The sequence below is a fragment of the Cydia pomonella genome, chromosome 19 (assembly GCF_033807575.1).
Source record: "Cydia pomonella isolate Wapato2018A chromosome 19, ilCydPomo1, whole genome shotgun sequence".
Lineage (NCBI taxonomy): Eukaryota > Metazoa > Arthropoda > Insecta > Lepidoptera > Tortricidae > Cydia > Cydia pomonella.
The window spans coordinates 17,618,402-17,690,490 of NC_084721.1; the positions used below are offsets into that span (position 1 = coordinate 17,618,402).

Consider the following 72,089-nt stretch of genomic DNA (forward strand, 5'->3'; position numbering starts at 1 on the left):
CATTATAACTTATGCCGCCATATTGGTTAAGAAACGGTCGCAAAACTGTAGTTTTCATATTTTTATACTCGTCTTACGGTTCGATTTGAACTTTAAGATACGTCAAACATTTGCTAAAGACACGATATGGATTAGATTTCTTCTTCTTTACTTTACTTATTTAATTTATTTTTTTCTTTATTTTTTTTTCTTTATTTTAGCTCAACGAGGGGGAGGGGGGTTTAGGGTCGGCAACGCGCATGTAACTCTTCTGGAGTTGCAGGCGTACATAGGCTACGGAAACTGCTTACCATCAGGCGGGCCGTATGCTTGTTTGCCACCGACGTAGTATAAAAAAATATATTTAAGGGCAGGGCTCTTGTCGGTGCAGCTTGATGAAGTTGTCTCCACCTTGGTCGATCCGAAGCCAGCCCTTTACCCCCTTATTCATAAACGTGTACTAAAGTTACGATACCGCTAATCATCGTTTGTCCCTTTCCATCATACCAATACGGCGGAAAGGGACAAACGATGATTATTAGCGGCATCATAACTTTATATCTTCTTTTTTAATTAAAGAGCAGGGCTCTTGTCGGTGCAGCTTGATGAAGTTGTCTCCACCTTGGTCGATCCGAAGCCAGCCCTTTACCCCCTTATTCATAAACGTGTACTAAAGTTACGATACCGCTAATCATCGTTTGTCCCTTTCCATTACACCAATACGTCGGAAAGGGACAAACGATGATTAGCGGCATCATAACTTTATATCTTCTTCTTTAATTTAAGAGCAGGGCTCTTGTCGGTGCAGCTTAAGGTTGCCTAAGGTTGTCTGGAAGAGATCGCTTACAGCGATAAGACCACCTGTTGCTACCTTTCTTTACATTGTAAATCTGTTTTTTAAATTTGTCTTCTTTGTGGTGCAATAAAGAATATTTACTTACTTACTTACTTGATGAAGTTGTCTCCACCTTGGTCGATCCAAAGCCAGCCATTTACCCCCTTATTCATAAACGTGTACTAAAGTTACTATGCCGCTAATTATCGTTTGTCCCTTTCCATCATACCAATACGTCGGAAAGGGACAAACGATGATTAGCGGCATCGTAACTTTAGTGGCGAAAGCGACTGCCATCTGACCTTCCAACCCACAGGGTAAACTAGGCCTTATTGGGATTAGTCCGGTTTCCTCACGATGTTATCCTTCACCTAATAGCGACTGGTAAAATATCAAATGATATTTCGTTAAGTTCCGAAAAACTCATTGGTACGAGCCGGGGTTTGAACCCGCGACCTCCGGTTTGAAAGTCGCACGCTCTTACCGCTAGACCACCAGCGTTTAGTCTAAAGGCAATCATGTAAGTGCCAAAAATAGGAAATTCAAAACGAGTGGCGATAAATTAAAACACGACCAAAAGGAGTGTTTTAAATCGACACGGGTTGCGAATTACCTATTCGCACATGTATCGTGCGACGTGTTAAAGTACATACCCTTTAAATTTAAATTTTCGACATAGTTACGTATATGCTAATTATTGCACTAGTGCGGTAAAGCAGCGCAATATGTACTGTAAAGAAGGTTAAAGACTCGATAGAAAAAATACACTAAAACATGTAATAAAAAAAACCGGACAAGTGCGAGTCGGACTCGCCCACCGAGGGTTCCGTACTTTTTAGTATTTGTTGTTATAGCGGCAACAGAAATACATCATCTGTGAAAATTTCAACTGTCTAGCTATCACGGTTCATGACGGACAGCGGAGTCTTAGTAATAGGACCCTATTACTAAGACTCCGCTGTTTTACCCTTTGGGTACGGAACCCTAAAAATCTATCTATTCAAAATTTCAAAGGAATCAAATAACGTTTAGGGGGGCACAAAATAAAAATATAGAGTGTGATGAGCACGGATATTTATTGTTTCTGAGTCATGGGTGTTTTCTATGTGTTTAAGTATTTATAAATATTTATATATTATATATATCGTTGTCTAAGTACCCACAACACAAGCCTTATTGAGCTTACCGTGGGACTTAGTCAATTTGTGTAATAAATGTCCTATAATATATATATATATATATGACGTTGGAATATATTTTGTTATAATTATTCCATGGTAGATACGAACATGTATAATAGCTACTTATATTAAAATTAAAAACTAATCTAAATCAAAACATATGTAAATAAGGCCCCCGCGGCATTGTGCCAAAGATGCTGGCAGCATTCCCTCGCTGAATGGCAATACTTATGCGCTGCGAGAGAAAGCTGCCAGCTCTCTGGTCACCGGTAGAATCGATGAGCTTTTTATTACTTCCTAGAATAGTACCTTGGCGCTTGGACCCCATGGCCCTAGTGTGTCGACTCCAAATGCCACAAAGTGGAATTAGGGGGCCGAGACCTCGATAATTTATATATATATACAGTGTGTCCCTAGCCATTGGACAAAGCTGAAATGCATATATGCATTAAGGTATTTAGAACCAGTGTACAAAGTATCATAACAGCCGTTGTAGCGGTTTCGAAGAAATTAACAAATTACCATTTTTTACTTTGGAGCAGTCTGTATGTGTTAGTAGCTCCTAAGGTAATATCCTCAAAGAATAGTATGGAACCTTCTTCTACCTTTTTGATTATCTTTTTTATTGATGACACAAATAAGCTTCTAACTTTTGAAAAATATCATCATTATCAAATATTTCGAACAAATTGTCAAAAACACTGCCAAATATTAACACAGTCTGTTTCTTTTTGTTGTCGATTATTGCAAATAACTTTTGTTCGCAAAATTTATTTTTTTATCTTTTTTCTGATTACAAAAATATTAATAGTACGGTCGCCAAATCTCAAAAGCCCTCTAGAAACACGATTTAATTGACTCTGCTCGGCCTTACCCACAACCGGTATCAATGTGTTCGGACAGTTCTCCTGATCACCGTACATGCGGTAGTAAAGCGGAAAAATGGTGGGAGGGGATAGTAATGACGTCACAAAGATGGCGTCCGGACCTATTCTTTTTGGCGGTGTATCTCGAAAACCACTTAACCGATTGTATTCATCGAGGTGTCAACTAATAGCTTATATTATGGAGATTATTTCCTTTTTACAAACATTTACGTGAAACCTATAGGAAAATAATAATCACAAAAAACATTTTTTTTTATACATTTGGTTGGTAGGTTTGTCTTATGTTTTAAAGCAGTAAAATCTTTCAAGTCGAAACACAGTATAAATATACATTTTGTTGTCTAATCTAAAAGTATGATGTTCATTGTTTAAGACTGATTAGTGATTACTGAATTAAATAACATGCTATTTGTTATTTTTGTTTTATTTTTTAAATCAGGTATTAATTTATTCACTATGTATCACTATACAGGCAAAATGTGTATCATAGTTGGTCTGTAAGTACTTACTACTTGTGTCGAATATAGGTATAAGATGAAATTTTAACCACCAGCCATACTCTGTGCAGTGACTTTACAGGTCATACTGAACTGAACAACTTTTATTATGGGACTAATGCCGAATCACGCAAGAAAATTTGGATCTGGAATGACACCCACTGGCTGTGCCCTACCACACAAAGCGAGATGACATTCACAATGCCCATACCTCTCTTTTGGACGTAGTTTAAGGACGTACCCGGGTCCATGACGCATGCTCGCCACACCGCTGCTTAAAATAAGCTGACGCACCGTAAATTGAACTGCGTAAAAATCGCAAAAAATATTACACGGAGATCTTATGGCAGACACCGTACCGGTGACGTAAAAGACGCAACTGTTTTGCGAACAAAAAAGATTCTCGTGAAGCACGTCACTGCGATTCCGTACCGTCACCGTTTTTTAAACAGCGGTGTGGGGAGCATGCGTCAAAAACGGTACGCATACGACGCGTCACTGCGATTCCGTATCGTGTCCGTTTTTTAAGCTGCTGTCTGGTCGCACCTTGTATTGTATTGTATTCGGGCGATTTTTCCGCAACTCGACGACTTGCGCCTATTTTGCGTGATATGTTGGGGGTGGGCTAGTCCTGCCAGCCCAGCTCCTCGAGGAATCCTATCAAACCTTTGATGTTGAGTAGGACCTCGGGGAGGTCTCTCGGAGATCCGAGATGTTTAGCCCTGTATGGAGTCACTCCGCTGCATTCCAGCACCACGTGAGAGGCTGTTTCTTCTGTCTCCATGCAACCTCGGCACAGGGGACTGTCTGTGACACCTGTTGTGAAAAGATGTTTGTTAAATAGTCCATGACCTGTTATGACACTGGTTACCATACTCAGTCGGACCTTCCCTAGTTGCAGGAGCGCCCTTGTGAGTTTTCCGTTGATGCCAGGCATGGCTTCTTTTGCCTGTCTGCATCCAGTCTGGTTCAGCCAGTGTTCTGTGTGTAGTTTCCCTGTACGTGCCAGCAGCATTGAGCGTACCGAAGAATCGGTTCCGGACCAATCGCCCCCGCATTCGATCCTTGCCTGGCAAGCTCGTCCGCAGCATCGTTACCTCGGGATCCACTGTGTCCCTTGATCCATTGTAGGGTGATCTTGTTATTATGACATACCTCCATTAGTCGTTCGTGGCATTCGTGTATAAGTTTGGATGTAACTATATGGCTATTTAGAGCCATTAAGAATGCTCTACTGTCGGAGAGTATGCGGATGGAGGATCCTACTACCTTCCTTGCAGTGATGGCAGCCGCCGCGTTTATGATGCCCATGCACTCAGCTTGGATGACCGAGTTATGGGCTCCTAGCGGAGTGGTGATCGACATGTTCAGGTCTTCTGAGAAGGTTCCAGAGCCCGATCCGCTGTCTGTTTTGGACCCATCAGTGAAGATTCTCAGCTCCCGGGGATTGAGTCCTTCATGATTGTCGTCCTCATATAACTGTATTTTGTACCTTTTATCGAAGATAGCTTGTTTGTGAATCCGGTCCGTGCCTGACCTAAGCACTGGAAATTCGTCATACACCTTTTCCAGGCATTTTGTGTGAAGAGCTCACTGTGATGTTAGACCATATCTTGAGGGTTCGCAACCTTACCACTGAGAGACTGGCCTCTTGCTGTATGTGTAGGTGCAGCGGTGGAAGGTTTAGCATGACCTCCATGGCTGCAGTCGGGGTAGACCTCGTGCAGCCAGTGGTGGCCGCGCATGCGAGCCTTTGAAGTCTTTGTAGTTTGTCTCGTACGTTGCCTAGGTTTGTTCTTGGCCACCAAACCAGAGCACCGTAACAGAGTAAGGGGCGGATTATCGTCTTATAGAGCCAGAGGGTAATTTTCGGGCTGAGTCCCCACCTCTTACCAATCATCCTTCTGCACTCTGCACTGCCAGAAGACAACTCCCGCCTTGTCTATCCGTTTGTTGATGTGGTTGTTCCAATTGAGTTTATTGTCGAGAGTTAGTCCTAAGTACTTAACTTCATCGGACAGCTGTAGCTCAGTTTGGAAAAGTGTTGGTCTGGTAAAGTTGGTCGCACCTTTATATGGGACAGTCAAAATTTTTTTCGCGATTTCGGAATTGGTCCCATAGTAAAAGTTGTTAAGTATGACCTATAAAGTCGCTGCGCAGAGTATGACTGGTGGTTAAAAGTTCACCCTGTATAAAATTTTTAAGTAAAAAGAAATATGTACCTACCTATGATTAAGATGAAAAAAGAGACTAAACGTCGAAGTAAGGTAACATTATTGTGTCTGGTTTTTATAATTTTAATTATAATTTCAGTAATTAAAACCGATACTCTATAAATTCCATTCAATACGTATCGTAACAGTCACCACAGTTTCGACCGGTAAAAGCCAGTTATCGTTACCCATGCGCAAATAAATGAGTGTAGCTTCATTGTTTATTACTCGATCTGTATGTTTTAAGGCTCATTATATTCCTTGATAATGAATCAATATGTTTTATATTAAACAAAATTTGCGAAATGCTAATATTTACGGAGATTTTTACAAAATAAAAAATAAAAATTTTATAAAAAAACTGTTTTTTGTGATTATTTTTTTTCCTATAGGTTTCACGTAAAGGTTTGTAGAAAAGGAAATAATCTCCATAATATAAGCTATTATTTGACACCTCGATGATTAAAATCGGTTAAGTGGTTTTCGAGATACACCGCCAAAAAGAATAGGTCCGGCCGCCATCTTTGTGACGTCATTACTATCCCCTCCACCATTTTTCCGCTTTACTACCGCATGTACGGTGATCAGGAGAACTGTCCGAACACATTGATACCGGTTGTGGGTAAGGCCGAGCTGAGTCAATTAAATCTGGCCTCTGAGCGTCTTGGCGACCGTACTATAACGTCAGAGCATTCCTGAGAAGTAACCCTACGTGGGATTTCAGGGTTTGTCCAATGGCTAAGGTCACCTTGTATATATCAAGCTAAATAAATTATTCTCAGACCTTTAAAGTTACAAATCATCATATTTTTTACAATATGAAATGTAACGTGAGGTTTAAAGCAATAAAGATTTATTCATTTATTATTATTCTTTTATATCTTCGTTATTTCTCGCTTAATTTTTATTCATCGTCATTTAAACCGAATCCCAGATGCATCTTCTATACAAAAGCATTAGAAAATGTATAAGTTTCAGATTCGTATCTTTATGTTAGTATCTTATCCACAAAAGGCCGTAAGTAACTGTGGTGATTGAATGTGTGTATGACTTTTTGACTTAACGTAGATAGATATAGCTTCTGGAATGCGGTTCTCATCGCTTTCTTAGGGCAGGCGAGTATTGGCCTCGGTCAAATGAGTACGAAAAACAAATACATTTTTTATTATTTAATAAATTAGTTTTACAAAATGATCTAAGAGGATGGAGCCGCCCAGTGAGAGTGAGTGAGTGAGTGAGTGAGTGAGTGAGTGAGTGAGTGAGTGAGTGAGTGAGTGACTGAGTGACTGAGTGGGTGAGTGTGAACACGTCCATGCTCCACATATGGGTCACTAAGAAAAAAACAAGCACGCGGATGAGAACAATGACTTTTTGTATGCTGTTGTCTAACTAGCTAAAAATATTATGATATAAGAATTATGTCTATATTATTATGCAGTATGGAGTTATACTAATCTAAATGCGTACCTGGGCGTTTGTTTGTGACCCATATGTGGGGCACGGACGTGTGGAGATAGTTTAGCGTGACCCATATGTGGGGCACGGACGTGTGAAGATAGTTTAGCGTGACCTATATATGGGGCACTGGACAGTGAATGTGTTAATTTAACATACTACAACACTAAACAATAAACTATGTAAATAAAGTCTGACGACCGGTCTGGCCTAGTGGGTAGTGACCCTGCCTATGAAGCCGATGGTCCCGGGTTCAAATCCTGGTAAGGGCATTTATTCGTGTGATGAGCATGGATATTTGTTCCTGAGTCATGGATGTTTTCTATGTATTTAAGTATTTATAAATATGTATATAATATATATATCGTTGTCTAAGTACCCGCAACACAAGCCTTATTGAGCTTACCGTGGGACTTAGTCAATTTGTGTAATAATGTCCTATAATATTTATTTATTTATTTAAAGTAGGTACACATGTAGAGTTGACAAATAAATACAAGTAGGGTCGCTAAAGACAAAACAGTCGCTTTATGACATGCCAATTTCATACGCCAACACATTCACTCGCCCTTAAGTTGTGAATGTGTGTGTGTGTACATGTCGTGCGTCAACATGAGAAAATCGGTCCCTGGAACAGTTACTTCAAGTCTCTCCAGGGGGGAGAAACTGCAGCATTCGGGCATACTGGGCTCCGTTCAGCTCAGGATTGCTCCGAGTAATTATTAGGGTTGGCACAACTTGACGTCCCTTTGCGTGTACAACCACAGATAAGATAATGACTTGAATTTTGACAACTCGAAATATTAGCCGATATGTATAGTGCCATACATTAGAAAGGGACATTATGATTCGTCCCTGAATCGCTGTCAAACTTGGGTTTTGTAGGAAGTTTTTTCTGTACGATAGTCATCATTTCGATACGCTGTAGTCAACTATAAATATTTTTTACCGATTGGTAACTAAATAGTCGCGCGTTTATGTCTTTTGTACTTCATTTTAGTCTACTGTGATACTTACCAATATCTGTTAATTATTTAGGTTTTGTAGTAAAAAAAATATTGTATACAATTGTGACATAATCAAGCTTTTCAATCTCGTACCTTATTTAGGCAACTCAGCAAGCTTCGTTGCCTACATAAAGTACTCGACTGAAAAGCTCTCTATTATATCACAATTGTATAATAGTTATTTACGATACAATTGCGAAAAATAGGAAATTCGTAACGACACGACACGAGTTGCGAATTACCTATTCGCACGTGTATCGTACAAAGTTTTTCAGTACATATGGCTCTTTAAAGTTTCGACATAGTTAAATAATGTGCTAATTTACGCACTAGTGCGGAAAAGTACTATTGAAAAATACTATTTTTGCTATCAAGCCAAAATTGTTTAATCAGGTTTGGATTCAATGAAGTTACTGGAGAAAAGCCAAAGTTCATATTCGCTAAATATGAAATTGTACTTTTTTGTTCTAAATTGCAATTTCATATTTATTGCGCTAGTCGCTCTTCAAACTTATAAAATTTTATCAAAAACTGACAAAGAAATACCCACTAAAAACATTACTATTCTAAAAAAAATCTCGAAATAAACACTCTTTGGGCGAATAGAACATCTCTGCCGGATTTGAACCCCACCGCCGATCACGTAGTATATTGGCTGAATGCGATCTCACCTCGGCTCGAATGAATGGCCATTTTTGAGCTTTATACGTAGAATGTATGAAATATTGTTCGCTAACGCCGGTAATCGAGCGCTCGGCAAATAGAATCCCCTTTACAGAAACATAAATATTATTCTTTCATTCGACTGCGGAGTAGTGAACGCAAATATTCATTGATTGTGTAAAGATAAAGATAGTTTATTATTCAAGTAGGCATAACAATGCGCTTGCTGCTTGCTACCTCTGACCCAAGAAAATTTAAATCCCCCCTCAATAGGGTTGTTTCCATCTACAAATCTTAGGGCAGAATATTGTATCCCAATAAATTCTTTTGGATTATAAGAACATGTTAAACTACTTTTAGGGGACCTGTAATGACCATATTTTTGTAAATATTGAATTTAAAATATCTTTTGGCACACGTCACGTGACCAAACTCGAAACGTTATTGAAGATTCTGATGACGTCACAACTCTCGGATTGATACTGTTGACAGTTAGGCGATAAACAACAAATGACAAATATCAGTTGACAGTTCGTATCTTCTACGTGTGTATGTAGTTATGTAAACTGTGACGTCACACAATTTTCAAAGAGCGTTTTGGGCGCGAAAGCATCTGTCAAAATATATTTTGTTAATTTAACATATTTAAAGCCGTTTTTAGTATAAAAGTTGAATTTTAGGGCAACTTTTAGTTGATATAGAACGTAATAAAAGCGTTTCAAAAAATTGGAAACAACCCTATTGGAGGAGGATATCCCAATATGGGACCGACAAGAAACTCGGCGCGACACATCTTTTCAAAACAACATCTTATAATTAACATGCTTTAAATAACAAAAAATACAATTTAAATTACTATAGTATTCGTAAAAAGTACAGTTTAATAAAAAAGTGCTTCTAATTTGATCACCGATTTTGCCTACCTATTTTCTAACAACCACTAATCATGAGGAGAAAGCGTAATATTGCTATCAATTTTCTTTAGGCGTCGTTTATTGTCTTCCAGATCGACTCTAGGGAGTTGATTTTTTTTTATAATATAGTTAAAGTAAGTACTTATAATTTGATGGTTAATAAGTATACAACGTGTTATAAAACAGTCATTTTATTGAACAAGTACCTACCTACACTAATTGTACACGAAAATTTAAATTACTAAATCAATAGGACCTTTAGTAGATTTGAAGTACATTTTATAGGGACATAAGAATCCATTTTCAAATCGTCTTTTCCTTAAGGGCCTGTTTCACAAAGTCTGAGTAAAGTGTCGGGTAGCTAATTAACAAATAAATTGAGTGTCAGAAAAAAATTGGAACTTTATCTACCAGTTAAGCTTATTTAAAGATTGTGAAACGCCAACGATGACTTTATTCGTCAGATAAGTGGCAAGTAGCTTATTCAGGACTTTATTTGGACAATGTGAAACAGGCCCTAAGAAGGGAAGGTATCTTTGCGATCTTAACGAAATAACGATACTTTTTCTATGAAATTCTATTACGGGTGAAAACGGTTTCCACTAACTTATCTTGACACATCACTTTGATTTTGATGTCGATCGCTTCGGCATAATATATACTAACAAGGACAGGTACCCAACTGTCCGGTTCCGATTTGATTTATATTTATATATGTTATAGAGTAGTCTAAAATAACGGACACGTATTTTTTTTAGCTGCCCAAACTCAACCTATTGGGAGAAATTGTCCTCCAAAGTACTAAAAAATTACTAAATGGAAAACTTTAGTTTAAGCAAATATAACAAAACACGTGTACATTATTTTTTCCTGCTCTCAAACATATACTCAAACAAGCCATTAACTAGCAAGTTGCTTGAGCATCACTTTCTATATCAGTTAGAAGATTTAACTTTTTAGTACTTTGGAGGACAATTTCTCCCAATAGGTTGAGTTTGGGCAGCTAAAAAAAAATACATGTCCGTTATTTTAGACTACTCTATAACATATATGAATATAAATCAAATCGAAACCGGACAGTTGGGTACCTTTCCTTGTAAGTTTAAAGGTTTCGCTTAAAAAAATGTATTACAAATTTTGAAAAAAAGGCAAACCTATAAACCTAGTTTTTCATTGTGTCAATAACATACGAGTACTAAAAAATCATCGAGAATGGAAAATATAGAAGTGGAAACACATTTTCTCTTTTTGTATGGACGTGGTATTCTTCGTTTCTAAATGAACATATATATTTTTCTTCCGTACAACGTTATGTTAAGTGTAAAGCAATTATTAATATCTAAACGTAATTTAAACGATTATCTTCAACAACAAAGAAAACACATTTATCTATAAACCAAGCCAACCATTGGGATCCATTTCAACTCCTAAATGTTTTCATTCACAATTCGATCTAACAATTTAATTAAATTCGGAACTAACTGAAACTTGCTCACTATCATTAAAAGGTCGTAAGTGACGTGTTTTGCTTTGAACGTATGCCATTTCGGATAAATAGGCCTGTAGTCATTAATTATCCTTCATACCGCCTTCTTGACCGTAACTTTGTTTAAGGAAATTACGCTGGGGTAACCACTGTGTTTATAGTAAGTGTGTAAGAGGTAGGAATAGGTTTGAGATCCTAACGAAATAACGGTAATTTTTCTATGATATTCCATTTCGGGAGAAAATGGTTTCCACTAACGAAATTTTAACAAATCAGTTTGATTTTGATGTCGATCGCTTCAGCATGATTTATTCTAAGTTCATAGGTTTCGCTTTTTGAAAGATTTTTTTTTTTTTACAAATTTAAAAAAAAAAGGAAAACTTATAAACCTAGAATAAATCATGCTGAAGCGATCGACATGAAATCAAAATTACTCCTTTATGTTTATTTGTAACATAATTAAACGTACTTACTAACGTGACGTCACAACTATCACAAACTTTAATGACTATGTATGAAATACATTGCCGTTTGATTTTTTCCTATGAATTGCCCTTCGTTAGTTAAGGCCAAATTAACATTTACTTATTAAATCGCTTCATGACACTGAAACCTACACCTCGATCCAATTTGCAGCTGTATAGTTTGTTTTGTAAGGCATTATCCTAAGTCAGATTAACCATGATTTAATTTTAACTCAACAGTTTCGTCGTTCGCTTCTATCACTCAATCTCTGCTACTATTTCGTTATGAACTGCGCTACTTGATCAATGTTGAACTTAGATAGTTCAACATCCATCACACTCATCAAGTTTTTAATGTCAGTTGCATTATTCTAGCTAACTTACATTGGACCGCTCCCTTAGCACATCATCCGTCAGGAGAGAAATCTCTCTACTATTCTCTCTTAAAATACTTTCATATTCATGAACTGAACACAACGGAGTATCTATTTCTTCAGTTTCACCTAATTTAGAAAAATCTACGTTATATACATTCTTTTCATAATTGAAATCAATCATTGGCACAAATCTATGTCCCCACAAAATCTCATTTGAAGTATAACTTGATTTAGCTTGTACTGGTTGGCCAGTTGATTCAATTATACCTTCGAACACTACTAAAACTTCTAAACCACCACTCAGTAAGTCTGGCGCAGAAATATTATAAAAAGGACTAGTTTTATCTATTACATGAACAACAGACACAGGCCATAGGAAGAACGTAGATTCGCATCCATCTAGTTCCACGTTTAGAGAAATTTGTTCAAATTCATCTAAAATGTCGTCACGATCCATTCTTATTATATACATTAAAGCTTTTATATTAAGTATTCTAGACTTCCTCATATCACCAACTCTGAAAACTACACACATTTTACCATCCTTAGAATAAATGACAGCATTCTTGCTGAATAGAATTGTCTGTGTTCTGTTTTTAGGTCTAGTTAGTTTAGCAAACAATATTCCAATCATAAATGCTTGGAAAATAGTGCTAACGATACATTGCATGCACATAGTGAATATGGCATCAGGGCATTCCAAAGTTATCTTTCTATGTCCATACGCAACTGTTGTGTGAACTTCAATGCTGAAGAGGAATGCTGACGTGAAATTGTATATCTCTCTGATGCAGGGAGTCCACTCGGTCCCGTTTACAATTTCATTGTTATTAAAATCGCCATGCCCCATAGCAATGAGCCAGTACAAGCATCCAAAGAACAACCAGATGCTGATGAAAGCCATGACGAAATTTAACAGAGTCCATCGCCATCTTGCTTTGACCATAGTGACGAACCAGGTGGTGAAGAATCGAAGCTTTTTGGAGTTGAACTTTTCGATGTTAAATTCACCATTTTTGAAGACGGCGCGTTTATAGTAGTGCTTGTATTTGTAGGGTTTGTGATGATTTGACCCTGAAAATAAAAATATTCATGATAAGAGAAGAAGTAAGTCTATTTAAAGATAAAGACAGTTTATATTTCAAGTAGGCATATTAATATTACAATGCGCTTATGAACGTCAAATAAAGAGTATATTGAGATAACTTTTGCTTAGAAACACAATAAACATATTAACCATACAAAAGAATTCTCTTCAATTCAATGTAAAGCAACAGACAAGTAACTATCGACGCTTATTGACAGTTGCTATGAAAAGCTCGTATCTCGTAATGTCATGTCACGTCACGTAATGTTTGCATAACATTGCTGCTCGGTAAATTTTCAAAAATTAATTACGTAGTAATAGTTAAAAGTAAATTAAAAATCTGCATAATTAATGATTACGCGGGTAAATTCTACGACTGGTTTGATTTATTGCCCGTGTTGGATTTACACACTGTGTACAAGCTTAATGATCTAAAGGGGGCAATGAGGGAAAAAAAATAAAAACTATACACACCTGAAAACACAATATTTTCCATCGTATATACGATATATTATGACTACAACATCCTTTCCTCAGAGTCAACCCTGTACTGACAACTCTTAAGTAGTTTTGTCTAAATTTACATTAATTGATAAGATATGATCATTGCACAGTTTCCTATGTGCGCCCTAGAGACGTCACTTTTACTATTCATAGTAAAATACATAGTAAAACAAAGCAAATGATTAAAGTAAACAAATACGAATAGCGTCGACTCCTATCTTCGACTTCACCTACATAAATTTAAATAATACCTACAACCAAGGCCAAAAGTATGGAAACAACGTTGTTTTCTTTAATATCCCATGTTTCTATCTTTGTTGTATATTTGTAACTTACATTAGGCAGCCCCAAAAGATAAAAATACACGCTAAATATCAAAACATATTAAAATATTGTCAAAAAGATAAAAAAAAAAAATAGGAAAAATAAGTTTTAGACAAAAATTTCATTTTTGGTACAAGCTTTTAAAGCTGACTGTACTTTTCCTTCCACAGGCAACTAATACTCATCGAGGCACTTCTAAAAACCCCAAACACAATTACATTGCGTTGTTTCATCACTGAGTTCCTATGGTCACCTCCTGTCTCCATCATCCGATCAGCTCGATGGTGCCATAATATTGCATCACCTGACTTACATATGTATGCAAATTTTCATCTTCATCGGAAACTGGGAAGTGGGTCAAATTTAACTTGCTAGATTGTTGTTATATAATCATTATTATTAAGTAAAATTACATAATATGGCAATTTATATCACTTAATATCATGCTTTGTTTTTGTTAATAAATGTACTTTACATTGAATTTAGATCTAAGATAAGTACCTCACCAAATATTGTACGCCTTTGTAAGGCAGGATATGGAGAACATGACTCATTTACCTAAGACCTTTGTAGAACCCATAACCATACAATAAAATATTTTTGATTTTGATTTTGATTTTGATTGATTACGGACAGTCAACGGGACAGATTAAACTAAATAAAAGCTTGTAAAAGTAGGGGCGAAGACCGCCAGGCTAAAGTGGAACTAGGCGGGTCACGTCAGCATGCATTCGGATAGGTGGGCTAGTATAGCCACCAAGTGGATGCCGCAAGTTAAGTGCGGATGTGGCCCAGACGGAGATCGCGGGATGACTTAGACACCTCTGACCAGTAACTGACCAGAAATTAGCACAACAACTGGAGCTGTGGAGATCACGGGGAGAGGCCTTCGCCCAGCAGTGGGACACTATAACGGGCTAACTAAAAAAAAGGAAAAAGTAACTTAATTCTTTCTTTTTTAATTCTGCACTTTAAATTGGCTCACAAAATGTTGAACTGGCAAGTACCATAGCAATAATTTGAGTAATTTACTTTTAAAATGTTCTATTATTATTTTAATCTTCGAGTAACACCGGGAAGGCAATCGACATTCGCACTATTTCCCCTCTGCCGAAGTACATGCCCAATCTGGGAATACCGGTGCATCTTGTGACTTCTCCGTACATAAAAGAAAGAGACCGAGGTGCGCAAGATTTGTCGTTGACGTGTGTCGTTTTCCATATATTTGTGTCGTCATTACAGATTGAATTTTGTATGTAGTGAGTGAGAAGTGCGTGCACGTTTCCCCCGCCAAAAATGGCAGAAACATTTATAGATAGATACGGTAAGATATCAGTTGGGCTCCTCTCTTCCGATCTTACTCGAAAATTGAAACATAAGCTTGGTTTCATACGTTTGGGTGTGTACATTTTGTTGTTTCAAACCAGATTACGGAAGGCTAATTCAAGCGTTCATTTTGATATCTAAATTATTTATTTTGCTAAATTCGCTCGTACTTATCTATTATAAATGCAAATGACATCATTTTGATGTCGAATTATAAGTTTATTAGCTGGATACTTTATCGAATTTGATAAAAGCCCGTAGCAGCTGTTTGCCCGAACTGTAAGTTGATTACCCAAGTTCCGACTTTAGCCCATTTCCGTAACGCGTTAACTCAAATACGTTGTGCGGAAGTTTTCGCTAATCCGAAGTGAGATAGTGGGGAAAATGAAGTACACCGACTCAGTATTCCAATGGTACGTAATTTGTAGTTTAGTTTTAACACTTTAAGTTTTGTACTTTTAAACCTGTGAAAAATTAAGCCCCAATTAGACGGATTATGAACTTGCCTGCAATATTCGATATATTGCTAACCACCACGAGTACAATGAATTCAGTCAGTCGACTAATTACCGCAATGTAACTAAAACCACATGCAAGCTCTTGAACCGTCTAAATGTAGGTTAAAATCAATTGCCTAATAAAAACATTTTTATAACATATGACGCAACGGAATCCTAAAATGTTTTAGACTAAAGTTTGGAAGGTTACTGTATCGAATTTGATCTAAGCCCGTAGTAGCAGCTTTATCCGAGCTGTAAGTTGATTACCTAAGTTCCGACGTTAGCTCAATCCGGTAACGCGTTAACTCAAACACGTTGCGCCGAAGTTTTTGACTAATCTGAGGTGGGATAATGGGAGAGTTGTTCTGTGTTCTAATCTATGGCCGCGTAAGAATACTACGTAGATAAGAATGGATTTGTTTTAATTTGTGTTAAAAAAAATTACAACTTATTTAAATGTTACGAATTTTAATAAAATGTATCTAATAAAAAAAATTTAACATAAGTAGAAAAGTTTTACTGTATCAAATTTGCTGAAAGCCTGTAGCAGCTGTTTATCCGAACAGTAAGTTGATTACCCAAGTTCCGACGTTAGCTCATTCCGGTAACGCGTTAACTCAAATACGTTGTGCGGAAGTTATGGCTCATCTGAAGTGGAATAGTGGGCAAACGGTTGATGCCATTATATACGAGCCAAACACGAGTATTGACATTACTTTAAAGAAATTACATTACTAGTCATAGTTTAGTGATCGGAATTAAAAAATCACGGCAAGTTAATGAAGATAGTTTAAATACCTTCCTGTAGTATTGGAATAATTACAAAGTTATGACACTGTATTGATTTGCACTATTGATGATGATGATGATGCTTTCCTGACCGATTTCGGCCACAGCGACTGTGGGCTCTGGAGTAGGCAATTTTTAGTTCGCATTATTAGTCCAGAGATCGGCGGGGGTGAGCTGTTTTTACGTCATTAATGTCATGTAGATGTTAATATGGATATGGAGTATCCATATATAAATATTAAAAAAAAGTCTAGACTGAAATGATTAAACTAAAATTAAAATTCATTACAAAACGAGTGCTAAGCTTTTTTATTTATTGTACATTTAATTTTCTGTGCTATTTTAATAAATAACTATAAGTTTGTCTATATTTTCAATCTTTAATTTGTTTCGCCTTGAGCTTTATTTGTATAAAGAAAAAGATTCTTCTACGTCCACTGATGTGAGTGGAATGAAATGAATATACAATAATAATTATATTATCTAAGGAAGCTTACTTTAATACTAGATGAAACTTTTTTCTTACTTAAGCAGAAAGCTGTCTATAGTAGATTAATCACATTCCGTAAGTTTTGATTGCGACGTGATGTAGGCAAATAAATTAATTAGTTTATAATTATTAATTACACATGGGGCAATTACCATTAAATGACAATTAAATGACAAGGTATGTCCATGTTAGGCAAAAACTGAAAACAACTCATCTCCGCCGATCTCTGGTTATTACACATTTGCACTATTGACAGTGTATTTGTCACAAACATTTGTTCCTGATTTGTGGATGTTTTTACAATATAAATACTTATAAGCATACATATATGTACATACGTATTTATATTGTAAATCTATATTATACCGGATGTTTCCTGTAACACGAGCAAATAATTAAACCATATAAAAAGATATAACTTTTAATTAACAACTTTTATAAATTATGAAATCTTGAGATTTTATCTTTTTCATACAAATGAAATATTATTTTCAATGTACGCTGACATCAGTGTGTTTGACGTTGCTTGTCACGCTTTAAACGTAACAAAATTCGCAATACATTGCGTCTTAGAATTAACTTCAATGTGTAATAAAAATTAAAACACAAGTTAATTTTAAAAGTTGCTGAACAAATGTTGGTGAGTTTGAGTTGACTTGTAAAAGAGCCCTTGAGGCCTACTTGCAGAATAAATTTTTGAATTTTGAATTTGAATTTTGAGGAGGACAGCCTACAGTTTAATTTATTACTCCTGTTACAGGAAACATCCGGTATGTATCGTCGTCTAGTAAGCAAAACTCAAGCTATACTGAGCTAAGAGTGGTAATCGATTTTGTAGTATTTTTGGGTAGTAGTATTTTTGGAGTCTTTGTAGTTTCTCATAGCTTTAGAGGTTAGTTCTAGAATAGTTACATCTGTTTTACTTTTCATTTTGCTTTCTTGTCTCTTAATGCTTGTAGCTTTTTTTTGTTTTGTTTTGGCTAGGGTTAAGAATTTTAACATATATACAAAATGTAAGCGCGTAGTAAGCAAGTTGTGTTTGTCTATAATTGGGTGAATACTCCGGTATGATTTTTGTGGTTATTATTTAAGTCCAATTGTATTTGTATTACACCTGTTGGCAAACGTTAATAAATAAATAAATCGGTGTGCAATTGTCGTATTTTTTTTATTGAAAATAAAAATATAATTTCGACTATATCAATTCGAGAACCGGTCTAGCCTAGTGGGTAAACACCCTGCCTATCCCGATGGTCCCGGGTACAAATCCTGGTCATTTATTTGTGTGATAAGCACGGATATTTATTATTATTATTATTATATAATTATAGGCGAGCAGCTATTTAGCAGATGAGCCTATGTCATACAGTGTCCTGTATTATACAGTTCAAAGTTTGTAAAGTCGTATCACATCACTAAGTAACATCAGTCTAACTTATTGTTTAAAAGCCACTTGTCCAATCTGTTTTTAAAAACATTGACCGAGGGAGCAGTTACAACACTATCCGGTCAACGGTTTCAAGCCGCCACGACACGGTTGGACAAAGAATGATATGCAGCTTTAGTAGTAGTGGGAGTGCGAACTATTCATAGTTCTCCTGTTGATTATATCGTGAATGTCGGGGAGGTTGTAACAGTGGGTAACAATCTTAAAACACTCGATAAGGTCTCCTCTCGCTCTCCTGGCTTTGAGTGTGGGCAGCTTCAGTACCTTTAGCCTTTCTTCATAAGGTAGGCGTTTGAGCTTAAATGGAATCTTGGTGGCTCTTCGCTGCGCACTCTCTAAAAGGTCAATGTCTTTGACAAAATAGGGATTTGTTCCTTAGCCGTGGGTGTTTTCTATGTATTTAATTATTTATAAATTATATATATCATTGTCTACGTACAAGACAAGCCTTATTGAGCTTACTGTGGGACTTAGTCAATTTGTGTAATAATGTCCTATAATATTTATTTAATTCCCGCTCTGCCTTACGCAAGTCAAGTCCTAGAGCAGAAATGTTAGCGTACCTAACTAGTACTAAATATAGACTCAGGCTTCAGACAAGGCTTTCTCTGCTACTAGCCTTGCTGGTATTGATTCTTTCCACATAGCTAGTAGCCCTAATTTTGAATTATTATTCAATTTAACTTAATCCCGTACAATAAGCTTCAAAATTACCTAAACGTTTCGAATACCGCAAACCCATCCGAGTTGTCCCCGCGGTCTCGGAAAAAGACTGGCTAAAGTTGACATCAAAAGCTTTTCTTAGGGATGGCCAGGGGGCGCAACAAGCCCTCAAGAAATTGTCATGTACTTGGAAATTTCGACCCATGTCACTGTGACCGAGTGACCGAGGGGTTCAGGCATCTGCCGCGTAAACAGAGGGCGCTGGTTAAATTCCAGCCTTGGACACTGGATGCCTCGGTAATTTTTTCCGTATTAGTACATTACTATAGAGGCCGGGAAACGTAGGGTTGCAGGGCAAGTAGATATATACGACTGAGCGTAGCGAAGCTACTCGGCTCGCCACTGTATCAGCGGTGTACAAACTTGCTCGCGTAAGTCCGCGCGCCAGCGCGATACGTCACCGCCGTTGCTTAGCAACGAATATGCACAACAAATCACCGTACCAAGCTAACTGAAGCTAGTTGATGGTTGGATGCCAAGACGTTGTGTCACAATTTGACGTTAAAAAACAAAAGAAGGTTGCTTTACAGTCCTAGGTGTGTAAGGCAGTATGAAATTTCATTACATATCATCTTCACTTATCGCACCTGATATGTAGTATTTCCGGACCTAATTTGACGTAAGTCGTCATCATTTCACAGCAAGTTTGAGAAAATGATATTTATTTATTTTGGTTTATATATCTACCGTGTAATGTTAAATTTTGTCTAAAATAATGTGTAAAAAGAACCTTAACGAGAGAAATAACTGTTACGTAGTAGATTATAATGAGAGCATGAAATAATGGATTTATTTTTACTTACGATTTCGGTAATGGTAGATGCCTGGTTTCACCAATGGCTCAACTTCAGTTTCCCCAGATAATTCTTGATTATTTAGCATCATTGCGCTGTAAACATATTACATAGATATTTATTTAGTAGGTTGTCTGGTAGAGATCGCTCTTTAGCGATAAGACCGCCGTTGTCTCCTCTGTACTATGTATCTCTTTCTGTAAATGTTATTTTGAGGTTATAGAGTAAAGAGGCTTTGTATTGTATTGTACTTATTTTTTGTATTGTATAGTGTTAAACCCGTTCTAACTACAATAGAGTAGACCGCGGCGAATCGGATCACAGGGCGAAACAGATCATCATGAAAAATAGGATATTTGAAATATTGAAATATCTCTCCTCTTACTATAAATGCCAGTCACAAGAAATATTTTAAGTATCGACAGATATATCGACCGGTCTGGCCTAATAGTGTGTAGTGACCCTGCCCATGAAGCCGATGGTCCTGGGTTCGAATCCCGGTATGGGCATTTATTTGTGTGTTGAACACAGATATTAATTTGTTCCTGAGTCATGGATGTTTTCTATGTATTTAAGTATTTGTATATTATATATATCATTGTCTGAGTACCCACAACACAAGCTTTCTTGGCTTACCGTGGGACTTATGTCAATTTGTGTAAGAATGTCCCTATAATTATATGTAGTCTGATCCAATTCACCCTGTTATCCGATTCGCCTTGGTCTACCCTAAGTAAATATGAGTCGTAAATACTTAGGTACGTTAGTTAGTTAGTGCTTCTGGGCATTTTCCGCAAATCGACAACCATTGTGCCTATTTTGCGTGAAACGAGGTAGCGCTACTCTAATACTTAGGTACGTACTAATAAATATAAAAAGTGAATGGTTAAGGTGACAGACGGACGACTGCAGCATAGTGTTTTGTTATATTGTTATACTTTTGTATGTCGTAGTTTATCACAGAACAAATGCAATGATAAATGATAAATGATATAGTAACAGCAGTAATTAACGTAGCAACAGTATCTAACGCTATGACATTGTTTTTGTTTCTTATGTTTATTTTATTTTATTATTGCTTTTCTATAAATTCTGGCTTGACGATCCTATTCAGGTGAAAATGTCCATTTAATAATTGTTGCTACCTGGATTATGATGTTATTTTTAGTCATTATTATTATTCATTTTTGACGATCACGATATAGATTCATATAAATTGACATGACATGACATGTAATTTGTAAAAACAACGCAACAATTATATTGCAAGTTTGAGAAAAATAAATTGAACACTCTTAAAGTTATGATAAGACAATTAAAACTAAACCTAACTAAAAAATCCCTAAAAACTACCTTCTAGGCCTAGGCCCCTCGGCAAGGTGCCCATCACGCAGGCAGCGTTCCCGCGCTGTATTGCGATAGCAATCCTCTGCGCGAGATTCCCCTGTTGCCTCCCTCAACCGCTTCCCAAGCTCCTTAAGGAGCCCACGCGCTCCCCTACCCCACGGCCCGAGTGTCTCGACGCCAAATGCTACGAACTCGTAGTTGGCGCCGAGACAGCTGTATTTGTAGGCCTTAAACCGCTCTCGGGCGTCCGCCGCTGCCCCGGCATTTCTGCTGGTCGCTTGAATGTAGGATGCTTCCAACGTATCGGCGCAGGTAGCATCCCACACCAGCGCGCGGCCCATTCTCCAGGGGATCAACGACATCCCGTCCGGGCGCTTGCCATCGTCCCGCACGATCTGGGGCTCCAGAGCTGCGGGGACGTTGGCACTGACGAGAGCCCTTCTAAGGATGTCGTTGATGGAGGCGTGGCGAGACATTATTTATAATGTAATTGTATGTTGTGTAAGAAATGAATCTGAATCTGAATCTATGCTGCATTCGGCATGTTACATTCTTATTGCGACTGCAGCATTTTTTTTGTATCCATCGAAAAACGGGCGATGACTGTTTTTAGAGTAAACGCAAACACCCTGCATAGTGCCCTTACTAAGATTTAAATCCCAGGTGGATAATATGTCATTTTTTTTACAACTTTGGGAACAAATCAATTTTTTTCATAACATCACACACACTTTCGCACATCACTATACATAATTATAAATGAATATAGATATCACTACACTTAAGGGGGTCCCTAACGCCAATGAACTTTGATTTAAATCCCTTAGTTTTCTAATGTTTTTTGTAGCTTATCATATTAACAGCAACGGCTGTAAGCAATATAGTATACCGTATTTACTTCAATGTTCACTGTCTTCGAGATATTTGGCATCAAAGTTGAACAATTTTAGGCCAAAAAACCGGTTTACTGGATATAACTTTTGTGTTAATTAGTTTAAAATTAAAATCTCTGACCAGTTTTTAGAGACTTTAATGACGAACCCAAATGTGTAGATTTCGTACATGTGAAATCCTTCACACCAATCTAGTAACAAAAAAGTGTTTTTTGGACAATGTTTAAAAAATATAGAAAAATAAAAGTGTTCATTTATTTCAAAATCCGGCAGACCAGATTGAAGAACCGATAGCTGTTTGTCTTATAGTTCTATCCATAGTGCAAATGTAGGAAATGTAGGAGGATGAAAACCGCGGGGAGCCCCTTAATAAAAAGAGTCCCACTCCGCGTCTGTCTGTATGTATTTTAATGCGGTTTTCACCTTTCAATAGCGTGATACTTTAGGTGTGTAATTTGTTAAGGTTTGGTGTAATCCGTGCAAAGCATGGGCGGGTCACTAGCCAATTATAAACTAAAACAGATATCATATTATACTGAAGAAATACAGACTAACGGCCCGATTCGAACTAAGATACGTCAAAAATTTCCTAAAGATACGAAACGGATTAGATTGTCAGTATCAAAAGTGGCATTTATTCAAACAAAAATGTCACGTCAAAAGTGACGGTTTGTTTGAAGAAACGTCACTTTAGACACTGATATATCTATCCATATCGTATCTTTAGCTTTGAAAAGCAAAGCAAAAGTTTGAATCAGTCCCTAAGCCCTCCAATTGCGCAGGCCGGATACGAACCGGCATCGGTGTCTTCAGAGGGCCTACCGCGAAAACCAAAATTCGCAAATTATGGGAATCTCTCTCTCTTACTCCAATGAAGGCGTAATTAGAACGACAGAGAAAAATGTTCGCAATTTACGAACTTCGATTTTCGCGGTTATAGTCCAGAACCCCTAGTGTAAATTTATTCGATAGCGTGAATTGACGTATGGGATTTAGAAACAGCGCGCCAAGCGGGACGTTTTGGAAACCCAAAATCCCATACAAAATGAGACTTAAAGCAAACGCGTACGACACGTTTCGCTATCGAATGAATTTATACTAGGGGTACTGCTATCGCGGGAATTAGGAACCCGTCTTCAGCTATAAACTATAAGTCATTTATTTTTTTGTACCTATATGACATCAAATTTTAACCACTTTTTAAATATAAAAAAAAATACCTGCGAACCATATCCATTGTCATTGGACCGCCGAATAATTAATTTTCTCAAACGTAAAGGTAATCACGCAATAAAACAGAGAAACCGTAATCATTTGAATCATGTTTAACATGAAAGTGAGTGAGATACTAGTCTCTACTTATGTAGTTTAGGAGGTAGTATTTATAGATAGTGCGCAGATAAGATAGGAGTACAGGCAGAAAGAAAACGGTTAACGTGAAATAAGTTTAGACTGTGACATTCCATGTTTTGTCTTAGAGATAAGGGAAATTTAAACTTACATTGTGATATCAAAGTGATATCGAAATGATCAATTAAGTAAATATTATATGTCATTATTACACAAATTGACTAAGCCCCACAGAGAGCTAAAGAAGGCTTGTGTTTTGGATAATCCGACAACGATAGTATTGAATATGTAAAAACTTAAATACATAGAAAACACCCAACGCAGGAAGAAATATCCGTGCTGATCACACAAATAAATGTCCTTACCGAGATTTGAACTCAGAATCATCTGTTTCATAGGCTTTGATGTTACTTGCCCGTGCGTCTCGATTGCGCCAATTAATGTAAGTTATTTTGATGATTGATTTCATTTTGATGTGATTTCCAAAAATAAACTAATGCTGAAGCTTGAATTACTCTCAATATATGTAACTAACTGCGTAAAGCCGACGAGCGAATGTGGCGAGCATCCCGCTGGCGGACGGCAAACGCCAGAACCGGGGGCCTAGCCAAGAACACAACTCCCTTCCTGACCTTATTGTTCTCGAATTCTATAATGTTAACTTCGAAAACGAAACTTATTTTTATTATTATATTCATAGCCTGGAAAAAAATAGTTCAGTAAAATGAATTTGAAAACAATTAGTCAAAACTAGTTTTCACTAAGGCGTTTAGAAAAACTGTTTTTAAATATGGAAAACGCGATTTCATTGACACGGGTATTATTATGCGTTATAATTAAGATTTATATTCATACTTACTCCGTTGGCTCAGCGACCCAAAATAAGACTTGGCCTCCAACTCCGACACAAGACAGCGCCACTTTTCTCGGTCCTGTACGCCAATTTTTGACACAAAGTTCGCGCAGATCCGCCTCCACCATGTCGCTCCAGCGATACCTGGCGCATCCGATAGGACGTCTTCCAGGCGACCCAGGTACGCTCTTTTCACGTTCCGATCTTCATCCATTTTCTCAAGATGGCCCAACCAACCATTTATATTCCTGATTGTACATAATTAAATATTTAACAGTAGCTGCTACAATAATAGCATCATGTAAATGAAATGCAAACAACTCATAAAAAACGTTTTTAAATTAGTATAATCAGAAAGTATTTTTAAGCCTTTAATTTGCCATACTTGTTATTAGATATTTTTGAAATACCTACTAAGAAGGTATGTGCTGGTAAAAAAAAAAGGTAAAGTCCTCGCCGGCTGCATAAAACTCATTTGATAAAAAAATAGAAAATACCTTAGCCTTATTGAGCTTACTGTGGGACTTAGTCAATATGTGTAATAAAGTCCTATAATATTTATTATTTATTATTATACCTACTCTGTGGGGGTAGTTGCATTTTAGTAACTTCAAATGCTAGTACCACCTATAGTTTTCCCACTAAACAACTTAGTTTATTTACACATAATGCAGCATACAGTTCTCTAATGGAATTCAGCTCAATAATCTAATCAGATATGTCATATGACTACCATCGAACAAAAGAGAGAAGAAATATGTTTTTCGTTGGACTTGATCTAACTTTTAATGTGTATTTGTAATACCATAACTTATGGTCAAGATAGGTTAAAAATACCAAATTAAAAGTATATTACTATAAATATAAACGGGTTTACTGTGTAGGTGTTAAAAATTGTCGAGTTTTTATACTTTGGTTATTATACTGATTCTCTTCTTCCTCGCGTTGTCCCGGCATTTTGCCACGGCTCACGGGACCCTGGGGTCCGCTTGATAACTAATCCCAAGATTTGGCGTAGGCACTAATTTTTACGAAAGCGACTGCCATCTGCCCTTCCAACCCAGAGGGTAAACTAGGCCTTGTTGGGATTAGTCCGGTTTCCTCACGATGTTTTCCTTCACCGAAAAGCTATGAAGCGAGGTTATTATTATTGACGACCGGTTTGGCCTAGTGGGTAGTGACCCTGCCTACGAAGCTGATGGTCCCGGGTTCAAATCCTGGTAAGGGCATTTATTCGTGTGATGAGCATGGATATTTGTTCCTGAGTCATGGGTGTTTTCTATGTATTTAAGTATTTATAAATATTTATATATTATATATATCGTTGTCTAAGTACCCTCAATACAAGCCTTATTGAGCTTACTGTGGGACTTAGTCAATTTGTGTAATAATGTCCTATAATATTTATTTATATATAATATTTATTATACTGATTATTTAATAAAAATAGCTAGTCGTTTAAATCGTACTATAGCATACTGGCAAAGGTACGATTTAAACGACCAAGTATTTTTCAGTCGTGTAAGTATGATTCCGGATCCCCGTAATAAATATTTGTTATTCAAACCTAAAATAAGCAATAAACTTGCAAAATGTTTCATAGATACAATTTTATCATGGGTGGTACGATTTAACCAACTGGTCGGGTAAATCGTACCGATGCGCGATGGCAGTGTTTCCGAAGAAATGCATTTTGACTTTGTTAATTTAATCTCAGAATGCTCATCTTCATAATGAATGTAGCCAAGTAACTGAACTTTTATATTCACAGTAAACATATTTGTAACTACCTCCAAAAACAAAATATCCAAGTTTATGTAAAAACTGGTACGATATATCCGACTCTCCCCTACATTATTGGTCCTTCGAGCCGGATTTGAACCAGCAAGCAATGGATGAAATGAGTTTTTTAAATATATATTCGCATAATACAAACTTTATAAAACCCAAGAACCTAAAGCAAAACTCTATTAATGCAATAGTAGCAATTAAGCTCGAACGCTATCTCAATAGAATTAAACTCTTAACCCTAAAAGATAAGCTAAGAATGATTAGCATAAGAATTTAATCAGGAACCATAATGGCCACTCTATATTTCAAGCACTACTTTTGTGGCGAAGAATTTCATATCCGGGATAACTGAGCTTTAGTACTTTAGACGAAGATTAATCATTTTAAAACAGATACGAAAAGCGGTATGAATTTTCAAAAAAATTTCTGTAATCGTACCCCTTTTTTGCCAAAAATTCAATTGGCTACTTGACTGTTTTTTTGTAAATAATGTCAAACGATCTTGATTTTTTTGAGGATCAAATGTCTATATAGGACTCATGGCATTTAAGCAACACAAAGGTCAGAAATGAGAGTTAAAGTCTGACGCTCGCACTCGACGATTGAAACGCCTCTAACAAAATGATAAGGTGATGTGACGTCACATCATATAAGTCTGTCCTAAATGTATGGAAGATCAAGGAAATTGCCATTTTGACCCTGAAATATTGCGTTTATGTGTATAATTGTCATACAATTTATTTTTCAATAAAATGTAAGTAATCGAATGGTACCATTTTCTTTTCTATTTGTGAAAGACAAAAATAATTTTTTTTTGAGACTTCGGAGCCTTGTATTTTTTTATAATCTCAATATAAAAAAAATTATTCCACTTTTTTATAATGGATGGCTCATTTTCTATCCATTTAACTAAATTTTGTTATAATATTCAATATGTGTCAAGTACCCAATTAGCAATCTAAGGATTTTGTCTAGTGACTTCGTCGATTCTAATCCAGATTTTTTCTTTTGCTTGATAGAAAAAAAAAACGAAATCTAAAATTTTTTAACAATTCATGTACAAACGGCCCGATTCGTAGAATGAGGAAGGCACGTTTAAATAAATAAATATTATAGGACATTATTACACAAATTAACTAAGTCCCACAGTAAGCTCAATAAGGCTTGTGTTGTAGGTACTTAGACAAAGATATATATAGGTAATATATAAATATTTAGAAATACTTAAATATATAGAAAACCATCCATCCTAGACTGCATCGGCACTTTCCATCAGGTGAGATTGTGGTCAAATGCTTACCTTTTCGTAATAATAAAAAAACACCCATGACTCAGCAACAAATATCCATGCTCACCACACGAATAAATGCCCTTACCAGGATTTAAACCTGGGACGATCGGCTTCATAGGCAGGGTCACTACCCACTAGGCCAGACTGGTCGTCAAAATAATAATAACGTTTTAGATCTTGGAAAGATGTTTAAAAAATCGATTACTATACGACATGTCAAAATTGACGTTTAAAAATATCGATCCCAATAAGATCTATCTACGATATTTCTAACGTCAAAGTGACATAAGTTACCCGAATCGAACTGCTTCTGTCAATTATACGACATATAAACGATATCTAAATGAGAACTTATCTAAACCCGAACTTATCGTTATCGTATCTCATTTTTCGATTCGAGCCGAAAGGCTAAAAATATGAAAATTGCTTCTAATAATGCCCAATTTTATTTTAAGTCATCGGTTACTTTTTACAGGATTTTATTTAACTTTGTTTATTTTAACTCATCGGTTACTTTTTACAGGATATTATTTAACTTGGCCTGTAGGTACCTATGTATGTTTTTTTTTTTTGTTGGTTACTGTGGGATAGAAGAAGAATTGTAGGGTAGTGTATATCTTGGAAGCTAAATTTGAACCACATGTAAATTGGGTGACAATACAATATTATGGTACTATCGAGCTGATCTGATGTTGAAGACAGGAGGTGGCCTTAGGAACTGTGTGATGAACTAACGCAACCTAATTGTGTTTGGGGTTCTTAGAATTGTCTCGATGAGTATTAGTTGCCTTTGGTAAGAAAAGTACAGTCAGCGTTTTATCGCTGCTTATACTAACACCAGCTTAGGGTCAAGGCGGAAACAGTGGCTTGGCTTGAACAGTGGCTCAGTCGCCCAAATATCGCATGTGTTGAAATTAAGTCGAGTGAACCACTATACCCAGCTTTTTTCACCGAGCCACTGTTCCTTGACCCTATACCAATTTTTTTCATCTAAAATCCTATGTGTTAAAACTTACAACTAATTAAAATTCAAAAACATGATATCCGCGGTCCCGAGCACGCACATCTATCTCGCTCGCACTTACAGTCAGTAAGAGTGAGAGAAGAACACGTCGAGGACTTAAAAGAAGTTAAATCCATAAAATTGACACAATTCCTCGACTGTCAGTACATTAACGAGTCTTGTTTTGCCTACACTAACAATCTGTACCCCTAGTGTAAATAAATTCGATTTCGAAACGTGACGTACGCGTTTGCGTTTAGTCTCATTTTGTATGTGATTTAGAAAGAGCGCGCCAAGCGGGACGTTTTGGAAACTCAAAATCCTATACAAAATGAGACTTAACGCAAACGCGTTCGTCACGTTATGATGTCGATTGAATTTACACTAGGGGTACAGATCACTGCGCTTAACAATACAACAAACAAATACGAATTCGTAGTACGAAACATGATATGTACACAATATATACCTTTCTCGGAACAAATCCACATCGATTTCGTATCGTAATTCATTACAGCGTTTACTTACGAACACTTGAGGCGGGGTGGTGAAGTGTAGTAAGTCAGAAAATTCAATATTTAGATATTTATACGAATAAAGAAAATAGAAATGTTTTATTTGGTGTGAAAACTAAACAAAACATAAACACGTTTATTTATTTTTTATAATGCTACGTCGGTGGCAAACAAGCGTACGGCCCGCCTGATGGTAAGCAGTCTCCGTAGCCTATGTATGCCTGCAACTCCAGAGGAGTTCCATGCGCGTTGCCGACCCTACACCCCCCCCCCCCCCCCCCCGCCGCGCCTTACGTATTATAAGATACAATAAATATTACGCACCAAAATGTTGGTGGATATAATATACTTATTCGGATTGAATTTATAATATGATTCAGACACAATTCCGATTACTAAGTGGAAAACATGACAACTGTTTGCATTAGGTTATTACGAACGCATATGCCAAGTGGTGTCCCTTTGTAGCCACTATAGCAACGCCAATATTTCTTTTAGAGTTACTCCTTTGTATTTCTAAGTTAAAAAGTTCCAGTAGCATACTGTTAAAGAGGTTGAGAAATTTCAAAATGCATCTACATTTTAACGATAAAAACTGGATATAGAAGTAGTCCTACTATGACAGATTATTTTTCATCGCGGAGGCAGATTTGAATAACTTATCAGAAATGATAACACTATCACATGTAACTCCTCTGGAGTTGCAGGTGTACATAGGCTACGGAGACTGATTATCATCAGCCAGGCCGTATGCTTGTTTGCCACCGACGTAGTAATAAATAAAAAAAAAAGATATATTTTGTCTTGATGGAAAATATTGTTTGCCATAAAAGTAGAAACAGGGAATTGGTGTGGAATATCGATTTCACTTCACCGACGCAGACATTCTTCCACAAGGACGGTTTTTTATCGTTCTATTAGGTACGTGTAGATCCGAAAATACAAATTCAGATAGGTTTCAATATTTTCAATAACATCGGAAAAATTGAGACGTTTCTAAAAATGTACATAGAATAGGTACGATTGTCGCTTCTAAACATGCCGTACACATATTTGACATTAGAAAGAAATTATAAATGGATGGATTCCAAATTTATGCTTACCATGAAATTAAAGTTAATTTTGTAGCAATTATAAATATAATATAATTACTAAAATTAAATAATAATAATAAAATTGCTGAGAATACTTGTCCACCACTCCGTGTTATTTTTCTCAGGTTAGCTATTCAGCAGGAATATATTCAGCTACGAGTAATAATGTAATTATGGTAAAATGTGCCTACTTTGCTCCTATCTGGGTAATTGTGCTTCAACAGTTTATATCCGGCAGTTTATATTATTTGCAGACCGGTTTGGCCTAGTGGGTAGTGACCCTGCCTACGAAGCTGATGGTCCCGAGTTCAAATCCTGGTAAGGGCATTTATTCGTGTGATGAGCATGGATATTAAATTTGTTCCTCAGTCATGGGTGTTTTCTATGTATTTAAGTATTTTTAAATATTTATTTATTATATACATCGTTGTCTAAGTACACTCAACACAAGCCTTATTGAGCTTACTGTGGGACTTAGTCAATTTGTGTAATAAAGTCTTATAATATTTATTTATTTATAATTTATTTATATCTACGAAAATAATATTACAACCTCTTTCAAGTGCTACAACATGGTATTAGTGACGACCTACTTTAAATCGACATATATATCAACAAATCTACTACAATATAATAATGATAAAATTTAATTTCGAATTTTGGAGCAAATTTGGAGCAAAGTAGACATTTTATGGTAATAGTTTTTTCAATACTTTGTCCAACAATCCGTGTTATTTTTTGTCAGGCCAGCTATTCAGTTACAAAAAAAAACGCACTACTTAAATTCCTAAAATGTTGTCTTACGTCACTCTGCCGATGTCGAAGCTGACAGATGACACGCCATCCCTCCATCGGTGGTTGTTTGTCGTTCTATTAGCTCCGAAAACATCTTCAGTTCGAGTAGTTCGAGTAACTGGGGATAAATGATTACCAGGTTTCTTGTGTGTTAATATATTAACGTGGTTTTGTTTTGCCTACGGAGATAATACCAATGACATACACGTTATATAGATGTGCCATACGCGTGCGCCCGAGAACATAAGCAATGCGACAAAATTAAAAACACGTTTTAACATTCCTGGCAACATACCAAAAACAACCCTCGTAATTTGGTCGGGTGTCCGGTTCATTGTTATAACCTACCATAGCTTAAAAATTGTTATTTATAAAAGTATATAATAAAAAAACATAAAAGTCTCTGAACAAATGTTGATCAGTTTGATGAGTACAGCCTGCAGTTTAATTTATTGCTCCTGTTACAGGAAACACCCGGTATACCAAGGAGTAACGTAAGTAAATATACTTTTTTAAACAAATTTAAAGACAGACAGATACATGAGTGATCCTATAAGGGCTCCGTTTTGCCTTATTAGATAGGGACCGTGCGCGTTGGAGGATCTGCCATCTTGTGGCCTGAATCGGAACAATAAACATGTACATTCACACGTCACGTGTTTTCTTGTGCATAGTAAGTTCTGCCATCTTGTGGGCTACATCGGAACAGTAAACATCACATTTACGCCTCGCGCCAAAAATCTGACGGCTCCTGTGCTGCCTCCTACAGTTCATGCACGCTCCCTATACCCTAAAAAAGAAAAATATATAATAACATTCTTGTTGACTGATCAATTCACCGATGGCATGCATGGATGTGCATGTAGGAATGCCAAAGCTAATAGCTCTGCTGAGTGCTGACTGGAAGTTTTGTTTACATTTCTTTAAAGAAGTACATCGTACACGACTTAATAGTAATAAAATCTTCCAAACGCGTTCATTTGAATAAATTATTCAAGGGTGGTTCACGGTAGATTCGCTTTAATTGTTCTTTTTAAGGCCCCCAGGGTGTGTATTTTATAAACACGATTACACCCTTAACGTGTTCTGAGCAACACCATTACCCGACTTTATAAGGGTAGAAAAATTAATAGACCATGGGCTCATTTTCTTATATCATGTATTGACTTGACTGTGATTTTGAGATTCTTATTATAAGTGTAAAAAGGTTTCGACTATGATTTTAAAATTATTCTTATATGTAAACATCACAATAGTTAATGTCCTGTATGTGGCCTTATACTGATAATAACTTGTAGTATGCACCTGGCTTTATACTTTTTGGTGGTTGTGTTTATGGTCATTTCAGTTTATATAGAGAACTGTCAGATTTTGGCAGACTGGATATCACAAGTAATTAGCCACAGATTCACAGATGACTTAAAAATACTTAATAAAATATTTATATAAAATATTTGTATATAAGTAGTTAATAATTATTATCAACTATTTACCATCATCCTAGTTGTACGAATAGCATTAGTTAATGTAATGTACTGGTACTAATTAATTTAACCGTAAGATTACTGCATGTTCACTGGTAGAAGACACTTATATAAGATGTGGTTACCTATAATTAGATAAGCATCAGTCCTGATTGTCATATAGATTTAAGAGCATGTAAGATGTATTATCTGTTGGTTATCCTAAATAAATAAAATAAAAATTTTGGCGGAATGCCGTCGACCGATGTTATGTACGATATTCGATTTGATCTTAATTAGTTAATACGGTGTATCGATGTAATAAAAGAAATGTTAAATAGATGCAACGGTTTGTGTGCTAAACCCTTGGACCCGGGTACGTCCTGGACCCGGGTACGTCCTTTTGGACCCGGGTACGTCCTTAAACTACGTCCAAAAGAGAGGTATGGGCATTGTGAATGTCATCTCGCTTTGTGTTGTAGGGCACAGCCAGTGGATGTCATTCCAGATCTAGAGCAGAGCCCAACTGGGGAAGTACCGCCACCTTACAGAAAACAACAGCCAAATAACACTAGACCGTACTCGTAGTGTTGTGTTCCTGCCGGTGAGTAAGGTTGCCAGCTCAACGAGGAGGGGTCGGGTTTAGGGTCGGCAACGCGCATGTAACTCCTCTGGAGTTGCAAGCGTATATAGGCTACGGAGACTGCTTACCATCAGGCGTATTATAAAAAATAAAAAAATAAACCCCATTTACTGAGCATTAAATCAATGGATGATAACATATAAGTACGTCAAAAGATTTAATTTTGACTAATTTCGTATCTTGTCATGGTGGCAAGACAGTTCGTGTTGTTTGTCACTGTGATAAGGTACGAATAGGGTCACAAATTAAATCTTTTGACTGTACCTATAAAAACGTTTATATCGAGGTATTTGACGACCGGTTTGCTGATGGTCCCGGGTTCAAATCCTGGTAAGGGCATGTATTCGTGTGATGAGCATGGATATTTGTTCCTGAGTCATGGGTGTTTTCTATTTATTTAAGTATTTATAAATATTTATATATTATATATATCGTTGTCTAAGTACCCTCAACACAAGCCTTATTGAGCTTACTGTGGGACTTTGTCAATTTGTGTAATAATGTCCTATTATATATAAAAAAATGACCTTTTATTTTTAGAGTTATCGACCTAGAGCAAGGCTCGAAAACCGGTTAAATTTCCAAACATCATTTCATCATTTTCATGTAAAACACTGATTTAAACTTTCGCGATTTTCACACATTCTTAACTAGGGAGGAGGAGGGTTTGGGGATCTCATCTACATGGAATCCAATCATAAGTATATGTAAGCGAGAACGAATATCGACAGTCGAAAAATCGAATATCGTTAGTGTTGTGTCGACAGACTAACATCCCTAGTGCGCAGAATGTTCATTCACCCTAACCGTTTTTCGCCATTTGGCTACGGAACCCTAATTAAGTATGCACCATACTTTACTTCGTTGAAACATTATCATAACGAACTCACAATGATCTTAAGTGCCATAGATCCTACCGGCGCTTAACTCCTACAATATGCGCCATTTTGAACTTTGCCAAACACGAAACAACAGAAAATTCTGCCTAACTACCGAATCATCTCAAAAAATTTCACGAAAATCAGTTGAGAAATGGGACCTATAGAGAACATCCGGAGTTCTGGACATAGGTACGAAAGCATTTGTTAAGGCATACCTAAACCGCATAGAAACTGGCGGCGGCCTGTGACCTTCAGCCTGGCCGCGCCTAGCGACCCGTGCGCTCATCCCCGGCTGCGATGCACCTACGTCACATACATGTTATCGCGTCATGTCACCAGCAGCCAATGAGAGGCATCCATCGCGTATATGTCGTGATCGGCAGCCAATGGTGTAGCGGCTCGTCATCCCTGCGCGCACCAATGAAGACAGAGAATGACACTCGCAATTCGATCTCTCACCGAACTACCACGTAGCTTATACGTACCTTTTTTTTGCTTTGCTCTTTTTATTATAACGTTAATTAATTCAAAACTACGTAGAAAATCCCGAATTATATAATTAATTCGAAGAACCCGCTGCCTTCGTCATTTCATCAACCTGCCATCCACATCAGCGCAAATCCTGGCCATCAGCCCCAACGTATGTCTATACACATTTTTGCCCAAGCTGAAACTAAGACTTCCGCTAACGCTCTGTCAATAACAAAATCCCTCTATATTTTAGAGCAAACGTAAAACGGCAAAAATATCACCCACGCCATAATTTATTTAAAACCCCCATATCCAGCGGTGCGCGCCCAATTATCCCCCCTTCGCCCTTAAAAAAGCCATGTCCATTGTTCTTTATAAGGGACTTAAGACTTTTTGCAGTTGCATTAGTACTGGCCTGCCTTTAATGGCTTAAATTTCTAACTTGTGAAAAATCTTGAGAAGTTCACCCGTAAAGTACTGACGGAGATTCAGAACGAAATCTTCGGGAGTTGAAGCATGTATGATAGTAGGCTAGGCTGCCTTATAAATTATTTGAAAGTATAGATAGAATAAGGTCTGGCCTCGTGGATAGTGACCCTGCCTATGAAGCCGATGGTCCCGGGTTCAAATCCTGGTAAGGGCATTTATTCGTGTGATGAGCATGGATATTTGTTCCTGAGTCATGGGTGTTTTCTATGTATTTAAGTATTTATAAATATTTATATATTATGTATATCGTTGTCTAAGTACCCTCAACACAAGCCTTATTGAGCTTACTGTGGGACTTAGTCAATTTGTATAATAATGTCATATAATATTTATTTATTTATTTATTATGTGTGGCATCTCGCCAGTAGTCGGAGACGTAATGAAGTGCCGGCACTCAATGAGGTGTGGAATCATTTTGTTAGAGATGACGACTCTAGAGGTACTAGTACATATACCTCAATGGTCAAAATATGTCAAAAAGCCTACATAATTTCACGCTTGAATGCCTTGAAACTAAAACCAAAATAAACTTTCGCAACCATGCACACTGGACAACAATATCCCGCAAATGAAATTAACCAGCACGAACGCTGAAAATTGTGGATGTTTCCATGAATTTGTAGAAATTTCCGGAAATTTTCGGCATTAACCGCACCGGGTGCTAATTGAATCCGAGGCAGGTGTTGTCCGGATATGCAGGGGTCAGTTTTAGGATTAATTCTATGCAGAGTTTAAAATCTAGAGTTAGGTATACTTAGGTCCCGGGTGCTCATTCAAACTTACGATCTTAACGTCATAAAAATTTTAGATATATTTCTGTTCTAACTCGAAAGTCTTGCCTATAGGGACCGTGCGCGTTGGAGGGTCTGCCATCTTGTGGCCTGAATCGGAACCATAAACATGTACATTTACACGTCACGTGTTTTCTTGTGCATAGTAGGTTCTGCCATCTTGTGGGCTACATCGGAACAATAACCATCACATTTACGCCTCGCGCCAAAAATCTGACGGCTCCTGTGCTGCCTCCTACAGTTCATGCACGCTCCCTATATGAAAGAACGCTGATTTAGTTATCGTGCGTCTCGCCCGCGCCAATACACGTACGGCCTAGTGCGAGCGAAATGAACTATCAATGAGTGACAATTATCAAAAGTCAAAAGTCAAAATATACTTTATTCAAATAGGCCTAGCGACAAGCACTTTTAAAACGTCAAATTTTACAAATATCATCTTAATCTAAATATCAGAGCAATCTATTGATGCAGTTATTATTGTTCTAAAAAAACATTGAATTATTATAGATATGGTAAACTTAATAATAAGAATTTCAGCGAACGGTCTCATAGCGAAGAGTCTCGACCAACACCTTGAGAGACTCTCGCTAGGTGGTTGGATCAAGGGTCAGATGCAGAAGGCGGTGATCTTGAGCACGGCGCGGATAGTGCGGCGGTTCCTCTCTCTGCAGCCCTGACCACCGGCAGCTTGGGCCCTGCCCCGCTGCTGGCGGGACACTAGGTTAAGTTTTTTACAATGTGTTTATATATGTTTTGTATAGTATTTTTTGATGTATTTTTATATTTTACTTTTATATCTATATTGTAAAAAACATAACCTAAGAAGGAAGAGAAATAAAGAGAATAAGAATTTCACAAAAGGATCGTCAAACATCAATTCATTCATTCAAATATTATTTTGATGTCAGTCTACGTTCAAATAAGCCAGTGTGTGTCTCGCTTGCGCTAATATATGTATGGTCACGAGCGAGCGAGCGAGCGAGCGTATTATAACTAAATACATCTTGAAATATCGTTTTGATGTCTATACTCTGTATCTTTAGATATTTATAAAAGTAAACTAAATCTACCCTCAAATGGCTTCTTAAAACAGTTGAGGGTAGATGAAAACATTACATGATTTTACATTTTCATGTAAAATGTTGCCAAGACGAAACCATAAAGTTCGCTCTGTCAAAAAGTTATCAGATATCTTGTAGAGCCAAGCTTCTAACTCTATAAGCCACAACTTCACAAATTCTACACCTTAGTCAAAATATGTCCAAGTCACAAGTTTTGACTAAAGTGTAGAATTTGTGAAGTTAGGGCTTGTACAGTTAGAAGCTTGGCTCTACAAGAGATCTGATAACTTTTTGACAGTGTGAGCCTTATGGTTTCGTCTTGGCAACATTTTATATGAAAATGTTTTTGATGGGATTTGTTTTTTGCGGCAAAAAACGGCCCGTTTTTAACGTCAATTTAGATGTTTGATTTTTTCGCAGCTTTAAGGGATTATAGATCTAAGCATATGGATTTAATTTCAACTCGATGCCTCCACGCATTCCCAAGATAAAGAGTCTTTACAGACAAACAGACGGACGGACGGGCGGTGCGCGAGAGAGTTTGGGCTATAGTCCCCACGCTTCCCCAATGCTGGTTGGGGAATTCACATACACCTTTGAATCCCAGAAGAGTTCCGTTTTTTTCTTTTGAGGTACGGAACCCTATTTAAGGAATAAATAGTTGAGAATTTCCTTAACAGCGCGCTGTAGGAGATTAGGAGAAGAAAAGGTTAGTTTGAAAACGATACAGTCTAAAACAATTAATGTTCAGAATGGTAATTATGGTAAACTCGGCTTCATGCTCGATACTCGTCTGAAAAGTCTCGACTTTCGATCATTTAGACGTACGGTCAGCAAAAAAAGGAATAAAAACTTATTATTTGAACTAACTTCTGGTACATCAAAATTCAGAAAATCAGGTAGGTATAATCATATTTTCTTTATATTTTTCTTCAGATCACTCCCAGAAAATAATGCGGAGAATATCGTCTATGAGGGAAGACCGTCTACAAGGTCTTTCGTCGTTTACCCCTGGCGTTTATACAGTCATATTGTTCAAGGGTCTGACGGGCTTATAGCAGAAAAAAACTCAAATAATATAAAATGAAACGTGTCTTGTGGTAACAGGAATAATAAAAAGTGACATGCAAATTTTGAATAGACTTAATTTTCTATATGAGCGGCGATTGGCGTCTCTGACGTTTTGCGCGTTGATTTTGTGTAGGCGCTCCGTGACCCAGGTTATCATGCAAACACATATATTCACTTATAGAATGCCGGTAGAGCAGATGGAGTGAAGTTCTTCCTTTCTGACCTTTCTGTGTTATCATCATCTTCCAATTTCTTCCCGCCGTATACCAATTTAATTGCCATATGACGGTATCATATCTGTCACTGATGTCACGTGATCAGTCTGCTAATTTGCCTTCTAGATCATAAAAAAAACTGTTTAACTAATTTAAATAATATTTTTTTGTAGTTTTACATGTAAAATGTATTATTAGTAGAATAATAAATATTTACTTACTTACATCCGTGAGCATTAAGAAAGAAGAAAAAAAGAAGACACTTTGCAGCACTGTTGGTACTTTTGCACCGGAAGCGATAAGACACTGGTATGACTAATTATTATTATTGGAGTTTGCCTTTGGGTGCCACGTCGACCAGGCAGTGATCTATTGTGACAGCCCTTTAAAAATCATTACTGAATTGATGCCCGTTGAATCCAGGAAATTCCAGATTATTTGGGCCGTAATGTTATGCCCATTGAATCCAGGAAATTCCGGATTATTTGGGCCGTAATGTTCTGTACCTCATAGGGTTGCAATACTTGCCGCCCTAAGTGGGTGCTTCTTTTTGACATTAGTGGTCCACAGAAACTGAGATTGTGCATTGCAGTCTTCTCTGACTCCTTGCAGAACCTGCATGTCGCGTCTTGTTTCTTCCCAATTTAAAACATGTGTTTGTTCAACTTACAGTGTCCAGTCAATATTCTGGTCACCGCGCAGGTTTTGTGTCTTTTGAGCAGCCCTAGAAGCTCCTTAGCAGATTTGCTGTTGAACCCTTTGATTAGAGCTTTCGAGTGTTCTTGTCCTTTGACGAACTTCCACCAATCGGTTGCTCTTGTTTTTTCTAAGTTGCTGAGCAGAGAATATACATCCCGTTTTGTGATCCCACAGAACGGTTCTGGGCCGACCAGGGGTGTGTCTGCGCCCTTTCTAGCAAGTTCGTCCGCTTCTTCGTTTCCGTTAATGTCGGAGTGCCCTGGTACCCATCACGGGTATGACTTAGTTAGTTAGTTAGTTATGTAATTATTTAATTATTTGTAAGAATAGAGAATGTTAAATAAAAAAAACAAAAATTGTAATGCTTACTTACATAAAAACTAAAATCATCGTTTTTGCCGACCCTACCAATGCAGGTACAATCGGCTGCAGAAATGCAGTTATTATCCAGATTGCAGTAATTACACTAACCGTGGCAGCAATCGATTACTGTCTGTTGTGGAAAAGCGTTTCATGCAGGTTTTCTATGTTTTTACCGAAAAGAAACTAGGTAATGGCTCCTCTACACGATGGGCCATCATACTGGCCCACTAAGATGAGCCAGCGTGTAGAGTGGGTAGTGGTGTCGAATGGCTTATGGCGCGGCAGGATGGCGATGGGATGGCCACGGTGTCGGTTTTTCATCCGCACATCAAAGGTAGTGGGCATCTACACGTGGCCCATCCTATAGTGCGTGCTCTCAACCATCGCATGGCCATCTCGCTGGTCCAGCGCTGGGCCATCGTGTAGAGGAGCCATAACCATCCCATGGCCATCATGCTGATCCAGCACTGGACCATCGTGTAGAGAAGCCATAATAGATGAGAGTGAGACAAGATATAATTTTATAATAAATAATTTTTTGATACCCCTCCTTCTCTTGTCTTGAGATTCGTCTCGAGCATAACGTCACTTGAGATCTATTAAAAAAATTATTGTGAGTATATATGCGTTAGAATTCTTAAAAAAACACACACACACATACACAATTTGTATTGGTATTGTGTCAAACTTTGCTTTATATTAGTCTAAAAACGTCAATTCATTCGCATTTTCACACAATTTATTGCCAGAATTTTTTTTTGCAAAGAATTATCCAAAATTAAAAACTCTAGATCACTCAGTTACTAAAGCAAATTGGTACGAACTACGATCTTAAAAAAGAAACCCTCTCGAAAGATCTCTCACTGCAAACACAGTTTCGGCAGTTTTGGTTCCCGGATCCAAAAGACAAATCCAATCTAAAACTATGTTCTCAAACTAGGCGCGGCGGTATTCTGAAAGATGGAACATTGTTGAACTAGAAATGTAAGAAAACCAATTTTGATTCAGGTTGTAAAGCTCTGGTTTCCTAATAGGATACAGCGGTGCCGTCATATAGCGGCGTAACGCAGTGGCTTACGTGAGCGAATAACTCGCGAATGGCGCGGCGCGGCGCGGCGGCCCAACGGCATTCGCGTTCACAACGACATCGCCCACGTAGGACACTTACATAGGTATCAACGGATTGATGTCACCCGCGCCGCGCCGCGCCGCTTCGCGTTCGCGAGTTATTCGCTCACGTAAGCCGCTGCGTAAAACAGGGGTTGAATTACGTCACTAGAACGTTGTCTATGTAAACAAAATAGCACGGTTTCCTAGACCGTTTTCGCCTACCTAGCCTCGTGCTACTTATGTACTCGTATGAGTATAACCTATCTATAAGTAGTTTTATAATATAACTGTCAAAAGTCTTATGATTTGTGCCATTATACTCGCCTGTCAGAATAAGACGGTTTCCGTATTGCAACGAAAGAGGATCGGCAGTCGGGTTTCTTAATTTGATTAGTCTTTTGGAGTTGATATCCTTCGAGCGAGTTAGCGGGCGGATGTTTAAATACTAAGTGGTCGCGTTGATTTATTACTATTGCACATTTTAACCAAATTCAAAAGGAGGTTTTAGATTCCTATAATTTTAATATACTGTAAGTTGGGTTGAACGCATTTGCCCGAATGACTTCCAACCGCGGAAAATAGTGAGAAATCGTACGGCAAGCAATATCTGCACCTGATGTTAGCAGTTGACCACAACACTGCAAAGAGTACAACGACAAAGAAGAAGAAGACAAACAATATGAAGATTCCATACAACCGATTCCGAAGAAGGGTAACTGTTATGTGCTATGTATACTGATATATGGTAGAGTTCAGTCTCCCCGCGCGCCCTCTGGCGCCGGCAATGTTGTAACGTTTCCTCAGTGCGGTAATAAACCTATGTACTGAACGCACGATCTTGTACATTTTATCCCTAAGAACCCTTCGTACCATCCCTGGGAGCATATATATATACTTACTTACTCCGTTGGCTCAAATGAGACTTGGCCTCCGACACAAGACAGCGCCACTTTTCTCGGTCCTGTGCGACCTCTCGCCAATTGTCGACTCGAAGCTCGCGCAGATCCGTCTCCACCATGTCGCTCCAGCGATACCTAGGGCGTTCGATAGGACGTCCTCCTGCTAGGCGACCCAGGTACGCTCTTTTTACGTTCCGATCTTCGTCCATGCTCTCAATGTATATATATATATATATATATATATACCATGCACTAATAGATAGTCTTCATTGTAATAAACAAAATAAAGTTTTCTAGAAGTCAAGCTTAAAAAATCCATTTGGTATTAGGCAAGAGCAGGTCAAGTTCAAGTTCACTCTAATTGTTCTAAAGTAATGTCAATTTCAAAGTCACTTAAGTAAGAAATATTGGTTTAATTAAAACCTTTCAAAATTAACAGAGTCCTAGGTACTTAGACTTGGGACTTAAACTGATAAGTTATTTCTACGATAAAGTCATTAGACTTAGTTGTTTGGACTATTACCTGAGATAACAAACCCAGCTTGATTATATCAACCAGTGGTTGCATACTAAGCGCCACTTGCACCATTCCACTAACTTGTGGTTAACCGGTTAAACCGTTAACCCAGTATCAAATTGTACAACTAATCATGGTAACACCAGGTTTAACCGGTTAACCTGGGGTTAGTAGGATGGTGCAAATAGCCCTAAGAGGCCAATTCAAACTTATATTGTGACATGAAAATGATATCTAAATTGCACTTGTCTGGCTCATTAGCGCGAGCGAGACGCACGGGCTACTGATATCATTTAGATACCATTTTTATGTCAAAGCATAAGTTTGAATTGGCCTCTTGGACATACAAATTAAAAGCATTTTTGCCCAAACTGAAACTGAGACGCTTTTTCTCGCTTCGCGCTCGCTCAGTCGATTTATCACTTCTAATATTATAAGGTATAAAAAGCCCGGCGGGTAACAAGGCCCTGCACTAGTAATTTATTTGTTAATTTGACAAGAACTGTTGTCATAAAAACCGGTTTTAAATAACGGTTTTTCGAGTGAAACTGAAATTAAAAGGTGTAGTACATGATAACTTTCCGGTACTTTTGTATATATACGCACAAATACTACGTATTTTCTTGTCTCTATTTCTTAATCGGTTAATACTTATCGAATAGCATATTCCAAATGGGACAAGCCTAAAACGGAACGCATTCTCAAAGCGCGCAACACCGAAGCTCGATTGTTGCCATATTCTCTTCTGAACGTTCTCAAAATCGAAACGCGCTGTATCTAATCGCTCGTCCGTCGATAGCTTGAGCTTTTAAACCCAAAATCAAACCTACAAGTGTTCAGCACAAATAGAAGTCGCCCGCCGACGCCAGCCTATGACAATTTTACATTTCATCATCGAAGGAACCACGACCAGCATACCACGTCACAGGTGAGTCCCCACGGTCTATGCTAGTCAATTAACCAATATAACTGTGTTTGGAAATTTAACCGATTTCCTGCGCGCTTCGTTGTACAATATATTATTGTAAGTAGTACAACTGTTTTAGTACACTGTTACAGCACTAAAATGCTCGAAATCGGCAGTAAAGGTATACAGATAGGCGAAATTACTCGGTTTGTCTTAAATGCTCCGCCCCGAGCTATCGCAGTAGCTTATATTACGTTTCAAGCTATAAACAGTCTAGTTAAACACCGGAACGTACTCATGGCAACAAGTTTTTACTTTAGGTCTAATTAGGGTGCCACAATTTTTCGGATCTGATACGGGACAAAAAAATTTTTATACCCCGACGGTGGCAAACAAGCATACGGTCCGCCTGATGGTAAGGAGTTACCGTAGCCTATGGACGCCTGCAACACCAGACGTATTACATACGCGTTGCCGACCCTTTAAAAACCTGTACGCTCCTTTTTTTAAGAACCCCATACTGTAGGCCCTCGGGAAAACCTCGATAGGAAGCTTATTCTATAGCCGAAGCGTTAGCGGCAGGAAATTCCTCTTAAGCCGCACAGTAAAATAAATAAAAATAAAATAAATAAATAAATATTATAGGACATTATTACACAAATTGACTAAGTCCCACAGTAAGCTCAATAAGGCTTGTGTTGAGGGTACTTAGACAACGATATATATAATATATAAATATTTATAAATACTTAAATACATAGAAAACACCCATGACTTAGGAACAAATATCCATGCTCATCACACGAACAGTACGCGACCATTCAGGTTCTAGGGTGTGAGGATGAACACCCTGCCGACGGCGAGCGGTGCGGTGATAGAATGCGACCGTTGGCATCATGTCAAACAATTCTTCAGAGCACAGCCCATTGTACAATGGGTTAGTAATGGCGTTACCGGAGAGAGAAGTGGGGGGGGGGGGGTGAACAAATACATATTCACATAGCTTTGCTGTTATGTCGCTTTGTATCTTTCAAGTAAACAAACTGGTCAAAGAAAACATGATTGTGAGCGTTTATGTAGATATTCTACAGCGAGTACGAGTATTGATATACGTAAGGGGGCGTCCATTAATCGCGCGTCATACGTTTTTGGCTTGTTTTAGACCCCCCCCTCCCCCATGGTGATCTTTGGTGATATTTTCAGGACCCCCCCCCCATCCATTATGACGTGTATTTTTTTCGATAACTAAAGAACAGTCTTCTAACAAATGAACCTAAGTACACGTGTTTTGACAGTTTGGTTAATTGAAGGGCGGAAAACTATTATTTTTATTTTATTGACTATAATACAGTATAGCACAGATGAAAAAAAAAATACACGTGATACGTGTCCATACCCCCCCGTCCCCTGTGGTGATCATTGGTGATTTTTTGCTGACCCCCTCCCCCCCCCCTATACAATATGACGCGATTAATGGACGCCCCCTAAGGGACAAAAACGGGACAGGTGAAAATACGGGACGCGATACTTAAATACGGTGACAGTCTCATATTTACGGGACGTATGGTAACCCTAGGTTTAATACGTATGGCGAATAATATATATTTTCTCAAAAATTGACGGCAAAGTCGACTGTGTCTGTTAAAAAGTAGGTCTCGAAATGCGTAGTTTATGATCAGTCAAAAATTAAAAAGTTAAAAACATTGCAGTCTCGATTTCAATGCAATGTTGCATACAAATTTCATTATTTGTCGAGTTCCAATCTTTAAAAAAGTTGGTATGGCTACATCAAATGAAGGCATAGGTCCATTAAACAACCAAATAGATGATTAGTAGTCATTTATTATTATAATGTTGGTACCGCGGCTATTTGGCTGGCTGAATAAATGCGGCAAAGCATTTTTTTTTGCTTTTATTTTTTTCTGTGAAAATATATACTTAAGAACGTTGCTTCTGTAAAATATCTCTATTATATTTATATTTCTAGCAAATCTTGAGAAAACCACTACAGGTATGACACGGCTAGAAGGCTACTTTCTGACTTCGGATTTAATTAAATAGACAATAATTATACTCTAAAAAGGTTTTCACTCAAAACTCAAGTCTTTTAAAAGCGCAATCTCAACTCCAGTGATTTAGCTAATAAGTAGGGTTCTTTTATTTAGGTCTGATTTTTCAAGGGTTTATTTACTTGTCTTGGGGTATATTTTTTAACTATATAGGTATGTTAACGGCACCGATTATGGAAATTTTAAAAGCAAATTTGGAGTATTTTTGATATTCCACCAACACCTGTAAAATTTCTACCACGTCATGCGTTAAAAGTTGAATGTCTTATTCGTCCTTTATGTTTTCTACGTATTTAATTATGGAGGGTAGAAGTAAGGAGAACAACCTATGTATATGAGAACTGTCCATGAAAAAGCCCTAAATAGGTGGCGCCACGATACATCGCGAACAAACTTTTGACTTTGATAAAAAAAATCAAATCACTGACAGCGCACTTCACTCCGTCAATAACGTTTAAGTTCATGTCATGTCCTTGTGCTACCCTAGCGCCACTGGAGAGATTTTAAACTATTATTTACAGCTGCCAGCTGGACACTTAGCAACAGTTCTCCCATAAGAGATTGTTCTCCTTACTTCTACCCTCCATAGTATTTAATGAATGTTGATGTAATTTGTGTCAATATTATTAACAAATTTAAACTATGTTTTTTGCGCCAGTCATGGGATTTAATAGCGCCATTAATTTTCAAACTAACAATTATCAAGGAAAAATTAAACTAAAGTAGCTCTATTGCTCTTGTTGGTAAAATGTTGCCAGCGTTTAAACTGATGTTAAATACCAATTTTATAGGATTAAAATTACTGGTAATAGTCCCATCGCAGGGGTGTTTACTATAGCTAGATGAGTTCAAGTCAAAAAGTTACGCCTCTTTCCCTAGTATTATTATTTTTTTTTTTTTTACTTATTTAGTTGTCCTACTTGATGGTATTCTAATTCTTTGAACTTATAACTTGCTTACGCAATATCTAAATTTGTAATGTAAAGTCTACATCATAAAAATACCTCATTTACAGACTTTCATTGGCCAGAAGCTAGACCGGTTAAATCCTGTATAAATATTCATCTGAAGAAAATATTTACTTAGTCTCCCCGAAGATATGAAGGTACGATAACATTGATGTCAAAATTATATCTAAATGATGTAATTTTGTTATTATTCGTTCGTGCGTCTCACTTGCGTCAATACATGTACAAGCAAGTACAAGCGTACACTAGAGAGGCGCAAAACGCTTCACTGAATTCAGAGTTGTATCCTAATTACTACTGCAACTTTTATCGAAAATATATGAAACTTTACAATCTTTCTTACAAAACACTTTAAAATGATATGGTTTTCTCGCTTTTTGCAAATCCCCGCTCTCGTCTGTATTGTCAGTGCGGAGCAGCTCGTGTTCCTTTCTTTTAAGATACTATATTACTTAAAAATAATAATAATTTTTTGTCCATTCTTTCGATTGGCATCATAAAACGGTGATTTTTTCAGTTCGATTCGATTCCCAGACTAAGCAAGTAATACTTAGAAAATCTGTAAATGCAGAATTACTGACTTTTAAAAATAACATAAAATCTTGTTTCAGCAAAATATCCTATCTACCATATCAAAAGTACTTTCCCTTGATGTCCCATAGTCTTGGGACGTCCTGTATACAACAACTGTAATGTGACCCTATTCACGCAAATAAATAATTTATGATTTATGATTACAATCGCTATCGCTTTGACAACGACACGTTTTGTCTCTCTATCACTCTTCCATATTAGTGCGACAGTGACAGTTGCGTTTCGATCGCGGAGCGTAAGTGATTGTCACTTCGACTACGTGCAGGCGCGGATACAAGATTTGGCTTAGGGGGGGGGGCATTTTGAGAAAATCATATATTTTTGCACAGAAAATAAGGTAAAAAAAAATTTACTCAATTTAGTAATGTGAGAGCCAGGGTTTTAGGGGGGGGGGGGGGGGGGGCATTGCCCCTATGGCCCCCCCCTTGTATCCGCGCCTGACTACGTGGTCTGGATTAGTGCGCTCGTGCAAGCGAAATTCTATTTCGAACGCAGAGCTATCGCAGGACGTTGCGAGCTCGATCTTTTGCAGCTCATCTTTATCAGGCGATTCGTTTTCTCGTTTGCCACCTATATCATAAAAAATATGCGTTATACTTAAAAAAAGTACTCAAAGTTACTACTGTTATAAATCTTTATTTACGTGGGCGACCATAATTTCCACAAAGTATCCTTGGAATAATTGCTTGCAATACATTATGTATTCAATTATTCTTAAACGTTTCGAGATAACAGTTTACTGGTCACTTTGAGTACTTTATGGCTGCAAATTTGACAGTTACCGTCAATGTAAACTTTGTTATCAATTTACGTACAGTCGCCATCAGATATATCGGAGCGGCCAAGGCGCTCACATTAAATATCTGAACGCGCCTCTATTGTGAAGGCGTTACAGTGCGTGTTCAGATATTTTTGACCTCCTCGGCCCGTATTGGCGACTGTAGATGTTTTTTTAAATAACGGGGTGGATTTCTGGTTGACAGTCATAATGATAAAGTCGTCTCGAGAATATAATTTTGCTCATTAATATAATATGTAATTATTACTGCTCTTAGTTTTAATGACGATCATTATATGATACTACTAAATATTTAGTTTGACATGTATTCCATTATTTGTTTTAGTTTCCTGTTTCCTTTGTTTTTTTTTTTGTAATTATAATAATAATAATAATATTCTTTATTGTGCACAACGAAAACATGATTAAATACAGTAATTAACATAAAAAAAAAACTAAGCAACAACAGGCGGTCTTATCGCTAAAAAGCGATCTCTATACGATCGAGCGAATTATTATTGATGGTTTATAATTATATGTTTGCATGCCAAATCATTGACGATCATAATGTAAATTCATATAGATTCACATAAGAATAATTTATACTGTAATTTATCGTTATGAAAATAAATAAATCTAAATCTATGATTCTCTTTGTCTATGTCTTTGTCCCTAGCCAAACTATATTTTACTACGTGACTAAAATATTTCTGTATTCTAGCGTCACTCTCAAAAGGTGAAATAATTTCAAGAGACGGGGCTTTCTTTTAGTACCGATAAGACCTTCAAACCTTCAAGAAAAGAGCGTACTCCAATTTTAAAGGCCGCATCGCACTTACAACCCCTGTGGTGTTGCAGGTGTCCATGAGCGGCGGTAATCGCTTACCATCAGGTAATCCGTCGGCTCATTTGCCTTCACTATCATAAAAAAAAATTACAGTTGCCTCGATGAGTATTAATTGCCCGTTGAAAAATAGTCATCGATAAAATCTTTATCAGCGAAAACAAATATTTTAAAAGCTGGGTTTTTAAAGCACTCTCCCACTCCAGTTTTCACAAGTACTAGATACCAATCGCAGTAGAATCCAGACACTTAACAGTAATAGCGGTGGTAAATGGTAATCGTCGAAGCCTCACGCGATGCTACTTACATAGACGAGTGCAAAATACGGACTGCTAATCTACATAAGTCAATAAACAAATAAGTCAATATTGGACATACTTACTCAAATTGACTATGTCTCACAGTAAGCTCAAGACGACTCGTGTTGTGGGTAATCTGACAAGGATATATAATATAAAATAAATAAATAAAAAATAAAAAAGCCTCTTTATTTCCTCTATCTATATATAATATATAAATACTTAAATACATAGAAAACACCCTCAGGATCAAGCATTAATAATTTAGTGCCAAATTCATATCCGCAACGCAGGTTTCGTTAGGAGGGTACAGTCAGCATCAATAGTAGCGGATGAAACAACGCGCCAAAAGTATCTGATATTCCGGATAACTTTTCCAAATATAGATAAACCTCTAAAATTTACGTTCACAATTATATCTTATACCGTATTAATTGTTCTACATATAGGACCATCACATTTTGTTAAGCTGTTACAGAATGGTAGATACTTTTGAAACCTTGTTTGATCCGCTTCTTTTGATGCTGACTGTACAAGCAAAAATCAGCAACAGGCATCGTCATTGCACACAAACAATAAAGCTATTCGCTACAGGCTGCGTCATTTTTAATACACAGTCATTTAATTTAAAAAGGATCGCCTGAATTGCATACGATCCAAAAGTTCCAATTTCGCTGGCAGCATTTCCACGTTGTATAAGCCAATGAAATCCCTTGCATCAGATTAGTATCTGGTAGTCCCAGGAAGCAAATATCTGTGCTCATTATACGTACAAATGCCCTTACCAAGATTCGAACCCAGGACCATTGGTTTCATAGGCAGGGTCTACTGGCACTAGGCCAGACCGGTCGTCAAACATAAGTCAGCTCGTAGTTACAGCTGTGTTAAATGTAATATTTAGCAGTATGTATGTATGTATGTATGTATATACTTTATTGTACATAGAAATAAAAACACGAAAAACACAGTCAATCAATAGCAGTCAATAGGGAAATGAAAATTGAGGGAAAAATCATAACTTTAGGTGAGTCATTTTTGATCTTTTATTATTTTTCTGCATTACTTATAGGTAACATTAATTCAAAATTAACTGTAAACTTTGCTTAAATAATATTCAAAAAAAAACATGAAAACCGGCTTATTTACTTTCTAGCAGAAATAAATAAAAACTGAAAAATCTAATAAAAGATATACAATAATGTACAATTATTTCAATCCCCATTTCATCCAGAAAATATGAAACTCTTCTATAAGACGATCTTCCTATTCACACACCAACTTTTTTTATATTTTATTTATTTTTTTATACTACGTCGGTGGCAAACAAGCATTCGGCCCGCCTGCTGCTAAGCAGTCTCCGTAGCATATGTACGCGTGCAACTCCAGAGGAGTTACATGCGCGTTGCCGACCGTAACCCCCACTCGTTGAGCTCTGGCAACCTTACTCACCGGCAGGAACACAACACTATGAGTACCCGCCCGACTAACTATCCACCAACCGACCAACTATCGGCCCGATTCCAACAAATGCTTAAATATAAGGAGTCACAACGGTACGATACCGATCTCTCTTCTTCCTCGCGTTGTCCCGGCATTTTGCCACGGCTCATGGGAGCCTGGGGTCCGCTTGACAACTAATCCCAAGATTTGGCGTAGGCACTAGTTTTTACGAAAGCGACTGCCATCTGACCTTCCAACCCAGAGGGTAAACTAGGCCTTGTTGGGATTAGTTCGGTTTCCTCACGATGTTTTCCTTCACCGAAAAGCGACTGGTAAATATCAAATGATATTTCGTACGTAAGTTCCGAAAAACTCATTGGTACGAGCCGGGGTTTGAGCCCGCGACCTCCGGATTGCAAGTCGCACGCTCTTACCGCTAGGCCACCAACGCTTCCGATCTGTTAGTGACTGATGGTACGATACCGATCTGTTAGTGACAAAAGTTGTTTTCTGTTTCTGTTCTGTACCCCTAGTGTAAATAAATTCGATTTCCAAATTCGATTTACACTAGGGGTACTGTTTTCAGTACCCCTAGTGTAAAGGAGAATGGGCAATTTGTCCCATGGATGTATACTGTTGAGACATATCTCGTTTGAAAGGGTTTACTCTTAGCATTATTTTATTGTATGACACCAACTTTGGATAACGTGCAGGGACTGAGCAATTTAAAAAAAAGAGTGGCGAATATAAACTGTTGTTTTACAAAGTACTTGTTACGTAGCCGGTTGTTAGGTGTTTTGTATGAAAGAATATGAGAAATTCTAGATTTCTGTTTACCACTACTTACGTTTAAGTACGTACAGGGCTGGAATTAGTTGATATAACATATGCTTGAATTAAAAATACTGCTATTAAACACTGAAACTTGCTTGTATACTCAAGCCATATATATCATTTAAAAGACATTTTTATAAGGTATTTTAATATATATATACTTGCACTCAAATGCTTGCAGGGGCGGTAATAAAACGAGTTTTTTCGTTAATTAATTGTGGTAAATGCCGCTTTGTTTGTTCTACCTGGCACTAGATGGAGCCTTGGTAGCAGTTTGGGTAATTTTTACTATTGGTATATACAATTGAGTCATATCCTATTTGGAAGGTCTTCAATTAAGCATTAATTACTTATATGACACCAAAGACCGAAAGTGTCCAGGGAAGATGATATAAATAATTTTGATCATGCGCTGCGGCGTAAACTGGAACTAAAAAATGTCATTCATATAGAGTTACTTTTGTAACCATTTACATCACTTTGCATGCCTGAAATATAATGAAAAAGTAATTTATATATTTTTTTAAATTATTACTGCTCAATAAATGGCACTAAACTACTTAATTATGATTTTTCAAATCCTCTCTAGTACTGACATCTTGCGTGCAATAGGAGAACCGAATGAGCGGCAAATGCTGGATCCGTATAGTCGCTTATAAACGCTAAAAATGTTACCGAAGAATAAGTTTGTTTAATTCGGAACTTTGACAATAAAACGAGTGGTTACCTTGAACTAGTAAGTTTCGTCTATTTATCTCTCTTGCTCTTACATATTCGAGTGATAAAGGTAGAAAAAGCATTACATTTTTTAAAGTTCGCGTTATGTCCCGCTAGAAACGTTATATAAACTTATTATTAAACATGAAATAAGATTCCTAAGCAATAAGTAGGTAAGTAAATGTATTTATGGAGTAGTTGGAGTACCATAATTAGCAGCAAGAAAATAAATCTAAGTTTATATGTTACGATAAAATAAATCGTAAAAAGGTACTATGTACATACTTGTTTTGTCTCTCTGCAGGAAAATTGTGTAAAAGTGAAACATTTGAGATTGCGTCGCGGTTCAAAGCAACGTTTCCTTCGTTTGCCATATGAAGCAGGATTAAATTGTGTAGTTTTAAGTTCTCATGTAAGTGAATTGTCAAATTCTTAGTGAGAATAAAGAATCTTAAACCTAAAATTAACGCAGTGAATACAATAAAAGCATCAGCGACTCTTAACTGCTTGCCAAGCTAAGATAGTAGCTGTATTTCGTTCCATTATATATACATATGAAATAAAAACTTTTGAATACATTTAACACCTTTATTTCATATAAATTGAAAAATAACTGACGGCATACATTTTCTTCACGGTCGCACAAATATTAGCAGGATGAGTCGACAAGTTAATTTAAAGCAAGCATTGGTGAATAGGTGCATCCAGATCCAGATAAGAGAATGCATGGTTATTGCGCCAATCTCGGACCATTTGCGATTGGTTTGCTAAGGGCACCGCTAGCTGGTGCGGATGCACAGAGCACTTATACATACTTTATTAAATAAAAACTTTTGAATACATTTAACATCTTTATTTCATATAAATTGAAAAATAAGTGACGGCATAGATTTTCTTCACGGTCGCACAAATATTATCAGGACGAGTCGACAAGTTACTTTAAAGCAAGCATTGGTGAATAGGTGCATCCAGATCCAGATAAGGGAATGCATGGTTATTGCGCCAATCTCGGACCATTTGCGATTAGTTTGCTAGCTGAAGCGGGTTAACGAAAAACAGTAACTGGCGACGCTAGCTGGCGCGGACGCGTGCGACGAATTTTACCTACAAAGGCACCCGCGCACGTGCACCCGCTCCGTGCACTCGCGCCAGCTAGCAAACGTCCTTAACCTTTTGAACGCCAAGAATACCTTAAGGCGTCGTAACTAGCTATGCTCAAAGCGTCATAAATACATTATAGCTGATATAGCCGCTGTCAGAGTAACCTTCACACTTTCAAGTAAGGTTTAGGGCATAGGGCGTCCGCAACGTCGCGCGTGTGCATGGAGCGGGCGTGCGGCTTAGAGCTCGTTCCCACTATGTCGGATGTCGTGGCGATTTTTAATCGTGTGTCGTTGCCGCTGTTCTCACTATGTCGGATGTCGGATCCGGATTTCAATCGGGTGTTGGCGGTACTGTTCCCACTAGTCGTCTGTCGTGCACGATCGCAGCTGGCGTGTATTTTTCGAGTGGGTAGCGAGGCTTAGTACAAGATGAACGTCAACGAAATGTTTGTGGTTTTGTATTATTTGCGAAAGAAACGATTAGAGGCAGTTAAAAAAAGGAGATATTGGGTACACCCAATTCTCAGGGAAAGATTTACCTTATGAATATTTCAGAATTTGATAGCTGAATTAAGAAGCGATCGCAACGACGCGGCAGCGACGCGCGGGTGTGTGAGGGGGTGCCGCGAGGGCGGCGCGGGCGAAATCGTTCCGACATCCGACAAAATGTGAACAGCGCTATATTCACTCGTACGCGAGCGAGACACGACACGATTTTTTTCCGGGCTGGGAGGGCTGGCAAAACGCACGACATTTTTTGTCGTATCCGACACAAAATCGTTGTCGGACGAGTGTGAACAGCTTCATATAAAATGTTCTGCCAGTGGAACGTACGATTAAAAATCGCCACGACATCCGACATAGTGGGAACGAGCTCTTACAGTATGAGCAACGCTAACTGGCGCGGACGCGTGCGACTGATTTTACTTACAAAGGCACCTGCGCGTGTTTGCCCGCTCCGTGCACTAGCGCCAGCTAGCAAACGCCCTTAACCTTTTGTATTTTGTAACTAATGTAAAGCACCTAATGAGGTGGCTTTACATTAGCTAGATGCCGGCCCACACGCCGATCCGGTGTGCAGGCTAAGGAAATCGCTATGTAGGCCAATTCGAAAGTGCAACTGACATTAAACCAATTTTAGAATATTGGAATGATACCAGTTAGCTGTCATTCGTGTGTTCATTTCGCACTTATACGCATGTATTTGTGCGAGCGAGACGCCCGCAACTAACTGATATGATTCCAATATTACTCTAATATCGGTGTGCACGCCCCTTTTTATTCATAAGCAAGGTAAGATTGAACCACTATAGAAGGCAGCGAAGAGGCCGGCAATGGAACTGGTAGCGTTTGATGGAGTCAGTTTTCTGTCAAATGCAAGTTCAAATTGGCCTGACTGTCTCACTCGCACACCGGAGTAGCGTTTCATATAAGCGTACTTTGTTATATCCAATCGACCCGCTCTATTCAGTAGGTTTCATTATCTCGATCCATCAGTTAAGTAACAATCTCTTCAATCTGGTGGATCGAGATGGTGGATCCTACTGGACAGATGGAACCTATGGATAGGAAAACGTTATGCTCAACAATTTGGTAGCAGAAGCGATGTGATTTTTTAAAATCGCGACTGTGTCGTTGACATAATATATCTGAGGACGGGCCTTACGGGCAATAAGAATGGGGCCAGTACAGCGGTGTTACGCACACGAGTTTGAGCCAATCGTGCAGTCTAACGCCACAAGTAACACAACGTGATTGGTTGATGAGTTCGCATTATGCACGCGATTGATCGCATCTAGTTGCGTTAGACAGCACGATTGGCTCGAATTTGTGAATGACACAGCTGAACTAGCACTATCGTTATTGCCCCTAAGGTCGGTCCTTAGATATATGGTAAGCGTCAGGATGGCGGTGGACCTCAGCGAATTTCAAAGAAATATTTATAAACATATTGTACCTTCTGTGTACCTCAGTGTACCTTTAATATAAACCAGTGTACCTTTCCCCAAAACGAGATATTTTACAAAACGGTCCACCCGCCAACCTGACGTCAGGATGGCGGGTGGACCTATGAAATCTTGCATTATACCGCACTAAAAGTATGCAGTTATATTGTGCATGAGCTTAGCCTAGCTTGTTTTGGGGAGAGGTACACCGGTTTCTATTTCTATTTACAGAGGTACACTGAAGGTACAGTCACCATCATATATATCGGAGCGGCCAAGGTACCCACGAATATCTGAACATGCCTCTACTGTCAAGAGGTTAGAGTGCGTGTTTAGAGATCTTTGAGCACCTCGGCCACTCCGATATATCTGATGGCGACTGTACCATATAACTGCATACTTTTAGTGCGGTATAATGCAAGATTTCATAGGTCCAACCGCAATCCTGACGTCAGAATGGCGGGTGGACTTTTTCTTAAATATCTCGTTTTGGGTTAGGTACACAGAAGGTACAGTATGTTTATAAATACTTACTTACTGCTATGGCGCAGCGACCCGAAGTGGATCTTGGCCTCCGACACCAAAGACCGCCATGCTTCTCTGTCCAAAACCGTTTCCATCTAGTCGACGGCGCCGAGTTCGCTAAGGTCTTTTTGCATTTCATCTCTCCAGCGGTACCTACCTAGGACGTCTAGACGGTCTTCGGCCATTTGGAACTTCAGAGTACGCCCTCCAGGCTGCACGATCCTCACCCATCTGGACTACGTGCCTGAGTCATCGGAGTCTGGCAGCGCGAAAAATCCTAGGACTCACACGTGGAGAGGATGGAACCTGGAGACTCCACAGGAATCAGGAGATTGAAGATCTGGTGTCCGAGCCGGACGTCATTGGATGTTTATAAATATTTCTTTGAAATTCGCTGAGGTCCACCCGCCATCTATACGCCAGATGTCAATGCCGAGTGCGACCGCCCTTAAAGCGGTGTATTATCTCCAGTCTCTCCAATATGTTCTCCTGGTGGGTCCACGGGGTTTATTTAGCGGGTCTACGTGTACCTAATTATTTTTACCATGGGCCGACCATGAACACGATTCTATTTTGAAAACGTTGCCCGCGTAGCTACTTCAGTCTTAGGCGGTATATACTCTACACCACGTTCACAAAAGATTGATATTTTAGGTAAAAACTCACATTTCGCTATATTTGTCCATAGTAAATACTAATTCAAAAACTACTGTAGGGCCTAAAATCTTCTGTGATAGTAATGTAGAAATAAATACTGTTGACAGGCGGTCAACGGTATTTAGTACAATAATTACACTGAAACAATTCGTATAGAATACAGAACCTATGAATAATATATATCTAGAGAATCTAACTTTAATGCAATACTATAATTGAACAAAAGAAATACATTAGTACGAGTAGTACGATCAACCTATATGTCTATTTTTAATAGTCTTAATGTTCGTGTATCGGTTCTGTATTCTATGGCCATTAATTATGCTTTATTTTTCAACTTTCTTTGACTACACACAAGTACACATTATATTTGCTTTTTTCTTGAACTTTATCTTGCCCATGTTCGATTCTTCTTATGTCGATGCATCCTCATTATTTCCGTATGGTTTCTGAAAATACAATAACAGTTTTTGTATTGTTTTCTAATACCTATGTTTGAAGTCGGTTTCCTATTTTTAAGAGAAGTTTTTTTTTTCATGTATGTACCGTCAAGTGGGGTAAATTAGAGCAGATGGGATACCTATCGACAATTATGTCAATAAACAGTTTTACGTTCCATCAAGAATTGAGAGGTTGCCTCAATTCCTCATGGAACCCATGATGTAAGCTAGACCTTTACACAAATATTCCTTAAACCTCGTTAAGCAAGTAGCTTCTTTACAAACATAACAAAGAAGACAAATCGTCTAGCGTGAAATACGTATCGTTAAAGAGTTATTTGCTGGTCCTGATCAGAAGTTCCACTTCTTCAAATAGCACTTTTTTGAATGGCAATGCCTGGTCTGTTGATGAAACTAAAAAACGCCTATAAGATTTGGGGAGTTCCCTTAATTCCTCGTGGTTTTGTCAAAAATAGGACCATCTTGGAACTATATACCCACTTTCAAACGATAACTAATTTTCAACATTGGTTCAGAAAGTTTTTGAAGTCGGTTAAAAAGTAGTATCTTTACAATACTTTCCTTTTACTAAGAAGGGATGACTACTACAATTTGCTTACTAAGTAAGTACTTACTTACTATTAGTATCAGATTGGAGTCGGCTCGAGAGTCGATAAAATGGGCGTCGCTACCCTTTCCGGGTGGGGGGGGATTTCACCGCATGAAAAAGAGACACATATAGTGAGTTCTTACTGTTCTACCAAACTACATATATAAAGGTCGTACTTTTTGAGTCAAATTAGTTTAATTCTAAAGGTGCGACGTAATGGCCTGAAGCCCGCTCTTAGCATACCTAGTTATACTATTTGATGGATATTGGTGTCAATTTATAATACGTTTAATTATTCATTGTCTTTACCTAATTATCTTTACCTTTTGCCGACCGGTTTGGCCTAGTGGGTAGTGACCCTGCCTATGAAGTATGAAGCCGATGGTCCCGAGTTTGAATCGCGTAAGGGCATTTCTTTGTGTGATGAATACAGATATTTGTTCCTAAGGCATGCGTGTTTTCTATGTATATACGTAAATATATATTTATCTAAATAAGTATGTTTAACGTCGCCTAGTACCCATAGTACAAGCTTTGATTAGTTTGGGGCCAATCTGTGTAAGATTGTCCCTACCTATTTATTTATTTATTACCTAACGTAACCTACATTAGGTAATGAAAGCATTTTATTTTTGTAAGGGTAACAGTTTTGTTGGGATATAAAATGGTTAATGATAAAAACTAATACTTTTACCAGCATTTTAACTTTATATTCATGTATTCGAAACCTATACATTTATGACAATAACTTTTGCAAGACGATAAGATTTTTTATTCACAATAACTTGTCCGTATTCGAACTGTCTGGTTACCCGGCTGGCCGTGGCTGTGTACCCGGATTTTATACTCTGAAACTGGAACTAGTGACAGATAAGAGTCGATTGATGTTTTTTTTAAAGACACTTATACTTAAATAGAATTACTTACCTATGTTTAATTAAAAGAAAGACTACTTATACATAATAATCCTTACAGTTTTAACCTATTTAACCTACCTACCTACCTACTTTTAATAGTATCAGTTCGGTTCACTTAGTAGAAATACCTGTTCTAATAATGAAAAAGAAAGAAGAGTAATAAAAATAAAGAATCTGGAAGTCGTTGAGGTGTTCCGTTCTTCATCAGCAATTCTACTTCAACAAATGGCACTTTATTGAGTAAAAATGCTTGTAATATTGATGAAAATCCTAAAATGACTATATGTATCCTTATACAATATGAGAAGCTCCTTCGGTTTCTCGTAGAACCTATCATCAGAACTGGACCTTGACACAAATGTTCCTTAAAAGCCTTACATGCTATAAACGAAATAAAATAAAAAACACGCCTAAGGTAAAATACTTGTCGTTGAAGAGTTCCATTTTGCTCAATATCAGCAGTTTCACTTCATCAAATGTCACTTGTTCAAATAAAAAAAACTTGATATGTTGAAGAAAATCCTCAATTCCTCCCAATTGTGAATTCAAATCGATTTAAAATCCTCAATTCCTCATTGAATCCATCATCATAACTGGACCTTGACACAAATTTTTCCTAAGAACCTAGCTTGCTACAAACTTAACAAAGAATAAGAATCGCGCGCGTTGAAGAGTTCCGTTCTGGTCAATATCACTAACTTGTTTAAATAAAAATGCTTGATATGTTGACGAGAATCCAAACATTACTGTATGTATTGTATGCCTATAAGATTTGAGGAATTTTTTCGATTTCTCATGGAACCCATCCTCAGAACTAGACCTTATGACACAAATGTCTTCAAGAACTTTACTTGCTACAAAATAAACAAATAAAACATATCGCGCGCGAATTGGCGAGTTCCATTTTGGCCAGCATCAGCTGTTGCATTTCGTCAAATGTCACTTTTTAATAAAAATGCTTGATTTGTAAATAAAAATCCAGAAATTATAAGATGTCAGGAATTCCCTCGATTATTTATGAAACCCATCATCAGAACTGAACATTGATATAAATACACCTTAAGAAAGTTACTCGCTCCAAGCTTAATAAAGAATACAAAACGCGTGCGTTAAAAAGTTCCGTTCTGGACAACATCAGCAGTTCCACTTGATCAAATATAACTTTTTTTAAATAAAACACCTAGAGATATTGATGAAAAAAAAACTATATGTATTTCTATAAGGTTTGAGGTGTCCATCATCAGACCTAGACACTAGACACTGGTGTCTAGCACAGATATTTCTTAAGAACCTTACTTTCTACAAACTTAAAAGTTCCGAGGAATTGTTCAGATTAATCTCTGCCGCCTCTTTCCGTCACCGCTTTACGCTACATCATTTATATCTTCACCACTTAGATGGTTGGCAATCCTCAACTGTGCATTTCTCTAGAAACTTCCTGCCTCATACAGCTAAACTATGAAATGATCTGTCGCATGCGGTATTTCCGGCCCAATACGATCTTTCAAACTTTAAGGAGAGAGCGTGTTCCTATCTTAAATGCCGGCACCGCACTTACAATCCCTATGGTGTAACAGATGTCCATGGCCAGCGGTAATTGCTTACCATTAGTTGATTCGTCTGCTAGTTTGCCTCTTATATCACAACAAACAAAAAAAGAAAAAATCTCACGCGTTGAAGAGTTCCGTTTTAGTCAACATCACTAGTTCCACTTCATCAAATGCCACTAATGTGAATAAAAAAAGCTAAAGATATTGATGAAAATCCAAAATGACTATATGCCTATAAGAATTGAGGAGAATGAGGAGTTCCCTCGCTTTCTCATGAAACACATCATCAGAACTGTACTTCGACAAAAATGTTTCTTGAGAACCTTACTCGCTACAAACTTAACAACGAAGAAAAATTGCGCGCGTTGGAGTTCCGTTTTGGTCAACATCAGTAGTTCCACATCATCAAATGTCACTTTTGTGAATAAGACTTGATAATATGTTGATGAAAATCCAATAAGTACTATATAATATATATATATACCTATAACATTTAAGAAATTACCTTGACACGAATGTTCCTAAAAACCTTAGTACTTAAAACTTACTTGCTACAAACTTAACTAATAAAACAAATCGCGCGCGAGTTGGCGAGTTCCATTCTGGTCAACATCAGCTGTTACACTTAGTCAAATGACAATTTTTTAATAAAAATGCTTGATATGTAAATAAAATCCCAGAAATTATTACATGTATGCCTATAAGATTTTAGGAATTCCCTCGATTCTTCATGAAACCCATCATCAGAACTGTACTTTGACAAAAATGTTTCTTAAGAACCTTACTTGCTACAAACTTAACGAAGAAAAATTGCACGCGTTGGAGTTCCGTTCTGGTCAACATCAGTAGTTCCACATCATCATATGTCACTTTTGTGAATAAAAGTTGATAATATGTTGATGAAAATCCAATAAGTACTACATATATGCCTATAGCATTTAAGAAATTCCCTCGATTCTTCATGGGACCCATCATCAGACCTTTACCTTGACACAAATGTTCCTAGAAACCTTAATACTTAAAACTTACTTGCTACAAACTTAACTAATAAAACAAATCGCGCGCGAGTTGGTGAGTTCCATTCTGGTCAACATCAGCTGTTACTTTTAGTCAAATGACACTTTTTTAATAATAATGCTTGATATGTAAATAAAATCCCAGAAATTATTACATGTATGCCTAAAAGATTTTAGGAATTCCCTCGATTCTTCATGAAACCCATCATCAGAACTGGACATTGATGTATTAAGTACACCTTAAGAACCTTACTCACTACAAGCTTAATAAAGAATACAAAACGTGTGCGTTGAAAAGTTCCGTTCTGTTATTTATATTATATCAGCAGTTCCACTTGATTAAATGTAGCTTTTTTTTAATAAAACGCCCAAAGATATTGATGTAAATCCAAAAAAAACTATATGTATTTCTATAAGGTTTGAGGTATCTATCAGACCTGGATCTAGACACAGATGTTTCTTAACAACCTTACTTTCTACAAACTTATCAGGACAAATCTATTACGGCGAGTGTTCCATCGAATTGCTCGGATTTATCCTTGCCGCCTCTTTTCGTCATCGCTCTACGCTACAACATTTTTATTTTCACCACTTAGATGGTTGGCAGTCCTCAACTGTGCATTTCTCTAGAAACTTCCTGCCTCATACAGCTAAACTATGAAATGATCTGTTGCCTGCGGTATTTCCGGACCAATACGACATTTAAAACCTTAAGAAAACAGCGTATTCCAATCTTAAAGGCCAGCACCGAACTTACAACCCCTATGGTTTAGCAGGTGTCCATGGGCGGCGGTAATCGCTTACCATCAGGTGTGACGTCTGCTCGTTTGCCTCTTATATCATAAAAAAAAACAAAGAAGAAAAATCTCGCGCGTTCAAGAGTTCCGTTTTGGTCAACTTCAGTAGTTCCACTTCATTAAATGCCACTAGTGGGAATGAAAAAGCTTAAGATATTGATGAAAATCCAAAATGACTATATGCCTATAAGATTTGAGGTGTTCCCTCGCTTCCTCATGGAACCCATCGTCAGACCTTTACCTTGACACAAGGTTTCTAAAAAATCTTGGTACTTGAAACTTACTCGCTACAAACTTAACAAAGAAGACAAATCACGCGCGTGGAAGAGTTCCGTTTCTGATCAACATCAGCAGTTCCACTTCACCAAATGTACTTACTTACCACCCATTTATTTGAAACAGTACCTAGGTACTCCATTTTGATGCCGCCAGCTTGAAACTTCAATGGCCTCAGTGTCCGATGAACAACTTAAAAATGCTGAAAGTAATAACAATTATAATAAGTTGGGGAGTAGCGACCTTACACACCCGAGTGCTCCTGGGGAGTTCTGTTACCGGACATACAATAATAATAACAATAAATAAATATTATAGGGACATTCTTACACAAATTAACTGAGTCCCACGGCAAGCCGAGAAGGCTTGTTTTGTGGGTACTCATACGACATAATAATATATAATATACAAATACTTAAATACATAGAAAACATCCATGACTCAGGAACAAATATATGTGCTCATCACACAAATAAATGCCCTTACCGGGATTCAAACCCAGGATCATCGACTTACTAGGCCAAACCGGTCGTGAAAAAGGAGCAAAAAAAAAGAAAAATATGTCAAAAGAAAATGCGATTTGGAAACGTTATTCGCCACTTAATATATATCTGGTTCACAGCATTTATTTGGTGCTGATATAATGCCTGCAATATTACCTACCCGAGTACATTAAAATATGAATAAATTATCATAAATTCAAAAGATGGTCCCTATAACAGTTCATTTTTACATGGAAAAATGGCTTTCATATAAAATGTTTGTCAGACATATTTTTGGAAGTATAGTACAATCATTAACTTAGAAATATAGGTAACATTTCACGAATAAAAATACGGTAACACATATTTTTAATTATTTTTTTTACTTATCCTACGCAAAATAGAATTGGAGAAACTGACATAGGGACTATCATTCGACACGACACGTATAGTAAAGTATGAATCCGCTCTAAGTCCCCTTACATAGACAGTGGGAAGTAAAATAATTCTTGTTCTGAAAACAATAAAATGTAAAATGATTAGGTAGGACAATCCAAACTTCTAAGGTCGCGTAGATCAGAAGTAGATATGAATTTGTTCGACAATACGATAGGAAACTTTTCAGCATTTACATTGGCGCATTTTTTTCTGGAATACTATCTAAATTGCACTTGTATATATGCTACATTTTTTATATTATTTGGAGCCTTTATTTTCCATGGAGTCGAACGCTATATAGCAGCTATACGAGAAAAAATAATACTTTGATCTTACCTACCCCATGAATAGTGAAGATCATCAAGGAGCATACTCTCTGAGATCAATGGAATGGAGTGCCTTTCGATTGGAGAAAATTATAGCGTATTAGAAATATACTATTTTGTAATTACAATGTTGAATATTTTAAATTGCGTGTTTTGACAATTATTGTTGACAATATTACATTCAGAGTCATCTTGACATAACTTTAGAAATCCATAAACTAGTCTATACTTTTTAAAATGATGGAGTAAGACTGACGAGATTACCGCGATGTATAAATGTTTTACGTCAAGTAGAATTTTGCTTTAGAGCGACATCTGGCGTTGAGTAGAAAAGTTAAGGCGTAATTAACTACAATTAATTAACTCATTAAATGGTTTTATTTTGGTCCCTGCAACGATTTGACCCCAGTTATATTATACGAAAAATAGCTTATAAAAATACTTTTCACATGATATACATGGCATTTGTATACACTCTTATTTCGCTGTGTATCAAGTAATTTTTAGAATGACGATTTTTTAAAACTGTACATTGTGTCCCTTTAAATACTTTATCATTGGTGTTGATACAAAAAACATAAAGCATTTTTTATATTCTTTCGAATAAAATACGCTAAAACTTTTTATATCCCGCGTATAAGGAAATATAACTGCTTATATGCGCAACTTCTTTTTTTATATAGCTCGGTCCCTGCAAGTGGTCCAAGGTTGGTGCCATACAATAAAATAATACTACGATTAAGAGCTTTAAAACGACATATGTCTCAACAGTATACATCCATGGGACACTCCCCATACAAAAGTGCCCATTGTCCTTTGATCGACATCATAACGTGACGAACGCGTTTGCGTTAAGTCTCATTTTGTATAGGATTTTGAGTTTCCAAAACGTCCCGCTTGGCGCGCTCTTTCTAAATCCAATACAAAATGAGACTAAACGCAAATCGAAATCGAAATACGTCACGTTTCGAAATCGAATTTATTTACACTAGGGGTACTGATTAGCTGTCTTTACAATTCACTGGTAAATGTTATTTCCTTTGTAATTGAAGAAAGCGATTGAAAAAGTACCGATTCGAAGAAGTTTTTATTGTTAAGGGCGAATAGCTTAACTGATTGGTATACTGACCTTGAACTATTGAATGAATTAGAATTGAACTACTTAACAGAATTTATATATAGAATTCTAGATTCATTTATTAAATACCGCGGTATTGAATTCCTAAATGTAATTTTAAAAGAAAGTGGTCTGTTTCTCCATATAAACGTGGTCGCCATTTCCCTTTCTTTCTGGAAATATTAAAATTATACAAAATAATTTAATAACAAAACTTCCGGGAGACACAGACATAATAAAAAAATGTATGTTAAAACGGGTCACTCTCATATTTTAAGTCGGAAACACTCGACATGTCTCACTCTGTACCTAGTGTCATCAGGAGCTTGCGTTGACGGATCGACGGACGAACGGGCGTTGACGAAGTAAAACATGTCGAGCGTTTTCGACTTAAAAATTAAAATACGTGAGTGACCCTTTTAAAATATTCTATAGAAAATATGTTTATCCCTTAACCACTGACGCACGAATGAGGTTAAGTTCGTGTCATACACGATGACGCCCAGATTCGTCAAATTTAGCCTTAAATAACATAACATTACGAATCAAGGCAGGCGTCTTCGTGAATGACACGATCTATAATTGCCTCTGTGCTAAGTATTTTTGTACTATTAATACAAAAGTATTAATTTTTATTTTGTTTTTAAGTAATCATATTGCTTTGTAATAATAATAAGTGTTCAACTAGGGAACAAATCAAATTATATGGTTAAATTTTTTTTTTAACTATTCACATTACTATATATTAATTATACACTGAAATAGATGTTGTAACGCGAAGTTTTCCCATATGCCCATATGTTTCGTTAGCCACAAGACAACTAGATGGCGCTAGTAGTCTTCGATATCGATGACAGTAAGCAATAATAACCAAATTTTACCTTTCTCGGAGCTTTAAAATTCCGAAACCTAGTGTTTTGTGCTGAGTAGATATTTTATGAAAACGTAACGTATGTATAAATCGAGATTAGTGAAATCTTGTCAACTTAGCACATGTAGTTCATTATTAAGTAACCAGATGTCGCTAGTGGGCATATTATAACGAGCCTCTGTAACCTGTAAAAAATACTGAACATCATGTAACGTGAGATTAAAAATATATAGAATCCCCCCCCCCCCCCCCCCAATGAGTAAAGCGAAGCGCATGGGCACTACCAACCTTCTCTCGAAGCGCTTTGTTGTTTTTTTAAACCCTCAAAACATGGGTTTGGATTATACTAGATAAAAAAAACGGGATATAATGTCAATAGTGGACTTAATAAGCATAAAAAAATTCAATTGCATCACTCTCATACTTTAGATTTTATTCATGTCTAAAAAACCCCGATTTCGTCACTCACTCACTCACTGATGATCATCAAAACTCTTAGGGTACTTCCTGAAGTCCCAGGAAGCTGAAATTTGGTATGTAGGATAGTATTAGTACATAAACAACAACAAAAATCAAAAACTTGAAATTTTTACCCCCAAAGGGTGAAAGGGGGTGAAATTTTGTATGGGCAATCAATAATAATACGCAAAAGGACTGCCTCCCTGATGCGTCGCGTGCGGGACAGTTCCAACAGCATCTTGCGCCTAGTGTTAGAATCGCCTGCTTGCGCCTTCTGGAAACACTGGGAGGGAGTACATATGGGATCCAGAGGCTTGGTGTATAATTTATTATGAGCTAGTATAGTAGTTAACTAACATAGGATTAAGGGAATGTATACTAACACTATGGACATGGTCCGAAATAAAAATAAATTGAATTGAATTGAATTGAATTGAATAACCGCTGAACCGATTTAGTTGAAGTTTGGAATGTAGATAGTTTTAGTTATGAGGAAGGATATAGGATAGTTTTCAACCCCAAAATCACCCCGTAAGGATGAAAAGTGGACAGAAAAGGGCGTTAGGGGAAACAAGGTTAAAGTTTGTATGGGGAATCAGCAAAAAGCAGATTGTATTAAAGATGCCCCCAGATACATATTTCAGGGTTTTCAGGGTTATTGTACGATTTGTCGAAAACTCTGCTGGATAAAACTACAACGGGACTTATGCCGTTTACGAGTGCCCTACTCATAGTGTTGTGTTCCTGCCGGTGAGTAAGGTTGCCAGAGCTCAACGAGGGTGGGAGGGGGTTAGGGTCGGCAACGCGCATGTAACTCCTCTGGAGTTGCAGGCGTACATAGGCTACGGATACTGCTTACCATCAGGCAGGCCGTATGCTTGTTTGCCACCGATGTAGTATAAAAAAAAAGTACATGATAATGTATTCATTAATCTACAAATATATGATTATAAAAATAAATCTTTTCGCTGAAATTTATTTATTAAATACCTAATAGCTGGACTCTCCAGCGTATTTCTCAACCAAACCTCATTTATTTATTTACTCCCATTTTATGCATTCAACATCTTGTTTACCGTTTCGTTTCTTTGAGCGTAAACATCTCAGTAAAAAAGTAATTTGAAAACTTCTCAATGTCAACAGAAAGTAAATTTACTTTTAAAAAACGTGTATTTACTAGTAAAACCCCTTGGACTACAAACAGCAGTAATAGAAAAGTTTCAATGTTATGTTTACTTAGTAAATTAAACTCAGATCCATACGTTCCAAGTGATGAGATAAAGCGTTTTCGATCATCTATGCAGTGTATGACGACATTAACTTAGTTACTGAGTAAAAAAAATGAATAAAAGTACTTTTATTCCTTTTTTTCCAGTAACTAGAAAATTAATATGATGCAATGTTGACCCAACTGTGGAGAGACATAACTAATATAATATAAAAAAAGCAAAAACAAGGTTAAAGAGGGGTACGCAAAAACAATAAATATGTCATATTATGGTTGTAAAACGTTAGGTGCCAAATGTAGGAAAGGTACATATTACACATACATTTTTCAAACTATTAATTTTATCTTAACATACACGGTGTTTGTTTTAACTCCGTTAACGAAACTGAATGGCATAGTAAATTTTGGTGTTTTTAACTTAGTTTTATTTTTCAAAAAAGTAATCAAAAGCATTGTTTTAACACGGGCATTATATTTCAATTCATATATTATGATTCATTTCATTTCATTTCATTTATTTATTTCTTTAACAATAATATATTGTGTTAGAAAACTTACGAACTAATTACTTACATGCTTATAATTTAATTAAACTAAGTAGTGAGTAGTAGTAGTGATTATATCATATATCTACACACATTTCAAATATCGATCGTCCGAGATAGTACTTGCGTTTAGTAGCAAATGTAAACACTCCAAATAGTCCCTAAGGCAAGTGTGCACGCTCGTAGGGGCCTTATCAGATAAAAATAAATCATTGCTTTTCTCCAAAATTGAGTTAATTATTATAGAAACCGGTCTATTTGAGAAAGTTACTTAGTATAAGCTCAGGAATCAGGAATGCGTCCTTGAAATTAACGGATTTAAAAAAAAACACCTTGTATCATCATCTATCGTTGGAGTTCGTCTTATTCGTAATAAGTGCGACAGCCTGTCTTTGTCCTGAACCCAAAATTTTAGTCATTGTCGTTGCTTATCACGCTTCAAATATAACCATTCGCAATACATTGCGTCTTAAAATATTTTCTGAGTATGCTAAACATCAAAACACAAGTTATTTTTAAAAGTCGCTGAACAAATATTGGTTAGTTTGAGGTTTGAGGAGTACAGCCTATAATTTAATTTATTGCTCATGTTACAGGGTCCACCCATGATAATGATCCTTCCGGCCGATTTCGACCATGGCGACCACTTCGGCTCCTAGTCAGCTCGGCGCTCATGCGCCCGAAGATGGCTGATGTAGGCGATCTTCGAGGTGAACCCCCGCGCACATTGAGGGCACTTGAGGACACCAGCTACGTTATGGTAGTGAATGGACGCAGGCTGGCGTGTTTTCATCTCGTCGCGTTTAGCGCCGAGGTCAGCTTTACGCTGCTCCTCGAAATCGCGCACATTGCCCTGCACCAGCCAGCGCCACTCAGGACGATGTGCTGGCAAACCTTCCCACTGAGAGGGAACCCACCCTTCCCACTGGGGGGGATGTTGCATCTTTTCATGTATCGTTTCTGAACATCTTTGTATCGGAGGAGTTGTCCGCCAACTTTCCGCTTACCCTCCTCTAGTTCAGAATAAAAGATGCGCTTCGCCACTCTCTCCTCCGCCATACGCGATAAGTGACCGCATCACCGAAGCTGTCGACGCATTAGGTAAGCCTCTATTCCATTGACCTTGGCTCGTCGTAGAACTTCGGTATTTCGTACTCGATGAGACCATCTGATGTTCATGATCTTACGCAAGCATTTGAGGTGGAACCGGTCTAAGGTACGAATGTGATGACATATCGGAAGAGTATAAAAGGTTTGGCAGCACGATTGCCACGTTCACTAAAATTTTGGTAGCCAGTTTTAAATCGTGCGAGCAGAAGACCTTTAAAACTAGTTTCCCAAACGCTGCAGCTGCAGCACCGATCCTGCTGCTGATCTCAGCGTCAAGGTCACAGTTCGATGTTATAGTGCTCCCCAGATAACGGAATTTGTTGACCCGGTATATAAAATAATTGATTCAATAATAAAAAATAATAGAGTCAAATAATCCTCCTGTCTTGTGACTTGTTCCCCACGTCAGCGTCACCGGTGAAAGCAGATTGCCGGTCCCCGGGCGATCTATCAAAGTCTGAAAACAGCGTGTAATCGATAACGAAACCTCGAGCCTAGCGGATAAGAGGAGTAACCGATAATGCTGATTTTTGTATGAGAAAGCCAGGTGCCATAGACAATATCTGAATTATAGCGTGATCATAGATTTTTATTTTCCTGACATCTATTTTTTTCTAGTGTGTAAGCGAATTGGTGTAGTTTGAATTTGACTTTTTGAATTTGAATTATTGTAATTAATTGGCTGAATTTGTAAATTTGATCTTCCTTGACATTTTATATATGCTAAATATTGTAATTAATTGACTGACTATGTAAATTTTATTTTTCTTGACATGTTATCTGTTTGTATGTTTTTATTTTCCTGACATCTATTTTTTCTAGTGTGTAAGCGAATTGGTGTAGTACTGTAAGTTTGCACTGTGTTAAATAAATAAAATAAAAATAAATAAATAGATATTTCGGTGCTTAATCTTTGATAGATTAAGCTCATGTGTAACGCCCCTTATAAACATTCCAAAAGACAATATTATAAAAACTACATAAATAATATTCTAAAGGTTAACAATAAAGAAAGCCAACAAAAGAATTGCAAAATAGAGATATATTATTAGGGAAATTTAATGTTTTTTTGTACTCATACTTTTCTACCTTAGAGTTAGCCAGAGGACGCCATAAGGCCTTGAGATATTCCATATACTCGAGAAAATTCGACCCGCGCCGCCGTGCCTGGGTGACCGATGGGTAGGCATTTCTTCAAAAACGTCACTAACACTGACAGATCAGTATCATACCAGTACTACTATAGGGCACTAGTATACTGTAGGGCTAAGATGGTCGGCTCTTTATCATTTGTCACCATGCCTGCCACGTTCAGCGGTGGCAGCATGGTTCCATTTTTATGACCTGTCACTATGCCCGTCACTTTCGCACTTACATACTTGTTAGAACGTGACAGGCATGGTGACAAACGATAAAGAGCCGACCATTTTAGCCCTCCTGACGAGTACGTACGCGCGAAAGTGACAGGCATAGTGACAGGTGATAAAAATGGAACCATGCTGCCACCGCTGAAAGCAGACCTATTCTTCAACCTAGCGTTTTCCCGGCCTAGCGCCAGCGTCCGCTTTCCTAATCTATCTTCGGTTTAAAGAGCATTTATTGTCTAAAGAAATTACAAAATTTCACTTATAAGACAACAATTAACTATACATATAATATATTAGCAGTATGCAAGCATGCTGACTTATAAATTTGATAGGTTAGTTAAATCTTTAATAAATTAATAGTAAGTTCATATGAAAGGGTTTCTGTATCAATTCAGAAGTTAGTTGTTTAAATCTGTAGTTTGCACATGAACAATTAGGTTAAAGGAAGAACTATAGAGTATGATTTTAGATAAGGTACACAGTAACTGAAGTGTTATTATTGAATATTGTCTTTTATCTTCCCCACTTTGCCCGGTCTTCGGCATCCTCAGATGTGAAATTGTTCTCTTCCATGTCCGCTGTCACGACGTCCAGCCAGCGCTTCTTAGGCCTGTCCTAATAAGAATAAGTATAGCTATTTGTGTCCCAAGGGAGGACAAGTAGGAAATTGCGTGCCGCGTGTAAAATTGTTACCCGAGCCGAAGGCGAGGGTGGCAAACACGCGGGATGGAATGTCCTACGTTTCCTCCCGGGGTGCGCATACTATTTTTCTGCTCGACGGAGGCGGAAAGCCGCAACTTCGTTTAGCGCAGCGGGAGCAAAGTTGACGCTTTTCGCCCGGAGGGCAGAAAAAGTTATTATTGGCCTGCTTGTCTCACCGTCACCGGTGAAAGTAGATTGCCGGTCCCCAGGCGATCTATCAAAGTCTGAAAACAGCGTGTAATCAATAACGAAAATATTTCGAGCAATCGATAGGAATTACCAATGATAATGCCCATACAAAAACATTGGTTTTTAGTGATTCCTTCAAAATGTAAAAAAGATAAGGATTCATGTTTATTTTAGAGATGACCTTGCAAAGAAAATGGATAATTCGCTATTTTTTGTCCCCAATACCATGTAGCAATAGTATTTTATACAATCGTGGTTTAATAGAGAGATTTAATAAATTAATACGCACGAAGCGTTTCGCTTCAACATTCCTTATGCGAACTGCCAAGGAGTGGAATGGCCTGCTCGAGTCTGTGTTTCCGCATGAGTACAATCTGAATCTCTTCAAGGCTAGAGTAAATAGGTATCTCATAGGTAAGCGTGCTCCACCGTAGATCGCATCATCATTTACCATAAAAAAAATTAAAAAATTCGAGAGAGTCAAGTACCGTGTTTAGGCACCGAAGCTTGTTGAGTTGCCTAAGTAAGGTGCGAGATTGAAAAGCTTGATTATATCACTACTGTATACAATAATTTTTCTACGAGTCATCTTAAATAGTACATTACGATACAAGTGCGAAAAATAGGAAATTCGAAACGAGTGGCGATAAATTAAAACACGACCGAAGGGAGTGTTTTAAATCGACACGAGTTGCGAATTACCTATTCGCACATGTATCGTACAACGTTTTACAGTACATATGGCCCTTTAAATGTTCGACACAGTAACGTAATATGCTACTTCTCGCACTAGTGCTATAAAGTAGCCCCATATGTACTGTAATAATACTTTTTTTACTATAAAACCTAAATAATTAATGAAAATTGGTAAGTATCTCAGTAGACAAAAATGTAGTACAAATAACATAAACCCGGCGCCCGTTTAGTCTTTTCTATGAGCGCGGCGGCACGTGATTGGTAATTTTTTTTATAATTCACTACAGCGTATCGAAATGAATCTTGTAGTTGTGTTGGAAGCCCATACATGAAAAGTACGCAATAACAGTTTGGTATTCGAAATTTGAATTCAACCATTACAGTCGACGAATAGAAAAAGTGGTATTTTTGTATGTGACTATGTGTTTTATAATATTTGCAATCATACATACATACACCTATCGGTACTTACTGTATTTTCTTAAGGGAACGAGGTTTTCGATTTAGACCTCACTTTGTGCAAATAATTTGTTCAATAAATGTTTAATAATTGCATAAAAATACACGCAAATTTGTTCACAACGAAGCCATGTAGCAGCTTATCTTGACGATATATTTTTAATTTACACTTATTCTCTATAAAAAATCAAAATTTGAACTTCCGTTTAAGCAAGATATTATACAATTTTGTCTTTAGCAGTTATTGAATTGTTGTGTGATTTTGGAAGCTAGAACTAGCGCATTATTAAGTACTTATATTTGTACTCACAAAGACAACAAAGAAATTAAATCTTAAATGTAAAGGTTTTTCAAAAACGGAGTGTACAGATTTTTAAAGGGTCGGCAACGCGCATGTTACACCTCTGGAGTTGCAGGCATCCATAGGCTACGGTAACTGCTTACCATCAGGCGAGCCATATGCTTGCTTGCCACCGTCGGGCAGGGTCTACAGTATGAGGTTTTTCAAAAAAGGAGTGTACAGATTTTTAAAGGGTTGGCAACGCGCATGTAACACCTCTGGAGTTGCAGGCCGTCCATGGGCTACGGTAACTGCTTACCATCAGGCGAGTCATATGCTTGCTTGCCACCGTCGGGCAGGGTCTACAGTATGAGGTTTTTCAAAAAAGGAGTGTACAGATTTTTAAAGGGTTGGCAACGCGCATGTAACACCTCTGGAGTTGCAGGCCGTCCATGGGCTACGGTAACTGCTTACCATCAGGCGAGTCATATGCTTGCTTGCCACCGTCGGGCAGGGTCTACAGTATGAGGTTTTTCAAAAAAGGAGTGTACAGATTTTTAAAGGGTCGGCAACGCGCATGTAACACCTCTGGAGTTGCAGGCCGTCCATGGGCTACGGTAACTGCTTACCATCAGGCCGGCCGTATGCTTGCTTGCCACCGTCGTGGTATAAAAAAATCACGAGGCTAACTATCAAGATGGCGCTCAAAAGAAGACTATCGGATATTCATATTCATATTTATTTCGTAAATGAATGATACATTACACATCAACACATTATTAATATAAGATTAACACTTAATACATTTTCGATCATTATTAATAAAATAGATTATTGAAAATACATATTAATCATACAATGTCAGATTACAAGCGCTACAAGGACGTGCTCAAACGGCATCTGAGCGCTTGCGCCATAGACCCTGAGCGTTGGCAGGATCTTGCTGGAAGGAGGTCTTCTTGGCGTTCTACCATCCATAACGG

General features: G+C 37.5%; 1 protein-coding gene and 1 long non-coding RNA gene across 3 annotated transcripts; both read right to left on the reverse strand.

Moving 5' to 3' along the window:
• Window positions 1–9,806: 9,806 nt before the first annotated feature.
• LOC133528453 (inward rectifier potassium channel 2-like) lies at window positions 9,807–24,150 on the reverse strand. 2 transcript variants are annotated; one of them, XM_061865847.1, is made up of 3 exons: window positions 23,403–24,150; window positions 19,952–20,037; window positions 9,807–13,032 (listed from the first exon to the last, which is right to left on the reverse strand). In XM_061865847.1, exons 1-3 carry the CDS (start codon window positions 23,423–23,425, stop codon window positions 11,957–11,959), a joined length of 1,185 nt encoding a protein of 394 aa, XP_061721831.1. In that variant the 5' UTR covers window positions 23,426–24,150; the 3' UTR covers window positions 9,807–11,956. The 2 variants fall into 2 exon arrangements, with proteins under 2 accessions (XP_061721831.1, XP_061721832.1); XM_061865848.1 differs by lacking the exons at window positions 19,952–20,037; window positions 23,403–24,150 and adding an exon at window positions 13,520–13,644 and having other exon boundaries at window positions 11,660–13,032.
• Window positions 24,151–51,838: 27,688 nt separating this feature from the next.
• LOC133528100 (uncharacterized) lies at window positions 51,839–57,065 on the reverse strand. Its single transcript, XR_009800949.1, has 2 exons — window positions 56,311–57,065; window positions 51,839–55,680 (listed from the first exon to the last, which is right to left on the reverse strand). It is a non-coding gene; the product is annotated as an uncharacterized LOC133528100 (long non-coding RNA).
• Between the last annotated feature and the right edge of the window lie 15,024 nt (window positions 57,066–72,089).

Coding starts and splice junctions, on each gene's coding strand:
- LOC133528453 (XM_061865847.1), bottom strand. CDS start 23,425: ATGACAATGGATATGGTTCGCAG. Junction 20,038..23,402: donor ACAATGGATATGGTTCGCAG/GTATTTTTTTTT, acceptor ATATGTTTACAG/CGCAATGATGCTAAATAATC. Junction 13,033..19,951: donor CATCTACCATTACCGAAATC/GTAAGTAAAAAT, acceptor TTTTATTTTCAG/GGTCAAATCATCACAAACCC.